The following is a 72,089-nucleotide window of genomic DNA, read 5'->3' on the forward strand; positions in this document are numbered from 1 at the left end:
CCTAGTGCAGAGATCGTGGACAAGGTCCATGATGTCTGCACTAGCCCAGGTGGGTGCACGCCTCTTGCGGTCCGGGGCAAGCTCCCGGGAGCCGCCAGCCTGGTCCCGGGAAGAGGGGGAGGGCTGGGGGGCATCGGGTGGGTGGCTCGATCCGTGCCAGGTGCAGGGTCTGCTGGCTGGGTGCTGGCAGGCTTGCACCTGGCACGGGCACCGTAGCCAGACCGTGCCCCTTTAAGGGGTCCGGGGCCGGGAGAGGGGCAGAAGAGTTTCCCTGGTGGTGCCCAGAGTGGCCACCAGGGAAAGCTGGGGAGGGCTAGCCTCCCACTAGTTCGAATTAAGGGTCTACACAGCCCTTAATTCGAACTAGTAAGTTCGAACTAGGCTTAATCCTTGTGGAATGAGGATTACCTAGTTCGAACTAAGCGCTCCGTTAGTTCGAATTAAATTCGAACTAACGGAGCGCTAGTGTAGCGCCTATGAAAGTTAGTTCGAACTAACGTCCGTTAGTTCGAACTAACTTTGTAGTGTAGACATACCCTCAGAGCCCTCCCCTCCAGAAAGATTGTAACCTCTGGGGATAGTGTTACGATGAAAATGTAATGGGTAACTGATTCCAGTACAACAACATTAGTAGGTGTATTCCCTGGACTCGAAGTAAAGATACATTTATTATAGGCAAGTCTGGTAGCACTGACTATTATTAATGTTGCAAGACACTTATAAGACCATGTTTTCAGCTGGATATAACTTTGCCACAGTTTAACCATTTGGGCTGAAATCTCCATCCTTTGGATGATTGTTTCTGGAATATATCAGTCAAAATGGTCAGGCCATTTGTGAGAATGAGGCTAGAGAAAGACTTTTCTTTTCTTAATACCTTTCCTTTGAAGTTTTCTAGCACCTTTAGAGTAGGTATTTGAAAGTTGGCAGGGCAGTGAACTTCATGACTCTTTTAGCTTTTTGCTGCCCTTGTGAAAATCTTCCCAGATATGATATCATAAGCCTTTGAAAAATCATAGTTCATACATGCCGAGTAGAGACTTGATAGATCTTAACATTTAAAATCTCCAAAGATGCATCCTCACTGAGCATACTTTAGCCTCCCATAGCTCCTAGTGCAGACCTAACTGTGCATCCACCTTGCCCAGAAAGCAATTGAGCATGTACTAGCCCAGGGCTATCAGGCTGAAATGGCTGATCCCAGATGTTGAAGGCCAGGATGGGCCTGGAATTGAGAGCTTGAATCCTGTCCCTCATTATACCATGCACTGCACTGGCATCCATCCAGAGGAGAAGATGAAGACTTCTGACTGGAATGTTGATGAGAATGGAAGCTGGAAGTGAGGAGGGGACAAAGAGTCTTGTGAAAGGGGAGAAATTATGACTGGAACTAGAAGGGGAGATTGGGACAGGTGAGGCAGGGGGATGGGACTGGGAGCTGTGGGGAGAATATGTTGAGACTGGTCAGGCTAGGGGTCTGGTTGGAAGCCACGAGGGAAGACTTGATCTGGGAGCCTGTGAAGGAAATGGAAAGCTGTAGGAAGCAACATGGAGGCTAAATATGGAGGTGTAAGGGGAAGATGGAGAAAATTAAATTAGGCTGGAGGGAAAAAAATTAGGAGTTGGGGGACAGTAAGCACAGAAAGGGAGATTAGGACTTGGTAAACAAGCAGAATGAGACTTGGTTGATAAATCTACATTTTTTTCTCAATCCTAAGATGTTTTTAAGATGTTGACAGAGCCCTGGTTGCAATGATTTAGTTAGGGTTGGTTCTGTTTTGAATAGGGGATTGAACTAGACAACCTCCTGATCCAATTAATATTCAATGATTCTAGAGATGCAGAGTGAGACTGACTACATGAGGAAAATGGTATTGTGACAGGCTGGACAGGTATTAACTATAATTTTTCTAACTTATGACATCGTATCTGAGAAGAAAGCTCAAACTTGAGGGAAAATAGGCAACAATGTTTTTGTTACTAGATTGCTGAGTCTTGCCATTCATTTGCTGTTAGAAAACCTACTGGAAAAATATGTGTCTTGTCCCCTCTAGTGCTCATCTATATACAGGAGGAAAACTTTCTGCTACTATAATTGCCTCAAGTGACAAAGGTCCATGCAGTTGATTTAAAATTTCCAAAACCGCTGATGAACCACGACAATGTCATACCATCCCATGTGATGGAATTTCTGATCTTTTTATATGCTTTTTTAAAAATGGAAACTATACCCAAAATGCAACAATAAAAGAACATTATTAAGGTTGTGAAGTCAAGCACTCGAAATGTGGTAATTCCAGAATAAAAGTTCTTAAGCAATTTTAATTCAGTCCCCTTCTGTGTATATATTATGATACAGTCTTTAATGATATGATCACACAGTGTTTTTTTCACACACAACCTTAATTATGACATTTCCTAACTTTTAAGTGCTTAACTTCAGAATCTTAATAATGATCTTTTTATACAGGTTTTTGTGTGTTCCAGTGGAACATTCTGTCAGAAGCAATAGGAGATATTCTTTTGCTTCCATAAAATAAAACTCAGGAATGGTTTATGGTCAGTATAAACAGTACAGTAGACTTTGTCTATTTTACATGCTTTGCAAAAAGAGGTAATGCAAATGAAGTGCAGATTTACATTTTCTTGCACTTCATTTGCATACCCTTTTTTGTTCCGTTTTTGCACAAGGGATTTTTGTGCAAACACAAACAGTGTGGACATTTCCTTTTTGTGCAAAAAACCCTTTTTGCTGAAGAGCCTTATGGCTCTCCAGGAGGGGTTTTTGTGCAAAAACGAAACATCCACACTGTTCATTTTTGCACAAAAACCCTTTGTACAAAAATGGCCTGAATAGATTATGCAAATGAAGCATAACAAAATGCTAATCTGCACTTCATTTACATTGCCTCTTTCGGCAAAGCATGTAGTGTAGACAAAACAGTAATAGAAATACTGGTGAAATATTTTCCCTCCAATTTTCAGCACCATGTGACTTTCTTTAGCATTTTGAGAATATAACCTGTCTCTTGGAAATAGTGTGGGAGACACAAAACCAATTATTTACTGACGCTCATCTCAGTACAATGTGACAACACTGCATAAACCCTGCAAGATGATGTGTTGCTGAACAGGATAGGAATCTTCCTGGCATTAAAATGCACTAACAATTGGAATGAATTTAACAGCTTTAGAATAGCATTGTCACTTTTCCCCCTGCATGAACAAAGCTCTTGTTCATTCTTCTACGAAAAGTGAGGGTGGTTGCGGGGCTAAAACTTTACACCTTTTAGGTTCAAGTTTATTAAACAAACCAGCATACTACCTACAAATAATTTCATTCCATGAAGATTCTGACAGCTAGAACTTCCTTGTTAATAGCTATAATGTTTTCTAAAAATGGATGCAAACTGTAGGGCTGTGTCTACACTGGCATCCCTTCCGGAAAAGGGATGCTAATGTAGCACGTTGGAATAGGCAAATCCACGGGGGATTTAAATATCCCCCGCGGCATTTGAATTAACATGGCTGCCGCTTTTTTCCGGCTTTGGGAAAAGCCGGAGAAAAGCGCCAGTCTAGACATTATTCTCTGGAAAATAAAACCTTTTCCAGAGGATTTCTTATTCTTGAAAGTAGGAATAAGAAATCCTCCAGAAAAGGCTTTATTTTCCGGAGGATTTCTTATATTTGAAAGTAGGAATAAGAAATCCTCCGGAAAAGGCTTTATTTTTCAGAGAATAACGTCTAGACTGGCGCTTTTCTCCGGCTTTTCCCCAAGCCGGAAAAAAGCGGCAGCCATGTTAATGCAAATGCCGTGGGGAATATTTAAATCCCCCACGGATTTGCCTATTCCAAAGTCTACATTAGCATTCCTTTTCTGGAAAGGGGTGCCAATGTAGACACAGCCCAAATGTTCATGCAGTTGTCTAAAAAGATCTTTTTCTTTTTTTTTCTTTTGCCAGGAACATACTCTTGGTGCATTTAAAGCACAATATGCTGACAGATGAGAGGATCAGAAAAGACTTTCAATGCCAGTCTATTAGAGTAACCTCCTAACTGGATTTTTCTCCAGCACTAGCTGCTTGTTCAACTTTATGAATGTAATTCACCTAGAAAAGGAATCCTCTTTCTTCTCAAGTTCAAGTCTAACAGAATTGCTTTATGAACTATGAGTTCCTAACTCCTGATGATAGGTGCTGAGCATACTGACCCACTTTCCACCTCTTGTGGATTTGGGGAATTCCACTAAGGACATATACTGGACTGAATAGCCACTTTTTCTGCAACCATTAGTCTTTAATTTCAGGCCCAGTTTGTGGCACTTGCTACATATCCAGGCAGGACAATGTCCCTGTACTCCCCATACATTGGCTGTTTCTATCACAGACTGGAGTGTTCGAGAGCCTCCTTGAAGACTGTGTTCCCCAGTTCTGTGCAGATGGATAGACAGGGATGAACACAAGCTGACATGGAAAGTGACAAAATGTACATCATCTATAGGGCTGCTATAGATTACTTCCCCTCTGGAACTGGTGGGTAAGCAGCTATTCAGCTGTGACTCACTAGTGATAAACTGATGCTGGGCTGCTGACAATGATGCACTTACTCAGAACTTGTGGCACAGCTACAGTGGAACTGCAGAGAATAAGGAGCTACCCTGACAAAACCTGAGATGCTTAGAAATCGCCCACAGTTTTCAGCGTGGCCCTTTGTTGCTTCACTATTTCCTCCCACAGCATCACTGGTAATGCTGAAGTTTGGGTATTATTCAATTCTTGCCTGTTTGGTTGATTCAATTCATCTTTCCTCATCAAACTGGCTACAGTTATACATTTAACATTTAATCAATACTGTCTGCTGTACTGATAGATTGAGGCCAGACACTCTGCCATGTTTCTTTATATATGTGCCCACTAACTAACAAGGGATACACCCCTACATTAGCTATTATATCTTTCTCCAGGATCTGTTTGCTTTCAGTGTAATTATCTCCTCCCAGAGTCTGATTTACAAAAGCTACATCAGCCAGCTATACCTTCTTCATCTCCAGTATTTGTGTGCCCAGACCTATATGTCTGAGACTCTGCTCTGTTGCACATTCTTCACTGTGATATTTCTTTGTGATCTTTGCATATTTCTTGCATTCTCTGTACAGAGCACATGCAGCTATTGGCTTTCAGGTGCATATCTCCTCGCAGTGTTCCTCTCCCCCCAGGCAGAAGCAAACTAGAACATCTCTTCCCTCATCTCTACTAAATTTAAATCTCAGTTACTGCTTCATATTACTTTAAGCTGTGTTGTATCAATGTCATTCCCAGACTATTAGAGAGACAAGGTGAATGAGGCAATATCTTTTAATGAACCAACTTCTGTTGGTGAGAGAGACAAGCTTTACAGCTACAAAGAACTGACCTAAGGAAGATTCTTCAAATTCAAACTGAATGGTTATTTACACAAATATTTAAATGTTCCAAAATTCTGTCAGAGAGTGGGTGGCCCTTTTAAACTGTGAATTATTATTGTAGCTGTTTGCAGAGCTGTCCCTGAGAAAGCCTCCCCCGCTCCTCATCACAGCCCCCTCCTCCTTCGTCCTGCCTCTGCTCCATTCCACTCCACTTCCACTACACTCCTTCCTGTCAGCCCAGCCCAGCCCCTGCTCTGCCCCCTTCCTGCTCTAATCCCTTGCTCCTTCCCACAAGCAACACAAACCTGGGGTTGCTGGGAGCCTGGGTGGCAGCATGGGTCAGTTCTGCCATCCTACACTTGCTACAGGGGTAGAAACCAGAGTAGTCTGGAAGCCTGGGTGCTTTGATTCCTGAAGCTGAGTGTAGCAGGCTCAGCGAGGGTGGCTGGGTGAGGCAGAGAGGAGCAGGCTGTTGGATTGCTGGAGCTCTTACCGTCACAATGAGTGGTGGAGCCGACCCCAAGCTGCTGCTCCATACCAGGTCCCCAGGTAACCCTGAGCTCCACTCCTAAGACGGCTAAGGTAGCCACCATTGGGCCTCTAAAGCATGAAGCCTGGGACAGCTGCCTAGAACCATCTTATGGATGGGGTAGCTCTGGTTGTTAGGTTTTAGAGTTATTCTGAACAGAAGCCTTTCTTGTCTTTAATAAAGAGACACAGCGGGGAATCCAGAAAGAGCAGGATAATGAAGGATTGAGGGATAAGCAGCTTCCAGTTTACATCTATAGAAGTGACTGCTGGTTGGTTATGAACAACATCTCAAGGCAAATTACTTGAAACAACAGATGTACCTCTAAGTCCTGCCTTGTTTTTTTGTCCTAGGACTCCAATCGGGTGGGTGTAACAGGTTCCTCTCTTATGCTGGTCCTTCTAGACTTTCCAGAGAAAGGCTGTATGCCCCATGTTATGCTGGCGTCTGTCTGTGGATGTTTGGCTTCATGTGTATATTTGCCCTGCATGCTGTCTCAGTTCTGCCCAGACAGCTGGCACAACAGACTGCAAGTGAATTGCCTAATGACCACAAGAACTCTCAAGGTAAAAAGGTGCTTGGTCAGGTTTATTGTCAATGAAGCACAATCCTAGCTCCCTGGTTCATGGTTTACAGTTACACTAGCACGTGTATGCCAATGACAATAGATTTTGTTGTGTGCTACTTTGAGATGTTCTTGTGTTGGCCTAGTGGAATATGTTTACAAATTCAATACATTTTAGCAATGCTAGCATTACTGGTGATTACTGGCTTGCACACAAGCATTTGCTTTTGACAGGACTTGACTGTTGCTCATAGCATAACTTATGCTGACTTTGGTTCAGGCAAAGGCCTTGCACCAGATGAATGCTTCAGGTTCGCTCTACTATAATGAAGTGTGATGCGCCCGATTTTAGGGTCAGGTCAGAAGCCAAGAGAGGAAGAGAGAGAATGGGAGGAAAACAGTGGAGGATGGAAACAAGCATACAATAAACATGAAGAAAAAAGAAGGACCTAAAAAAAAGAAGGACCTCAGTGTCCCAGCAATAGTAGCCTGCTGTTCTCATTATGTGTGAAGGCCTGGACATTTTTGAAATTTCTTAAGTTTCAGAGATGAAGAATAAAAGTCTTGGAATGAAACAGCAGACCTTCAGCTTTTTGCAATGAAATCCCCCACTATAAGATGTAATGAACAGAAAAGGCATTCTTCAGTTAAGGTGTAATTTCCAACACACCAATTTTCTGCATTGTTTTCTGCTTTCAAAACCTTTTATCTGCAACTCATGACCTCAACACACTAACTGGATCATATTAGTCTTGTATTTCTTATATAAATTCAGCCTTTTCCATATATTTTTGATTATCATTCATTGTTATAAGTTACCATGACATGGTGTTAACTTTCATTCAGTCATTACTTAGAGCTAGGTCAATGAGATGAGGCCCATTCTTCTCCAACCGATACAGCAATATTCCGTATTTCTTCTGCCCCATAAAAATAATAAATAAATCCAACCTTTGATACAAGTCATTGCAATTCAGCTTGTTTTTATTTTCAAAATATAACTTTGACATAAGAGGAGAGCAAACAGTTTATTAATATTCACAACCCACAGTTGTTGCAGCCCACATGTTGCCTCTACATAGTAGATTCCCAGGAAGAACAAAGAGTACAGCAAGTCTGGGGTTGTGGCTCGACCCAGCGTGAGAATACAGCAGTTCAAAGACAATCAACAATAGAATCTCAACTAAACAACTATCGCATTCCTCTTGCCTCCCATCATGCCCTTGGCCTAGCATTAGCTTATCCTGCTATATAGTATGAAAGAACTAGAGGTGCATCTACACAGCGGGGCTTAACTCGCAATAAGCTACACAAATTGATCTATGTTAATTCTGTAATTTATTTCAAAATAGCTTATTTCGAAATTGGGAACATCTACACAGCACTTATTTCGAAATAGGGCACTTTTCCTCCAATTTCCCTAACTCTTCGTATAATGAGGGTTACAAGAATTGGTGTAAGAAGTCCTCCAGCTTGATAGTATTTCAACATTATTTCAAAATAACTGCCTTCTGTGTAGACGCAGATTAAGTTATTTTGAAATAACGCTACGGAACTTCCGCATGAGAAAGACCACTTTCCAGGAGCTGTGTACCTGGCTCGCCCCTGCTCTGCAACGGCAAGACACCCACCTGCGGCCCGCCATCCCCCTGGAAAAGAGGGTCGCCATTGCCCTCTGGAAGCTGGCAACCCCCGACAGCTACCGCTCCGTGGGACACCAATTTGGCGTGGGGAGATCTACTGTCGGGGCCGTCTTGATGGAGGTAAGTCATTGTCTGGGGACAGTCACAGTTTGGGGTGGGGGGAAGGGAGACTGTCAGGAAGGGCCAAGTGGAGTGGGAGTGGGAGTGGGAGTGGGAGTGGGAGTGGGAGGGAGCTCCTCCACTCACCCTGAATTGTGTGTGGGGGGGGGTTCTGAGGAGGGGATTCCCGGGGTGGTTGAGAGGGAAGGTGGGCGGTGGGTTCTCCTCCTAAGACATAAGGCACCCCTTCTAACACTTTGTTGTCTGTCTCGTTCTGCAGGTGGTGAGGGCCATCAATTCGGAGCTGCTCAACAGGCTCATCTGTCTACCGGATCTGGACAGCGTCATGGCCGGCTTTGCTGCCCTCGGCTTCCCCAATTGCGGAGGAGCGCTCGATGGGACACACATTGCCATCCGTGCACCGCCCCATCGAGCAGCCCAATTCATCAATCGAAAGGGCTACTTTTCTATGGTCCTCCAGGCCCTGGTCGACCATCGTGGACAGTTTTCGGACATTTGTGTTGGGTGGTCAGGACGGGCACACGATGCCCGCATCTTCAGGAACTCGTACCTGTACCGGAGGCTTCAGGCAGGAACATTTTTCCCCCATCGCCAGTTTGCGGTTGGGGATGTGCACATGCCGGTGTGCATAGTGGCTGATGCCGCCTATCCCCTGATGCCGTGGCTGATGAAGCCCTACACCGGCCAGCTGGATGCGAGCAAGGAGCAGTTTAATGCTCGCCTTAACCGGGCTCGCAACCAGGTGGAATGTGCGTTTGGCCGTTTAAAGGGCAGATTCCGGTGCTTGCTCACACGCCTCGACATGGGGGAGACCAACATCCCCGAGGTGGTGGCCGCGTGTTGCGTCCTCCATAACCTCGTGGAGAGGAAAGGGGAGGCCTTCCTACCAGGGTGGGGGAGAGCTGCTGATGCCCAGGAGAGGCTCTTTGCCCAGCCCTGGACAGCTGCCATCCGCCAGGCTCACCAGTCTGCAGTTGGCATCCGGGAGGCCCTCCGGGAGCAATTCTCCAGTGAAGGCCACTGAGTGCACTGAGGGGCTTCTGCCTGGGGACTGGGCCCTGGCCCCCAATAGAAGCTTCCCTCCACAACCCATCTCCTCACCCAGTTTGGACACATCACTTACACCAGGGTGTGTTTCAAAATAAAATGTTCTCTTTACTTATTTATAATTTTGTACATATTATCAAACAATGTTGCAAACATAACAAAATTTTTTTTTTCATTTTTGTTGTTGCCAAACTATATACAATAAACAAACAGTTCGTTTAACCCTTTGTTTGTGCTTTAACTGGGGTGATGGGGGTGATTGAAACCTGGAGGGGGGAAGGGGACTGGAAACCTGGAGGGGGGAAGGGGACTGGAAACCTGGAGAGGGGAAGGGGATCAGGTTGAACGGGGCTTGGCAGATTTCCCTTTCCTGCCTGGGCCTCGTGTTTGGGGTGCTCCCCGGCTACGGGATTGGGTGATGCACCTGTCGGTTGGCTGGCTGCTGGGGGGCTCTTGGGACGTGGAAGCCTGGGGGAGAGGAGGGCCAGGGGGAGAGAGGGGCTGGGGAGCTGGGGAGGCTGGGGGAGAGGGAGGTCCAAGGGGGGAAAGGGATGCTGTTGTGGAAGGGGGGTTTGGTGGGGTGGGGTCATGGGGTGCTGGAGGAGCAGGACCAGGCACAGCAGCAGGCAAGCCGCTGACCTCCCTCAGGGTGCTGTACAGCACCGTGCGCTGCAGGACCAGCTCATTCATGAGCCGATCACGCCACCGCTCCTCTGCCTCTGCCCTCTGTAGCAGGATGGCGTTCTGCTCCTGCACAGCCTCGACATGCTGCCGGAGGATGTCGGCGTAGACACGCCTGTGTCTGCGGCTCCCATGTCTCCGAGATGGAGATGGAGGTGGGGCTGGGGTGCTGCGGCCCTCTTCCACGGCTGGTCCGGCTGAGGAGGAAAAGAAGAAGACACAATCAGTCCTATAAACTGGACTCTGTAGCACTTACAATACTAACAGGATGGTTTATTAGGGGATGAGCTTTCCAGGGCCAGACCCACTTCCTCAGATCAGAGTAACACGGCTACATTTCTATCACAATCAGTCATGTGTGCAACAGCTGTCCAAAAGGGCATGCCCTCTCCCTTGAGACAGGGGAAGCAGACATTCTGAAGGTCACATTGTGTGTGTGTGTGTGACCTGGGCATCAGCCTGAGCATGACAGGTTTCCCTTGTGCATCACCCACTGTGCACCCACCTACCTCCCCCCCCCCCCGGGTGTGACACAAACTCACTGTACTCACCTGCTGCTTCCTCTCCCGCACCAGATGACGCCTGGGAGGCCTCAGAGGTCTGGGTGACTGGCTCCAGGGTGAGGGTCGCCGTCTCCTCGCTGTCCTCCTCCTCTGGGCCCATGTCCCCGTCTCCAGACTGCTGTAGCTCCCACTCTGGAGCGTCCACCACCGGGTCTGCCAGTCCGGACTGCACGAACCTCCGTGGTGTGCGTGCTTCTGCACTGCCACCCAGGATCTGGTCCAGCTCTAGGTAGTAGGGGCAGTAGTGGGGGGCTACCCCAGACCGGGAGCTCTCCTCCCTGGCTTTGGCGTAGCCCTGCCGCAGCTCCTTCACTTTGGAGCGCACTTGGTCTGGGTGCGGGGGTAGTGGCCCTTCTGGGCCAGGGCTTCAGCCATGCGGCCATAAATTTCGGCATTTCGCCGCCGGCTTTTGAGGGCCTGTAAGGCCTCCTCCTCTCCCCACAGCTCCAGCAGGCTCTTGATCTCTGCGCCGGACCAGGATGGTGCCCGGCGCTTGGAGCCCTTGGCTGGGTCCCCAGAAGGCTCGGTGGAAGGGCCAGGACGCTCTTGGGGCTGTGACATGCTGCAGCAAGGTCGCCGTGTGCTCTGGCTCCTTGTCTGCAACAAGTGGCTGTGAGGGTGCGCCTGTCCCTTTAAGGAATGGCTGCAGCCAGGAACCACAGACGTGCAACCCATGGCCCAGATTGTCCACCAGGGCTTCTTCCTGGAGGCCAATAATTTCGAAAGAAAGGGCTCCCCCCGTCCACACTCACGTTCTTTCGACGGATCTCCCTCGAAAAAGGCGTTCTTCCATCGAAAGAAAAGCCGCGTTCTTTCGATTTACTTTCGAAAGAACGCGGCTTGAGTCTGGACGCAGGGGAAGTTCTTTCAAAAAAAGGGTACTTTTTTCGAAAGAACCCCTGAGTGTGGACACGGCCTAAGGGAAAAAACTTGAAAAACAACAAAAGGTCCTGTGGCACCTCAGAGATTAACAAGTAACTCACAATTATAAGTAGGTAATGATTATTTTCAAGACCCTCTATTTAAGGCATACTAGAGATTTAGTTCAAAAGAACTAAATCTCTTTATGTGGAGTTGGTGGCATGTTCTGTGCTCCATTAGCTTGTATCACCTTTCTGCCACTTCTTCAGCTGAAATAATGAACAACAGTTACTAAAGAGTAGAAGCTATTTTTATAGCACTGTTGGTATGCTTCCTATCAGATTGCACTACGATTGGCAGTTGTACAGTTGGGCTTGGAGTTGCCTCAGGGTCTGCTGTGTGCTTAGCCAGCCAACACTTTCCCTGGACTGTCTGTCCTCTAGGTTGATATTATTTTCTCTAGTTTTGCCTTCAATTTGATCTGTTCATGATAAAGTTCCTTTCAAGCCTTTAACATATTTCTATACTCTCCTTTTCATGGATCAGAAAAAAATCCAAATTCATCCTACTTGGTAAATATATATAGTCTGTATTGTAATCACACTGTGGTGATAAAGACACCAATTTGCATACTGAATCCGTGTCCCTGTCTTGTGTCCAATACCATGATTTTTAAATCTTAAAATACGATGTAATTAAAATTCATTCAAGAGGATTTGTGTTCACCGTGCTTCTAATTACATCATTTGAAAGTTCAAGAAAAAAGAATGTTCTATAACTTTTTAAATAGTGTTGTTACATCACTTTGGTGGTATTGTGGGAACACAAGACCCAAAAGATGGGTCTTCCCTTTGGCTCTAGGGGCTAAGGTCTGAAGCTTATCACCAAATCTGAGCATTCACCCTTTTGTTACCTTTGTTTTGATTTCAATGGAGTTTTAGAAAGAGTCAGTTTATGGAACTCATTTCCAGGTGATGTTGTGAAGGTCAAACACATAACCGGGTTAAAAAAGAATTAGGTAAGATCATGAAGGATAGGTCCTTCAATGACTAATAGCCAGGGATGCAACCCTGTTCTATGAGTGTGACAGGTTCTACACCAGTTGGAACAGATGATGGCCTGCTCTGTGACTAACTGCACTTCTAGGCAACCAGTGAGCCCAGCTGTATTGGCTTTGACCTGAAAAAGTGGCTCCAGCCCCTGATTGACTGCTTGTCAAGCCCCTGGCCTCCATAGCAGATCAACTACTGCTCACTGGGTACCATACCAGCACATGTGTTTGCTCTTGCTCCAGTAAACCATTTCCTATGTCAGCTGCTTCCAGTCCCTGCTCCTGCTTAGTTCCAAACCTACTCCAGCCTGTTCCTATTCTGGTTCCTGCTTTGTTCCAGTTTCTTCAGCATGCATCCAGTCTCTGCTCGATTGCCCCCAGCCACTGCTCCCCTCTTGCTTCAGACTTCTGTCTTTGGTCCCTGGCTCTGCCTTTGGTTTACAACTGTAGCTGACTCTCTGATTCTGACATTCAGCTTCTGTTTCTACTAATCACTGGCTCCGCCTCTGATTTCTGTCTATCTCTGGCATTTAGCTTCTGCCCCTCTGGTAGTGTTCTTGCCTCATTTCCTGGATTCTACCCACCTTACACCCAACTCTAACACTTGGATATAAGATGGGCTGAACTCTTGCTTCCACCCCTAGGCCACACTGCCCATGGCTCTGTTTCCTTCAGTTTTAGCAGTCCCACACAAAGGCTAAGGGCCCATCTCACCAGCATGGATACCACTCAGGTCAGATTTTCCGTGGCACAACAGGTAGGGGCCATACAGAACTGGCAGGTCCATCCAGCTTGCAGACATGGAAAACACATTAGTAGCCCAGGCGGCTTCACTGTCCAGCACCAGTTGCCCACTCCAAGACAAGTTTACTGATAACCATAGCTAGGTCTGAGGTTTCCTAAACCAATTCTGGTTTTTCTTCTGAATACACCCCGTACTGTTCCCCTAGACCGGGCCTAAGTAGGGCTAATCTTTAGTTAGCTCACTGACAAGGACGTGGCCAAGGTTTGGTCTCACTTAGAACAGTCCATACCCCTTCTGAGATGGTTGGGGGCCATGTCCGTCATTTTTGGTGACCCCCCACTGCTCTTGAACTGCTGAATCCAAGCCGCAAATGCTATAGCAAGGGCATTAATCAGCTGCCCAATCATTGATACTTTGTGTTGCTTTCTCACAAACAGCAAGTAGAAAGATGCTGTGTTGTGTATTGTGCTAAACACTAATACAAAGGATGAACTGGTATATGTCAAGTTGCTGTCCCATTTTGATGACCTAATTAATGTATGCATCAGAACTGATGACCATCTTATTGAGCAGTGCCATGAATTTAACCCAGCTCTGTCATTGCCCCAGTCCTCCACCTCTCAGTCGCATGCTGCATGGGTCCAAGTTCCCCCCCCATCCCCACCTCTCGACTAAGTCTCTGTGAGGAAGTTAGAATGCTAAGTGCAGGCTCTGCACAGGGCAGAGGGTAAGCATATAGGAGGAGAAAAGGAGGGAGTCTAGGGACAGAAGGGCATGTGGGTGTGGGGTTTGGCGCTTACCTGGGGTAACTCCTGTAGGTGAGCTGCACTCCTCCCTTTGGCAGTGGCTCATAGGTGGGAGGACCAGGGTGTCCCCACATGTTACTGCCTCTAGGCACTGCCCCTGCAGCTTCCATTGGCCACAGAGGCTCTTGGGTGGTGGGAGCTGTGCATGGAGACACACATACACCTGTCCAGGGGCTACAGGGACATGCTAGCAGTCTTGACTGGAGCAAGAGGCAATCAGGAAGCCACTTTAACACAGCTCCACTGCTGATGGTGCTGGGGGGCCTCCGGGCCCTTTTAAATTCTCAAGTGGCAGCTGCCAGGTCTTTGGGAGAAACGCAGCCCTGAACTTTACTGGAGCCAGGCCTCTGGGCCAGGAATATTCCTGGAGCTCAGACACCATGGACTGAAATAGCTCACTAGCTCTACAAACTCTGTTCCTGTGACTTCTGTGCTTGGACCAAATCTCTAGTTCATACCACTTAGTCTTCTCTAGGCCTAGCCTACTCCTCCTTGGCACTGGGCATCATGTTAATGGACTTGATCATGGGGCTACCATCATCCCAAAGACACTCACTATACTAATTGTAGTTAATGTGATGAAGATAGCACATTTTATACCATGATGTAGCTTCCTTACCCTCCAGGAATCAATCTGTTTACCCCTCATATACATACATGACCACTGACCCAGGCTTCATGTACAGAGAATCTTCCCTGATTCTCTTCTGGTGGGTCAAAACCCGGCTCAAAGTCCCCTGGGAGGCAACCACAAAAGAAGAGAAGTGCTGCCTTGTACCACATAATTAGCACCAACTGCTGGCCTGCTCCCTGACTAACTGCATGGAAAGACAACCAGTGAAACTCACCGTACTTCCTGGGACTCTCAGAGTGTCCATAGCCTTTGATTGCCTGCTGGTTTGACAACCATGCTTGTAAGCCCATTCCCTAGCACAGGTCAGTAGCTGCTCAACATGTACCAACATGGACCATGCCAGCAACTGCAGTTGCCCTTGTTCCTCCCACTTACAATTCTGGTTTACCCCCTGGTTCCAGTATTTGGCTTCTGTCCCTCTAGTATTGACCCTCAGCTAATTTCCTGGAATCTGCCCACCCTGAACCCAGCTCTGACCAATCTATTATCCTCTTATCTTTTCTTTCTTTCTTTCTTTCTTTCTTTCTTTCTTTCTTTCTTTCTTTCTTTCTTTCTTTCTTTCTTTCTTTCTTTCTTTCTTTCTTTCTTTCTTCATGATAATACAGACATCATTAAAAACACACACATACTTTCAAATGAATGCTCATTGCTCATGTTCCTTTCTCAGAAATCTCAGAAGGTAATTAGATCAGTGACCTAAGTAAGCCATTTGGAGAAGAAGAATAGCTACTCCATAACATTTGACTGCATAAGGGGGCATGAAATAGATACTCTACTCAGAATGTCAGCTGACCATTTGGAAATCATACATATTTGATATGTCAGCCATTTGTCATAAACACTTACATTACTGCTTTTAGTGGCACCCTTCTTACAAGAAAAAACTGTACAGTGATTTCCCCACTAAGTGCACATTTTAAATCACACAAAGTATCTAAAGTCAATTAAACAGGTTAGGATTTATCACCAGATTACTAAAAATCTCTGGGTTCTTTTGAGTGTTGTTAAATTGCTAGTGTATGTTTAGAAAAATAAACTGCTCCACTAACATGGTTTCCTTCACTGAGGATTGCAGGTATGTTTACAAGCAGATGTTCACATGCCTTGATAGTCTCAGAATGACCTGTAGGAAATTACTTCCTGACAATAGCGATAGAGCATGTTCGATAGAGAAAATTGTATACATGCGCCTAAGGCAAGAGACAAGAGTCTCCTTATTTTGCTGCACAGGCTACCTGCATTGTGGTTCACTGTGAATGAGAGCAGACTCCATAGGCAACAAGGAAACCAGGGTTACCAGTCTTTCTCTGGTTGGCTCTGGAGCATCACAACTACACTCTGCACATTATTCAGGGCAGATTATGCTTCTATTTAGCCTCCAGTTTTCAATGTATTAAGGGATAAAATTATGATAGAATAAGTACTGAGAGTATATTACTGGTGTTCATTGGTCTAGTATAGCATGATCAATGAACATGGCTATTAGTGCTGACAAAGAGACATTCTCTGTAAAAGTACTGAAACAATTAGTGGTTACAGTAACTGTGAAAGTTCAGAAATTAATTAACTGAACTCAGGCTAGTAGGTTCTTATTTAAAATAACATATATTAAAATATCTCTTTTATTACTCCATAATATAATTCTAAATAACACTTTATTTGCTTCTTGTCCACAATGGTGATGAATTGCAGAGGCTGAGAAGACCTGAATGAATAGTAAAGAAAATATTTCTTGAATTTTGTTTAATAACTTTTTAATAAACATATTAGCAAACTATTGTGCCAGGTTTATGCTTCTCAGCGAATAGTAGAAAAAATCATTAACTAATTTTTTCAGTAATATCACAAAACTTATCAAATAAATGATTAGGAAAGTATTACTTCCAAAGTTCTAAGGCTGAGCTATTGTCAAATTTATTCCATGCTTTACTCTAATATCTAGTGAAAACATGACATGGAAAAAATAATAATTGAAGACCTGGATTTTATTAAAACATGTAGTAACACCCCCCACCATGCTTGTCGGCTGTCCACCAGCAAGGAGAACCAACCCCTGCTTAGACTGCAGACCAGTCTGAGTTTTAAACTGTTTATCATCCTGGAAACTGTCTCTCTGTTATTTGTTGCCCCATGCTAAGTAAGGGCCCAGGCCTATGTACTGCCGCTCAGCAGTCCAGACAGGCCTGATCTTTAACAACTGTGTGCACCTGTGGTGATGCCTTGCCCTGACCCATAGTTTGATTGTATGAACTGTTGCTCAAGCCTTAAACTTCTTGAACTGCTTGTTGTTGCCCTACCTTGACCAAGGGCATGACATTACTAATAGCTGCTCTGCCTACAGCCAGGCCTGAGCTCCTGAACTGTTAATGGCCTCACCCTAAGGTAGGGTCCAGACATTAAAACTGCTGTTTAGCTAGATTGTAGCCCATCAGCCCCGCCTTATCCACTAGTGGGCCAGCCTTGGAGAAGGGCTCCCTGGGACCCTTCAACTGGTCAGTCCACAGTGTAGTAAGGCAGCTTGGCCTCCCTCGAGGCCAAGACCAGTACAGGCATATATTATCATTATGTTATGTGACTGTCTCATATACATGATGCAGTTATCCACAAAAGGAACTATTCATGCCCTTCTATCTCTAACATTCATAAATTACTCATAAAGTACTCAATTATGTTATAATAATATTCATTCCATGCATGGAATTTCCACTGAACTCAATGGGATTTCTAAATATGGTAGGAGTAGGTCCGTGTATATTTATAATTGTAAGTGTACATGGTGGAGACTGTTTAATGATAGAAGTTGTTTCTCCTCCATGTTTGTATCCATGAACACAGATTCAGTGGGACTTCTCTGCATGATTGACAACCTAGTAAATTCCAATTCCCTCTGCATAAAATCACAGAATTTAGACTCACAGAATACTAGAACTGGAAAGGACCTCAAGAGGTCAGTGAGTCCAGTCCCCTGCCCTCATGGCAGGATCAAGCACCGTCTAGACCATCCTAGATAGATGTCTATCTAAACCTTCCTTGCTGCAGTTTAAGCCCATTGCTTCTTGTCCTATCCTCAGAGGCCAAGGAGAACAATTTTTTCCCTCCTCCTTGTGACACCCTTTTAGATTCCTGAAAATCTCTTTCATGTCTATACTACAGAGCTTTTTCAGAAAAAATGGCTGTTTTTCCAACAAAACTTCAATTATGTCCACACTGCAATCGCATTCTTCTGAAAGAAAATCAAAAGAACAGACATTGGTAATCTGTTTTTCTGACATTGGTAATCCTCATTCTATGAGGAAGAAGACTTTTTCCAAAAGAACCCTTTTGAAAAAAGGCGTGTGTGGACAGGTGTAGCCAGACACAACACCCCATCTTGTTTTTCCACGAGCCCCATCTTGTTTTTCCCCCCCCCAGAGAGCAAGAGAAAGGCAGTCAGCCTTTGATGCCCTGGGAACGCAGGTGTGGTGCCTGTCCCTTATTCTACCATAAACAGAAACCAGACAGTAAATGGGCTAGCTGACGACTGGGAGGCCTCCCGTCGCCGTGATGGCTAGTATCAGTAATTGACACGCCTGCACTGTCTCGGGAGAGGAATCTTCGCCCATCACATACCAGAGGTGCCCATTGTCTGCATCTTCCCAGGTGTGAATTATGCTTTGCACCCTTCGTGGGAAACTTGGCATTCAAAGCCATTTTTCCTGATTGGCCACTTAAGACCAGGAAGAAGCCCATGTGACCCAAGGGGTATAAAGAGGGTTGAGTTGCCCACCCAATTTGAGCTCCAATCACCTACACCTGCTGGCAGGTATTGATTGTCTCCCGAGGTCCGTGGGACGCCCAACCTCGCCCTACTTCTTCCCGAGGGATTGAGAGAAAGACGCTGGCCACGCCAAGTCTGGAACGCAGGGGTGAGAATTGTACCTGCAATGTGTTTTTCTTTATGTGTACACTCTAATTGTCTCTCTGTTGTAAGTTAGTTACTTTATTATAGTTTTCTTAAAGTCAAACTGCTTCATTTCTATTGTAAATCACCTTTGGTAAGGTGATTTTGCTATAAACTTTGGGAACAAGTGGGGTGCCCTCATTCACTTATAATATATATATATATCTATATACACTGAACCAAGTTTCTTTATTTCTTTTCTCTTTCTTTCTCCTATAAATAAGCCAGTGCGTGTCGAGCTTCTGACTTGAACCCGTGCTGCTGTACCCGAACCGAACACAAACAAAAGAACTTCAGCCGGTCATAAAGGGACAGATATAGGGAGAGCTTGGGCGTTTGAATTTGTGTCACACCCAGGTGGCAAAATTCAGTTGGGGCGCTTCTCAGTCTCCCCGAGGCTGCCCGCTGCGAAGGAATTATGAAATTCTAGCAGCTGAAATCTGAAGCGTAATAAGCTCTCCCTGTACACTTATTGGGGCGCCTTTCAACCTCTTCCAGGTTGCCCACTGCAAGGGACCCCCGGTCTCAGCAGTTAAAGTCTTAGGCGTATAGTACACACATAGTATAGGAAGAGCTTGGGCGTTTGAATTTGTGTCACACCCAGGTGGCAAAATTCAGTTGGGGCGCTTCTCAGTCTCCCCGAGGCTGCCCGCTGCGAAGGAATTATGAAATTCTAGCAGCTAAAATCTGAAGCGTAATAAGCTCTTCCTGTACACACTGGGGCGTCTGTTAGCCTGTTTGGCTACCCTCTGCGACGGGACCTCGGTCCTAGCAGTAAAGTCACGGACGTTAAACTACTTTTCAGGGTGCCCTCCAGCCTCCTAGGCTGCCCGCTGCAACGAGACTCTGTGTCTCAGCAGTTGAAGACTTGGGTGTAACACACACGCACACACTGCCCTGACCGTCGGCTGACAGAATTGGCGTAGTCGGCAGGATTTGTGATATCGGTTCAAAATACAGCAGCATGAAGCCTGTCACTGATTTTAGCAAGGTAGAAAAGAGCTTCGCCCAGGAAGGTTGGGCTGACCCTAAATGGGATAAAGAAATGTTAGAAGAGGAGTGGGGAAACCCTGAGGAACTGTGGTTGCAGTTCTGTAACTGGAGAACTGCTTGTAAAATGAAAAGGGGAAAGGGGAAAGGAGCATGCATTTGGCTATTTAAAGGTGCCCTGCAGACAGCATGTAAAAGCCATTTAAAATTGGAAATGGAGCTTGAAAGGGTACAGAAGGAGAGGGATGAGCTAGAGCGGCGCTGCCAGAACCTAGACACCCGGGCGCGCTTGCTGAGCAATGATGTGCACCAATTAGAACAACGTCTTGCTCCAATAATAAAAAGGGAGGGAGCAGAAAGGAGAGCGAGATTAGAGAGCAAGCCCCGAAAAATTAATCAAGCCAAAGTAGAGGCTGCTCTCTGGGTAGATCCGGAGGATTGGGATGGAGACATCTGGGACTCCTCCGATGATGAGTGTCCCACCTCCCCTGAGTTAGGGAATCCCCCTGTCCACATGAGACCCATCATCACATACCAAAAGGACCTAACTGAGAAAGATGAGAGTGAGGTTGATGAAGATAACCCCTCCACTAGCAAAAGGACAGAATCCCGACCCACCCGAATTACTACTCGCAGTTATGAGCCTGCAGAGTTGAGAAAGATCCAGGACGAATTTGCCAAGAGACCTGGGGAAGGGGTGATAGAGTGGCTAGCTAGGATATGGGACACAGGAGGTGGCCATACCCAACTGTCCTCCCGGGAGTGTGGCAGGGTAAATCTGGGTGCAGGAGTATTCCTTAGCCCCAGGAATCAGGAGGGTCCAAAGTCTATCTGGACCTTTGCCTGTAGATGGGCTCGGGGAATTCACCACGCTGACAGAGGTGAACCCACTAGCATCCCATGGATTAATGGGGATGAACTTAGAGGAGCCCTACAAACTGTTGCTATAATAGCTATGCTCCGTCAAGGGGGTCCCCAAAATGGGAGGCAGGAAGAGAGCCCATGGGAACAACAGGTAGTGACAGGAGATTTAAGACCAGTGCTAAAAGGGGCTCCCGGATCCTATAAGGCTATAGCACTAGCCACAAGAAATCATGCTCAGGACCACCGCATGACCTATCAAGACTTATTTGATTTTATGCTGCGGGATCTCCGAGAATTTGGGGAAACTGAGGCACCGCAGGTTAAAGTTAAGGTGCGGAATTTAAAAGGAGATTATAGAAGCAAGCAGGAAGGCTTTAGGCCTAGACGCGAAGTAACACCACAGGAGAGGGAATTTAGGACTAAATTGTGGAAACGGTGCTTGGATCTAGGGTTCACCCGAGATCTATTACATGGGCTGGCAACCGATAAGCTAAAGCTTCTGGCTGCCTCAAAGGGAGTTGAGCAGGAGAAAGCAGCAGTAACTCCTAGTGCTCCCCGCATCAGCTCTGACCCTCCTCATGCACAGCTAAGGCAGCAATTACATGAGCTGCTGCCGCTTGTTGAAATTGACCAGGGAAACTAACAAGCGGGGGTCCAATCTCTCTCTGTATAAGTAAACTTGAGCAGGCAGAGAGAGAAAATCCTAACAACGACCCCCGGATTTTAGTAACAGTTAATGATAAGACTGCTGTCTCTTTCCTGGTAGACACTGGAGCCCAATTATCCATGATTAAAAGAGAAAACTTTCTTGGACCTCCACCTTCTGGCCGAAAGCAGGTTTTGGTTACAGGAGTAAACGGCACTATTGTGTCTTACCCGCTGGTCAAAGTAAAACTGGATATCCCTTTAAACCCCTACCAGCAGCCCAGGAAACATGAGTTAATACTTGGGAATGCCAATATACTGGGCATGGACATCCTAAAGGGCAAGGAAGGAATCATTGGTGGGGAAAGGTGGGCATTCGGAGCTGGCTGCAAACCCAGCACAACAATCCTGGAGGAGGGGAAAGTTCCTCTTTATAGTGTCAGGTTACTAGCCCAAGCTCCTGCTCTCCCACCATCAGCTGTGACTCATGTAAAACAATACAATGTCCCAGCTGAAGCTGTAGTGCCTGTCACTGAGCTAATTAAAGATCTGGAAACAAGGGGAGTCTTAATTCGCACTCACTCCCCTTACAACTCCCCGGTATGGCCAGTAAAGAAACCTAATGGTAAATGGAGGCTCACAATTGATTACAGAAAATTAAACAGTAACACAGGACCCCTAACAGCAGCAGTCCCCAACATAGCAAGCATTGTAAATACCATACAAACTTGGAACAAGCAATGGCTAGCTGTGCTAGATATAAAGGACATGTTTTTCATGGTCCCTTTACAGCCTGCAGACCAGAACAGATTTGCTTTTACATGGAAGGGTGTCCAATACACTTTCACACGTATGCCCCAAGGGTTCAAACATTCCCCCACTATTTGCCATGGGGCACTGTCAAAGGTCCTAGATGGTTTAACCATGCCACCTAGTATCCAAATGCTGCAATATATAGATGATATCCTAATAGGAGGGGACATTACTGAAGAAGTGCAGCAAGCTGTGGACTTAGTAAAAACTGCCTTAGAAAATCTTGGGTTAGCTTTACCCCCAGATAAGTGCCAGGGTCCCTCTCATGAGGTGAAGTTCCTGGGTGCTGTCTGGATGGGAGGGCGGAGGTCAGTGCCTGATGACACTGTACAGGAACTGAGCCAGGCACCTTCACCTGGGGACAAGTCCCAACTAAGGCAAACTCTGGGAGTTTTAGGGTTTTGGCGAAAACATGTGCCCGGTTTTGCTGTAATTGCCCGACCACTGTATAATCTGCTAAAGAAAAGTGCTGTTTGGGAATGGACCCCTGTACATGAGGAAGCGCTGCGGCAGCTAATAAACGAAATACACACATACCAAGCTCTGGGTCCAATCCATCCCGATGCTCCATTCCACGTGTATCTCACCATAGGAGCTACGGGAATGTCTTATGCCCTATGGCAAGAGAGTGAAACTGCACCCCGCCGCCCCATACAATTCGGCTCAAAGTCATGGCAGGGATCGCAAGCCAATTACACTCCCTATGAGAAAGTGCTCCTGGCAGCCTATACTGCTCTAAGGGAGACTGAGGAGCTAACACAAAATCGCGCTATAACCATACACACTCCCCTTCCAATTATTAAGCCCATATTGGAAGGAAAGGAGCTGCCGCCAGGAGTAGCACAGAAAATGACCACCCAGAAATGGGCACTGTACATACACTACAGAGTGGGTGGTGCAGACTCCGCACAGAACCCCACTATGATTAAGGAGTCTCTGTGGAGGGTAGGAATGCCCAGTGAATATCACCTGCCCCCACAGTCCTCTCCCATTCAAAACGCCGCTGCATTTGACCCATCTCACCCTGAGGGAGTGTGGTTCACAGACGGTAGTGCTAAATTGATTAAAGGGAGATGGAAAGGAAAGGCTGCAGCTGTTCCAGCAGACAATTCCACCACACCCTTAACCACCGATGTGGACGGATCAGCTCAGCTTGCAGAACTAGCAGCAATCAAGCTGGCTTGTGAAGCAGGTGCTAGTACTATCTATACGGACTCCTATGCTGTATGGGCAGGAGCCACCCAGTGGATAACTAACTGGAAAAATAACCACTGGGAAATAGGAGGGAAATCCGTATGGGGATTAGAATACTGGAAGTGGATATACCACCATGCCACCCAGCAACCCCTAAGTATTGGACATGTGTCAGCACACCAAAAGAATAACACCCCAACTGCACAATTGAATAACCTAGCTGATGAAGCAGCACAGATCTATGTTACCCAGGTGGACTGGGAACGCCTATACATCTGGCTGCATGAAAATCTGGGACACACGGGGAGTGAGGAGCTGGTGAGGCAGGCACATATCAGGGGGTGGCCCATCACCCACCAACAGGCTAGGGATTTAGTGCAAGCCTGCACTACATGTGCTGAGACCAGGAGGCATATCACGGAAGGACAACGGTTTGCCAAACTAAGGGATGGGAAAACGCTATGGGGGACCTGGCAGATCGATTATGTGGGTCCATTGTCCACCACCAGGCAAGGGTGGAAATACATTCTCACAGGAGTGGAAGTCATCTCAGGTATAGGGTTCGCTTACCCTACTCGTTTAGCAACAGGACTATCCACAATTATGGGACTGAATCGCCTAATTGCACTTGTCCCAACACCTCAGGAAATTCAATCTGACAATGGCTCACATTTTAAAAACAAGCCTGTCCAGGAGTGGGCTCTCCAGAATGGAGTCCAATGGACCTTTCACCTCCCATACCGACCTCAGTCCAATGGCATAATTGAGAGATGGAATGGACTGCTAAAATACCACCTTAAGCCTACAGAGGGAACCTGGGGAGGCAGACTGGATGCCGTGGTTCAACGGCTAAACAATCGGCAAACCCCTACGGGTAGCCCAATTAGCAAAGGATTTTTCCCAACAAGGAAAGCCTCTCTGACTCCAGGGACACCACTAACGGACTCCAAATATGCCCCTGGGGATACTGTTGTGGTCAAACACCCCAGCCTGGGCACACATACCTGTGTACTTCAGTCTTATAAAAACAAGGGCGTTTGGATTATTGCAAACCCCAACAAACTGCCACTAACCATTTCTGAGGCTTGGATTGTATCCAAGACCGGCTGACTTTTTGTTTTGTTGCAGGGAAGGAGTTAACAAGAGAACAATACCTCATTACCCAACTCAAGACGCAGCATGACTCCGGATCGAGCTTTGCTGTTTCTCCTAATCACTGCGATCTCCGCTGTACCAGAGCACCCTCTCAGGAATGCTATCCAGACTATTGCCTCTGCAGCCGATGCTACAAACTGCTGGATATGTACCCTGCTAGGTTCCCCCACAGGACTGGGAGTTGAATTTGTCCCTTTAAACTTAAATGACTGGTGGAACAAGAGCAACGTTTTCAAGTGGGGACCAGCCTGGTTTGATGACAGCAGCTCCAGCGACTACAAACTTTTAAATGACTCTGGGAAGGGAACTTGGGGGTGGCATGGACAATGGCAACCTACACTATGGGGTCAACCTCTGGAGTATATAACAGGAACCTCTAGGGAAGTATACCCCATCTGCTTTGAGAACAAAAATGGTACAGGACCTCACCTCGGGTGGTTAGGGGATCAGCAGTGCACCCACATAGTAATTTTTAATAAGAAATTAAAGGTCTGGGATGTCTATCCCAGTGCAACCCACCAAAAACCCTTAAGGTGCGGGGGATATAATATCTCCCACAGTGGCACACCACTATCTAGCAATGTCACCATTATTCCCCTAAACTTCAGCCAATACCTGGAGGGAAAAGCCTGGTACAATCAGTCATTATTCATAATTCCTAACACCGGTCAAATATACAACCCCACACTGGTAACCAGTAATACCCTACTCCCAAACCAGTGCGCTAGGACAGAGCTTTTTGCAGCGGACCAGGTCCTACAGGATTTGCTGCTTGCCTTACATTGCACAGCTGCTAATGATAGTTACTGTGCTACCCACCATACCCCAAAGAAAGGACCCACTGGAACAGGGTGGTATAAGGGACCCTACTCCCCCATTCTGAAGGAGGAGCCAGGACTCTTTTTCATTTGCGGGCAGAAAGCCTACAAGTATCTGCCACTGAATTGGATGGGGCGCTGCTCAATGGGGCACGCTGCCCCTGGGGGACTCACTGTACACCCTCACATTATGGCTCCTGGTATTACTAATCTTGGGAGCTTCTTACACCGGTCACCACGAAGGTTTTCCACTAATCCCCTTATAATACGTCCCACAGGCTTCCACCAGTTCGTCCGTGCGCTCCTGCCCTGGCTTGGAGTAGCTGAGCTAGAGAAGGCAATAGTAAATGTATCTGGGCAAATAGAACAGGCACTCAACCACACTGCAGATGCTCTGGGCTTGCTTAACGAGCAAATTCAATCAGTAGCCCGTTTTGCCCTGCAGAACAGAATAGCCTTGGATGCAGTTTTGGCCCAACAGGGGGGAGTATGTGCGGTAATCAACCAATCTTGCTGCTTCTATGTAAATAAATCAGGACAAATTGAACAAGATGTACTCGCTATAAAGGGCGCTGTTAAGGTACTACATGCTGTAACTGAGGATGGAAAAGCCTCATGGCTAGATTGGCTAGCCCAACACCTAGGATTTTCGTTAACTCCATTCCTTCACTCTATTGTAAATACTATGTTAACCGTTTTACTTGTTGTAATTGCTTGCTGCATGCTTCTATGTATTGTTAAGCGTTTGGTGTACACTGCTACCTCCTCTGTACAGGTCCGATATATGGCGTTGGGAAGCGATCCTAATCAATCCCTTGATCCAAAATTATCTGATCAGACCCTGCCGATAGGGCGATTTTAGCTTCCTCCAAGAAGGGCAAAAGGTGCTGGCATCACCGCCATCTTGCGTTCTGAGACATAGTGAGGCGTGTCAAGGGGGTGGAATGTAGCCAGACACAACACCCCATCTTGTTTTTCCACGAGCCCCATCTTGTTTTTCCCCCCCCCAGAGAGCAAGAGAAAGGCAGTCAGCCTTTGATGCCCTGGGAACGCAGGTGTGGTGCCTGTCCCTTATTCTACCATAAACAGAAACCAGACAGTAAATGGGCTAGCTGACGACTGGGAGGCCTCCCGTCGCCGTGATGGCTAGTATCAGTAATTGACACGCCTGCACTGTCTCGGGAGAGGAATCTTCGCCCATCACATACCAGAGGTGCCCATTGTCTGCATCTTCCCAGGTGTGAATTATGCTTTGCACCCTTCGTGGGAAACTTGGCATTCAAAGCCATTTTTCCTGATTGGCCACTTAAGACCAGGAAGAAGCCCATGTGACCCAAGGGGTATAAAGAGGGTTGAGTTGCCCACCCAATTTGAGCTCCAATCACCTACACCTGCTGGCAGGTATTGATTGTCTCCCGAGGTCCGTGGGACGCCCAACCTCGCCCTACTTCTTCCCGAGGGATTGAGAGAAAGACGCTGGCCACGCCAAGTCTGGAACGCAGGGGTGAGAATTGTACCTGCAATGTGTTTTTCTTTATGTGTACACTCTAATTGTCTCTCTGTTGTAAGTTAGTTACTTTATTATAGTTTTCTTAAAGTCAAACTGCTTCATTTCTATTGTAAATCACCTTTGGTAAGGTGATTTTGCTATAAACTTTGGGAACAAGTGGGGTGCCCTCATTCACTTATAATATATATATATATCTATATACACTGAACCAAGTTTCTTTATTTCTTTTCTCTTTCTTTCTCCTATAAATAAGCCAGTGCGTGTCAAGCTTCTGACTTGAACCCGTGCTGCTGTACCCGAACCGAACACAAACAAAAGAACTTCAGCCGGTCATAAAGGGACAGATATAGGGAGAGCTTGGGCGTTTGAATTTGTGTCACACCCAGGTGGCAAAATTCAGTTGGGGCGCTTCTCAGTCTCCCCGAGGCTGCCCGCTGCGAAGGAATTATGAAATTCTAGCAGCTGAAATCTGAAGCGTAATAAGCTCTCCCTGTACACTTATTGGGGCGCCTTTCAACCTCTTCCAGGTTGCCCACTGCAAGGGACCCCCGGTCTCAGCAGTTAAAGTCTTAGGCGTATAGTACACACATAGTATAGGAAGAGCTTGGGCGTTTGAATTTGTGTCACACCCAGGTGGCAAAATTCAGTTGGGGCGCTTCTCAGTCTCCCCGAGGCTGCCCGCTGCGAAGGAATTATGAAATTCTAGCAGCTAAAATCTGAAGCGTAATAAGCTCTTCCTGTACACACTGGGGCGTCTGTTAGCCTGTTTGGCTACCCTCTGCGACGGGACCTCGGTCCTAGCAGTAAAGTCACGGACGTTAAACTACTTTTCAGGGTGCCCTCCAGCCTCCTAGGCTGCCCGCTGCAACGAGACTCTGTGTCTCAGCAGTTGAAGACTTGGGTGTAACACACACGCACACACTGCCCTGACCGTCGGCTGACAACAGGGAAAAGGGCGTTCTTTTGGAAGAAGAGGACAGAGGAAAAAGCACAGGTGATCTAATGGCCACTCCATCCATAGTAATCACAGCTGAAATATGAAATAGCATCCATTCAGTGTGGACACTATCTTCCGAAAAAGCAGATAGCTTTTTTGATGCGCTTTGGCAGTGTGAACGCTCTCTTTCGAAAGAAGTTTTTCAGGAAGATCTCTTCTGGAAATGTTTCTTCTGAAAGAAGCTTGCAGTCTAGACATAGCCTCAGTCTTCTCTTTCCCAAATTAAACAAGCCCAATTCCTTCAATCTTCCTTCATATGTCATGTTCTCCAGGCCTTTCATCATTCTTGTTACTCTTCTCTAGACCCTCTCCAATTTCTCCACACCTTTCTTGAAATGTGGTGCCCAGAACTGGACACAATACTCCAACTGAAGCCTAATCAGCACAGAGTAGAGCAGAAGAATGACTTTTCCTGTCTTGCTCACAACATTTCTGTTAATGCATCCCAGAATCATGTATGCTTTCTTTTTTGCAGCATCATGCTGTTGATTCATATTTAGCTTGTGGTCCACTCATATTTAGCTAGATCCCTTTCTGCAGTACTCCTTCCTAGGCAGTAACTTCCCATTCTGTGACACGGATTGTTCCTTCCGAAGTGGAGAACTTTACATTTGTCCTTATTGAACTTCATCCCATTTATCTCAGACCATTTCTCCAGTTTGTCCAGATCATTTTGAATTATGACCCTATCCTCCAAAGCAGTTGCAACCCCTCCCAGCTTTGTATCATCTGCAAACTTAATAAGCGTACTTTCTATGCCAATATTTAAATAATTGATGAAGATATTGAAGCGAACTGGTCTCAAAACAGACCCTGCTGAACCCCACTTGTTACACCCTTCCTGCAGGATTGTGAACTGTTATTAGCTACTGTCTGAGAATGGTTATCCATCCATTTATGCACCCACCTTATAGTAGCCCCATCTAAGTTGTATTTGCCTAGTTTATTAATAAGAAGATATTGTGAGACCATATCAAATGCCTTGCTGAAGTCTGGGTATACCACATCCACCACTTCTTTCTTATCCACAAGACTCGTTATCCTATCAAAGAAAGCTTTGACATGAATTGTTCTATACAAATCCATGCTGGCTGTTACCTATCACCTTATTACCTTCCAGGGGTTTGCAGATGAATTCCTTAATTACTTGCTCCATTATCTTTCCTGGCACAGAAGAATATTGACTGTTCTGTAGTTTCCTGGGTTGTTCTTATTTCCCTTTTTATAGATGGGCAATTTTTTGCTAAGGCTTCCAGTTCACTCTTTCACTTTTGCAGTCACTCATTTTTCCTTTCTCCTTTTCATCCTTCCTTCCAGGGCTATCCCTACCAAGAGGCAAAGTATGAGGCTGTGTAGAGTCCCACAGCATTGGGTGCACCATGTGACCACTGAAGAGAGAGCAGGTAAGAGAGCAGGGTGCGGAGCTTAACTGTGCTGAGGATGGGTCTCTGTTAGACTGGGAAGAGGGGAGGGAAGGAGAGTTGAGCCTCTAACACAGGGGCCATGGTCTCCCAGCGTTGAACTCAATGCCCTGTCACAGAATGGCTGTCTGGCACTTGGCTGGGGGTGGGGAGGTTTGCAGGTGCTCTGCTCAGAGTTGTCTGCCTGCCTTCCCAGCCAATCATCCAGCATGAGCGCCCCTATGCACTACCTCAAGTGCATACACACTAAGCTGGGGGTGGGAGGAGTTGGGAGGAGGGCAGAGATCCCCCACCCCCGGTCCCAGGACAGCAGTAAGGCCCAGTGTGGGGGGTCTACCCTAGCTCCACTTTTGGTGGCGTGTTTCAGGTATTGAGCAGATCAACACCCATCACTGCCCCCCTGCGCAGTGACTTCCTCCCTGCCCACCTGCTCTACTACTTTCTCCTCTTTCCCCCATGACACTGCTTCATCTTCTCTCTTCTCCACTCCCATGTTCCCTTGTCTGTCCCCCACTTATGGTCTCCCGTGCCCCACACTTCCTCTTGTTCCCTTGCTTCCCTTCTCTTCATAGTGTCCTCCTTTTTCCCCAGGACCCCTCATTGCCTCCCCACTGTCCTCTTGTTCTCCACTCACTGCATGGAGCAGAAGTAGCAGCCACAGCCCCTCATAACCCCTCTACCTCAGATGCCAGACTTCACCGTAGTGCTTTGGTGTGGTGTCTGGTGACCTGGGGGTTTGCTGATGCTTTTTTGCCATTCTGCACCTCAAGATGTGAATTTAGGGATTCCACATCTTTCCATCTATTTCCCCTACTTCAGCTGAATTCAGGGGCACCTCATTAAGAGCAATATACATGACTCTCAAATCTGGCAATTCATAAAACTGTCTTTCAAAACTTCTGTGATTTGCAATGCCCCTCACAGTGCTCTTTTAATTGCCCTGGTGTCTACTCTGTTGGGGACATGCTAATTCAAACTAGTTTGAATTCTTGTGCACAGTGGGGACATGCATCAACTTTACAAAAAGGGGTGCTAAAAATCAACCTTTATACATTTGACCTTATTTCAACATAGATAAGGCCAAAGATTTCCTTGTTTCTTTTCATACTTACTTTCATTCTAGTATGGATGGCCATAATTTGGTAACATCGCTTAATTATCCATGTTGACTTATATAAATCACTCTATCTTTTTTAGTAAGCTACCCTATAAAAAACATTAGAGATACATCTATCTACCTATCACATTACTCTTTTGTAGTTCTAAAGTGTGAATAATTTTCCTTGTTTGTGCTTTACTCACTACTTAAAAATTTGCAAGACACAATTGAGGCCTGCCTCAGCATCTTTACAAATACAGAAGTTTGCTTTTTCATGTTTTCAATTTGTTAAAGCATAAAATATGTGTGGGAGACAATCCAAATGTGCTAGGATAATGGAAACATAAACCTCAGACTCTTCTCTCTCTCTCTAAGGCTCCACATCTATTAAGTGTTGTTTAGTCTTTTCTATAATAGTGATTATCTGTGAAGTTAACAAAAAGGTAATAGTATCAGAAGGGTAGCCATGTGAGCCTGAATCTGCAGAAGCAACGAGGAGTCCTGTGGCACCTGATTGATTAACAGATTTATTGGAGTATAAGCTTTTGTGGACAAAGACCCACATCTGATGAAGTGGGTCTTTGCCCACGAAAGCTTATGCTCCAATAAATCTGTTAGCCTATCAGGTGCCACAGGACTCCTCGTTGCTTCTGCAGATTCAGGCTCACATGGCTACCCTTCTGATACTATTACCTTTTTGTTAACTTCACAGATAATCACTATTATAGAAAAGACTAAACAACACTTAATAGATGTGGAGCCTTGTCACTTTTAAAAGGTAATAATAACATTTTGGGCCAGACCCTGACCCATTGGTATGTGGAAGTAAGAAACATGTTGTCCCCTTAGGCTTTTGAAAATTCCACTAGGCACCTCTTTGCATCATTTGGCACCTAAATACCGTGAAACATAAGGCCCTTAGTCACTTATACATGTACATAATACTGGAGTTACTGTTCATGAGGTTGTACTGCCTGGTGGAGAAAGTTGTGTGGAGTGGATGTTGCATTACAGATCTACTGTGTTTGGGAACTGTGGAGTTGCTGGGGGGGAGTGGGGAGAAGCAGGGCATTTTTATAAATGAATTCTTGCCTCCATGACTATCCCTCCTCGTATACTTCCCTCTTTTCTTCCCTAAGGAGGCTTTGACAATGTTCTTGAATTCATAAGAATGCACAAACCCCACTGGAACAACTGTGAAGATGAAGAAGTAGATGGAGATTTTTTGCCCCTTTACTCCTCATTTCTTATGGTTGAAGGGTCTGTCAGGAGCATTGTTCCAGCTTCTGCAACTGAAAACTCAATTTCAGAGCCTCTGAAGTGTCTGTGGGCCTCTAGATTTACTCTCTATGATTTTGCTTAGTTGGGTAGACTGTGCTCTCATTCTAGGATTTTGGAAGACACATCACTTTGCCTTACACCATTCCCTATTGTCCCACTTCTTTCCTTTTGTGGGGATATGTTCCAGCAATTCTTATGGTGGAGGTGTGAGGTCTTGCTCACTAATGACTATGAACATAAACAGCAGCCAGCAGAACTCATGAGTGCATGGCTTTGGTTTAAGGCACGTAGGGAGCTTTTGTAGGAGTCTCACTCTATCATGTATTTGAAGAACAAGGAACTTGATAAAACTGAAACTGCAGTTAGACCGTTCCACAAAATCTATTACACTAGAGAGCTCAGGCTAAATGTAGACCTGCCACTGAAAACACTATTTTACGCTGTTCATCATACAAAGGATATGAAGACAGGGTTGTTACTCAGGTAGCTCAAGATGATGTTATGGATGAATTATTTGTAAATGGAAGGTCATTTGATTCAGCTAAATTCCATTGCCTGGAGCTTAGAGGATCATGTGAGATAAGACTGCCAATCCCAGATCTCCTCTTGTACTTTTCTTCCTCCTAACTATTTCTTCTTCTTAAACCCTTGTACTCTGAGTGGAGCATAGGTAATCTTCAAGTCTCCTCCACTTCATCTATCTCGAGACAAAACTTCTAGCTGACTCCAGGATACCCCAGTTGTGGTCCTTCAATCTCAGTAAATCTTCTCCTCGTTGTCTGAGGTCTTCCTTTTTTGCATTTCCTTTAAGAAGAGCAGATGGGAGTGTCAATACATGCCATTTTCAAATTTAATGTCAATTTACCGCCTTTGTTAAGCTTTCTTTAACTGAGAATTTGCCTCTTTCAATTTCTGCATCCAGCATGTGGGATTTCAAGATATGTATATGAGTACCCTAGGTTTAGCTGTTATTACTTTTATTATTATTATTATTATTTTGAATTTGTTGTAATCCTCAAGGCTTATTTTATATATGTATTTTTGTAGCTTGACTGCTAAATCATTGGTAATTGGTTTTTTAGTTTGAACTCTCAGTTTGAATGTTAATAATTGAACTTGTAACCATGGTGATTGTTCAATATTTTTCTTTTCCTTTGAAGCCCTTTTTCTATCTATATGAAGAAGCGTAACCACTCTCCATAAGCCAGTCATTCAGCTTCACAAGAGTAAGGGACATTTTTGAAGTGTTCATTAAACTTAATGAGAAGTAGCAGTATTTCTATGTGAGTAAAATATATATAAACTACACAAGGTCAAAAAACCCACAACACACATATTTTGTCTGCTGATACAGCAGTGAAAAGTTTTCTTAACGTTTCAATTTTGTATTAATATTTCTGTTTCTAAATAGGGGTGAGGTCACTAAATGAGAGCAGTCTCAATCTCTCAATGGCTTGTGAGAGTTTCAGACCAATGCCCCATAAACTATTATTGTAGTTAACACCAACTGGCACCTTTGGAACAGTCTCGGCTAAAAAAGCAGGGACAACCAAAATGAGAAGCTGAATTCTTTCTCATCCCTAGAAGTGAAATTTAGTTTATGGATTCTGTATACTGGTGAAAATTATTAATTTTGTTGGTGGCATTTCTTACAAATAAACAGGGGATCTAGAAGAGGGAGAGAGCGAATTCACTCATTGGGAGAAACAGCCAAAGGCAAAGTAGAAAAAAATCACAATAATAATAACAATAATAATGATAATAAAAATTATTAAAGCATTCATATTTTTGTTCTAAAATTAATTTCCGTGCTGATTTTCCACTAAGAAACATTGTTATGTCCATTTTATATGCCAAGATGATATATCATAGAAATTGCTGCTATATTTCCACCCGCTGGAGGGCTACATTTATGTGGTTGATAAAATAACCTTTGAAGGCACAATCCAGCTGATCAAACATTCAAATTTTTTATTAACCTAAATATGGTTTTGATGCTGTTGATTTTAATGTCTTAACTGATTACTTACAACACTGACTTAAGCTGCTTATGAGTTGTTTCTTTTTTTATTCAACAAACTATGTCAATGTCATTTTACTGAGATTATTGTATTGGGGCTCACTGAGGTTCAATATTCAATCTATATACTTCTACTAGACAGCATTACTTCTCAACCTCTTATGTGTTGTAATTTTTATACTGGTTATTAGAGTGAATTGTATACTACAAATTAAAACAAACCATCACACACAAAAAATCCTTAGTACAAGTGACTTTTTTCTTAAGGACCCAATAATATTTTCAGAAAGCAAAAGTAGGTTTGCAAATATTTATTTGCATTAGAAATTTTCACATGACAACTTGTAAACCCTTTCCCTCCTCCTCTTTATAAATGTTCCAGACTTCCCCTTAGAAATCAGAATCAATACCAGATGGACTTCGGTGTCTAGGCACACTCCATGGGTAGTAAATAGAATATAGTCAAAGACATCATCAAAACAAGCATATCAGCTGAAATATGATCACAGAAATCATCCATGAAACTTTTTTTTAATACTGTATTAGTACATTCACCAATCTCAAAGTCTGCTTGCGGATCATTCAAAACCACAAAAGACTACATTTCTCAAATAAATTATCTTCTCACCCTAAAGATATTTGAAAGTAATGGTGGTGAAAAACCAACACCTTTCTGTTAAAGAAGCAATAGTTTTATTGTGTTAATTCTGATAAAGTGAAAGCCCTTGGGAGTGTGGCACCAAGTGAATCTACAACTCTTATCTTTCTTAGACTTTGAAGTAATAATTATTACCTTGAGGGGGTAATTCCTACTAAATTTACTTATAGGAAAAGTTTCAATGAAGGCAATGGAATTACTCTTGTGAGTAAGCAGAGAAGGATTGATCTCCTGAAATCTCAGATTAGGAATCTTAGTTATATGTATTGGAAAAAAAAAGTATGTATCTGGTTTTCATCAGGATAAGTAATAAATTTTTAAGGATCTCAACATTTCAAGAAGATGCAAATGTATAAAAATTGAACTACTTTTCCAAACACCACTGAAAATACATACAAGTCAATAAAAATCAGTCAGATTTTATCCAGATTTGTAGCAGAAATGTCATATGTAATGCTCTTAATGTTTCGTTTCTTCTCTTGAAATTATTTCATATTTATTATCTTAACTTACCAGTTCCATCAGAGGAAGTTGTTTTGACTTATGTCACTGCGAGACATTATTGTAAAATCTCATTTGCTGTCTCTTCAATAACTATTTTCCTCACAATTTCCATCCAGTACAATATATTCATTCATAGTAGAATAATAGAACATTAGGCAACACATATTAGAATCATAGAATCATAGAACTTGAAGAGACCTCAGAAGGTCATCAAGTCCAGCCCCCTGCTCTAGGCAGGACCAATTCCAACTAAATCAACCCGGCCAGGGCTTTGTCAAGCCAAGACTTAAACACCTCTAGGGATGGAGACTACACTACTTCCCTAGGTAACCCATTGCAGTGCTTCACCACCCTGCTAGTGAAATAGTTTTTCCTAATATCCAACCTGGATCTCTCCCACCACAACTTGAGACCATTGCTCCTTGTTCTGCCATCTGTCACTACTGAGAATAGCCTCTCTCCATCCTCTTTGGAACCTCCCTTCAGGAAGTTGAAGGCTGCTATCAAATCCCCCCTCACTCTTCGCTTCTGCAGACTAAACAGACCCAAGTCCCACAGTCTCTCCTCATAAGTCATATGCTCCAGCCCCCTAATCATTTTGGTTGTCCTCCACTGGACCCTCTCCAATGCGTCCACATCCTTTTTGTAGTGGGGGGTCCAGAACTGGACACAATACTCCAGATGCAGCCTCACCAAAGCCGAATAAAGGGGAATTATGACATCTCTGGATCTGCTGGCAATGCTCCTCTTAATGCAACCTAATATGCCATTAGCCTTCTTGGCTACAAGGGCACACTGTTGACTCATATCTAGCTTCTCAGCCACTGTAACCCCCAGGTCCTTTTCTGCAGAACTACTACTTAACCGGTTGGTCCCCAGCTTGTAACTATGCTTGGGATTCTTCCATCCCAAGTGCAGGACTCTACACTTGTCCTCGTTGAACCTCATCAGATTTCTTGTGGCCCACTCCTCCAATTTGTCTAAGTCATTCTGTACCCTATCTCTGCCCTTAAGCGTATCTACCTCTCCCCCCAGCTTAGTGTCATCAGCAAACTTGCAGAGGGTGCAATCCATTCCCTCATCCAGATCATTAATAAAGATATTGAACAAAACCGGTCCTAGAACCGAACCTTGGGGCACTCTGCTAGAAACCAACTGCCATCCTGACATCGAGCCATTGATCACTACCCACTGGGCCCGGCTTTCTAGACATCTTTCTATCCATCTTACCGTCCATTTATCCAATCCACAATCCCTTAACTTGCTGGCAAGAATATTGTGGGAGACCGTATCAAAAGCCTTGCTAAAGTCAAGGTATATAACATTCACTGACTTCCCCATGTCCACCGAGCCAGTTACCTCATCATAGAAGCTAATCAGATTGGTCAGGCACGACTTGCCCTTTGTGAATCCATGCTGACTATTCCTAATCACTTTCCTCTCATCCAAGTGCCTCAATATGGATTCCTTAAGGATCCCTTCCATGATTTTTCCAGGAACCGAGGTAAGACTGACCGGCCTATAGTTCCCTGGATCATCCTTCTTCCCTTTTTTGAAGATGGGCACTACATTTGCCTTTTTCCAGTCATCCGGGATTTCTCCCGATCTCCACGACTTTTCAAAGATAATAGCCAAAGGCTCCACAATGACATTTGCCAACTCCCTCAGTTAAATAACTAGAAGCTAATGAAACTATCAGTAACAATCAGTACAGGTAAAAATGGAAAATTCTGCCTGACAGTCTTCATAGAGATATTAAACCATGACCTGATCCTATAAACATGATTTATTTAAGCCATCTTTACTCACATGAGTAGTCCTATTTACATCAATAAGCTTACACACATGTTTAAGGACTACTCAGTACTGGACCCTTGACCCAGTTGATCATTCTTTAAGGCTATGTCTACACAACAGCGGTATTCCGGAATAACTGACATTATTCCAAAATAACACAGTCTGAGTCTGCACAGCAAGCAGTTATTTCAATATAAGGTTGGACTGGAGGACTTCTTACTCTGACTCCTGTAACTCTCATTTTACAAGGAGAAAGGAAAGTCAGAGGAAGAGTGCTCTTTCTTGGACTTCCTGCTGTGTAGACAGCACCAAAAGCCGAAATAAGCTATTTCAACTTAAGCTACACAATTGGCCTAGCTCAGGTTGTGTAACCTATTTCAGCTTTCGACCTTTGTAGGGCTTTGTAGACATGCCCTAAATGTAAATTGAGATGGGAAACCTCTGGCTCATAGGTGGGATGAAATTTATCAAGGTTAGCCACTGGCAGCCTGCCAGATACTTTGTTTACCTGAGTGTATGCAGGAACGGTCACTTTCAGCTCTCAGTGGCCACCGTTTATTGTTCTTAACCAATGGGAGCAGTGGGAAGCAACTTGGGCTGGGTCACTACTTCCTGCAGCTTCCATTGGCCTAGAAGAGTGACCTGCAGTAAGTGGGAGTTGCAAGTAGCCATGCCTGCGGACTCATATAAAAAAGCCCTCTGGCAGCCCACCAGCGGCTAACCCTGATGAGCCATGTGCAGCCGGCATGCTTGAGGTACACTACCAAATTCCCTAAAAAAAATTATAAAGAAATAACCTGCATGAATAGGGATATGGGCTAGCATATCTATCAGATCTTTCTAATTTCCAGGATCTTCCACCACTTCTTTTCCTATTCTTTATTAAACCTTAAGACCCTGCATCTAACTACCGTCTTTCTTAGCAGAGACTGGTGAATAGGTTTCCCTCTGGAAATTAACAATACTCCCTAATTAGATGGAACAATTAATGAATAATACAAACTAATAGAGTATCTGCAGTGATATTGCTAATAAAAATTGCAGCTCTAATATTTATGTAGCACATATTCAAGTCACCAACTCTCTTTCCAGAGCAGGGAGTTAGGTCTGTGAAGTTCCACCACTTCTTATATTAGGACTCAAGTGCTGATGTATACATATGCGCATGCTGTGTGTATTCCACTATAATTGCTTTTAACAGGTAGACTCACATTTACACTTAAACTAATTTATTATTAACAGAGACACATCTAGCTACTGTAATCTATTGGATTTTTATAATGTAATCAGTATTGTCATGTACTTGAGTAGTTCACAATTAGGATGAAAATTGGCAAAGAACGTGCATCAAAGGTACAGGATCTGGGACCAAATTGCACATTTCCAATGGTTTCTCACTACTTTTTGTAAATTTCCAGGTCAGTAAAGGGTAGAATCCTAAAATTACCTAATGTCAAAGGACTATCCCAATAAGTACTCAAGTGTCTCTGCCTCATTCTCTTCATCTGTAAACTCAAGATAAACCATGGCACTTTATCTCCTAAAGCTTTTGAAAGATTAATTGTTCACTGTTTATTCAATGCTATATAATTTAAGTGCCAAGTATTGTTAATTATTATTAGCTATCTTCAATTTGTAATATTGTTTAACTGATCTGTCAGGCTGCTATTAATTTCTCTCTGTCTTCACATTACAGAAGCAGGTTTCTGCATGTAAAAGTGTTAAAATTATATTGCTTTGGAAATGATCGGTATTATTCTCCTCACTGACCTCATCATCATTATTAATCTTTGTATTCTGGGACAGATTCTTGCCCCAACCCAGCCCTTCGGTGCTATTATAACAATGCACAGTGGACATAAATCATTTGTCTGTGCAGTCTTCTAGGTAGATGAATCTCCAAGTAGCACAGAACTTTTTGTGATATTGGTGAGTCACGTTTAGCCCTAGGAAACAATAAAAGAGAGGACTGACTAATTGTTAGAGTTTAGTTGCAGTTACTATAACATAAGAATGTAACAACAGATGTACTGAATCAGATGTAAGGTCCATCTAGCCCAGTACCCTGTCTTCCAACAGTGACCAATGTCAGATGCCCCAGAGGAAGTGAATAGAACAGGTAATTATCAAGTGATACCTCTCCTGTCATCCATTTCCAGCCTCTGACAAACAGAGGCTACGGACACCATTCCTACCCATCCTGGCTAATAGCTCCATGAACTCATTTTAGAACCCTGTTTAAGTCTTGGTCTTCACATCTGCTGGCAAGAAGATGCACAGGTTGATTGTGTGAAGAAAAACTTCCTTTTGTTTGTTTTAAATCTGCTTCCTATTAATTTCATTTGGTCACTCCTAGTTCTTATGTTATGGAAACAAGTAAATAACTTTTCCTTATTCACTTTCTCCGTATCTGTCATGATTTTATAGATCTCTATCATATCCCCCTTTCATCTCCTTTTTTCTAAACTGAGAAATCCCACTCTTTCTAATCTCTCTTCATAGGGCACATGTTCCAAACTCCTAATCATTTTGTTGCCCTTTTCTGAACCTTTTCCAATGACAATATATCTTTTTTTGAGATGAGGCAACCACTTCTGTACACAGTATTCAAGATGTGGGTGTATCATGGTTTTATATAGAGGCAGATATATAGATATTCTCTGTCTTTTTCTCTATCCCTTTTGTAATGATTCCTAACATTCTATTTGCTTTTTTGACTGCTGCTGCACACTGAGTGGATGTTTAGAACTATCCACAAAGATGCCAAGATCTTTCTCTTGAGTGGTAATAGCTAAATTAGTCCCCATCAATTGGTATGTATAGCTGGGATTATTTATTCCAATACACATTACTTTGCATTTATTAACCTTACAATTCATTTGCCATTTTGTTGCTCTAGTACCTAGTTTTGTGAGATCCGTTTGAAGCTCTTTGTAGTCTGCTTTATTCTGAACTATCTTGAGCAGTTTGTGTCTTGTGAAAATGAAGGTGAAAGGTATGTAGCTGCTGGGTTGAGGATTTGGTTCTGAGCTTTGGGTTCCCATTCTGCTGTATTCCTCCCTCCCCCATATCCAACTTCTTTTTGGATGGACCACTCATAAGAGTCACCTCCCTTTGGAGGCAGCTGGAAGAAATGGTATTTTCTCTGCATAGAGCCAAGATTTCTCTGCATAGATACCATAATTGTATTTTGATAGTCTCAATTCTCCATTGTCACACATTTTATGTAGTAATCGACAAAGGGCACCCCTCATTTTGATTTGGTAATATTGTACACTCACTGCACAAGGAGTAAGGCAGTGAACCACTAGATCATGTATATATAGATAAGTAAGGGCAGTTTTGGAAGGTCCGGGAGAACTCCTTTTTGTAAATTGTAAGTAGAGAGTGGGAGCTGTGGTAGACAGGCTATGTGCTGTTCTAGCATTGGGGGCTCCAGGTCCCAAGATAAGTTCATTCATCTTCTGACTTTAGTACCATTTTTGGAGATAAGTAGATTCATAAACATTAATGGATTTTAAATTATACAAAAGTAACATTACCCTCTAACTTTTGTTATAGTATTTGCTTCTTTGGATCCATAGAAAATGCTATTCACTAAATTAAACGACAAAAGAACATTAGTATCTTCTCAAGGGGATAAGATCTGGTAGCTTACTCTGGGTATATCACTCCCAAGCAATTAACCTAAGGGCTAAATAATAATAATAGGAAGCATGTAGGTATTTTCAATTGTGGAATGACTATATGATAACACATTATCACATTACAGTTGTGGGCAGAGTATATTTAATTTTAGTTGAAGGTTTTCTGATAAGAATACCACATGTCGCTTAGGCCATGTTGGAAACACAGTGCCAAAACTCTGGCATTTACCATGGTGAAAATGGTGGTTAATACATTTAAAACTGGAGTTATTGTATCTATTGTAGTACCATTTAGAGATTTCAAAAACTAAAGAAAAGTACCAACACAGAGTATGAGATAAAGCTTTTCAGGGCATGTGTTAACATTCACGATATACAAAGGATAGGAGAAAGGAGATATCATGACTCAGTTTTCACACACGGAACTAGAAACATGAAGGGTTGGTCAGTGCTTAGAAGTTTCCTATTTTAGCAATGTTTACACAGTAACAATTGCATCATCCTTTCCCCCCCCCCATCCCACTTCCATACACATACTATAAATGTAGTTATACTGCTATACATGTGCTTGTGGTAGCACATTTTGATTTGGAAACTAAAACAAGTTATACCTGTATCAGTGCATCTCCACTGGGCTTTTAAAGTCACAGCTATGCAAGCAATTAATCAAACCCTTTGTCAATAGAGTTATGTCAGTAGGAGTTTTGACTATCTGCCACCTAAGCAATTTACCCAAGCAAGTCTGTGGCAGAACTGCAAATGAAATGCCAATCTTGGACTCCCATTCAGTGCCTGTGGCCACAAGATCACCCTTCCTAATGAGTCTCAGCTAGATTTAACAGTAATTTCACTGGTGCACTGGAAGAGCTCTTAGAATTGAAGATACACCGCAATTTGTAGGAGGGCAGTTCATAAAAAGAGGATGAAATTAAGATGGAATGGGTAGAAATGGCATTTCAACATTTTTGCTCAACATGAAATTTGTTCTCTGACTGCCCTTGAGTGAAAGTGTGTCACGAAATAGCCCCCAGACAACCATATTAACAGGAAAAATGTTTCTGTTAATGTATGGGGAGGAGTACAATGCATACATTTGATTAATTGTTTCAACTTTCTCAAAATAATGTTCCTGCAGGGGATTGATAGCTGACAGCTGTGCTCAGTGATTGGTAACCTTGTTGCAAGTTCTCTGAAGAAAATGTTCTTCTTCACTGGACTTGTCTCTGCCTTGTAATTTTTTTCTCAGCTCCAGCACTGCTATTGTTACATTTTAAAATATTTCTATCATGTATTTCTTCTCTGAAATAATTAATTTTTCTTTGCACTACTTGGCTGATAACATGTCATAATGTAGGCTGCCAAGTGTCAAATGACTCTCAGAATCATTCAAGCAATCAAAGCAAGGAAAACCATTCATCTAGAGAAGATGTTGTCTGACAAGTCAAGCTCAAGGAATATCAGCTTAATTATATGGTGTTAATGAAGACCATGTATACAGGCAGTTCCCACTATTAACCTCTGTGTTAATCTATCAACAGTAATGTAGAGCTGTCATTTTAAGTTAGAACAAATACATTTAGAAAAACTAAAACTAAAACTTTTTGTATAAACAGAAGTTTGTATCTTTTGTAACAGCTCATTATGTTATACACTTCATTAAGATGTCATTCTTCTGTTATTATTAACCAGTGTTTTTGAACAGGTGTTATTTTAGAAGCCAACAAATAGGCAATGTTTGTTGTACAAAGGCTATGGCTTGATGTCTAATATACTGGTTAATAGAACTTATTGGTGATGTGTTTGGTGTAATTTGTACTCTTTTTGTCTATCTACATTTAAAATGATTGAAAATGTCTGGATTTCAGAAGTGCTGTGGTTATTAATAATAAAATATAGAGCTATGACAACTTTTAAATCACTGATATTAATTTCTTTTCCTTTTTTAGGTTTTTGATTCTTGATCCAATGTTGGTATAAGAAATAGTTAGTTAGTTAGGGTATGTCTATACTGCATTCCTCTTTCGAGAGAGGAATGCAAATGCAGGTGAGCAAATGAAGGCAAGTAAAATTGCAAATGAAGCGCGGATTTGAATTTCCCGCACTTCCTTTGCATAATCACATATGCGCGCTTTTTCAAAATACCCTATTTCAAAAGAAAAAATGCAGTCTAGATGGGGTTATTTAGAAAAAAAAACCCCGTATTTCGAAATAACCCTTACTCCTTAAAAATGAGGCTTGAGGGTTATTTTGAAAGAAGGTTTTTTTCTCGAAATAACCGTGTCTAAACAGCATTTTTTATCTCAAAATAAGGTATTTCAAAAAAGCTGCTGGCCACGATTATGCAAATGAAGCATGGGAAATTCAAATCTGCGCTTCATTTGCAATTTCGCTCACCTGCATTTGCATTCCTCTATCGAAAGAGGAATGCATTGTAGACATGCCCTTAGTTAGTTAGTTGTCTTTAGTGTGGGAAAATGACCTCAATAATAGCCTCTTCCAATTATGAAGTTATCAGAGAGTTTGAATATTGTATCCTACATGAAAACCTATTATGCTTACTTTTCATGTCTAAGGAAGATCATAAACAGGGTAAAATTGCACAGGTACAGAAAACTGAATACAGAAAGCACAGTAACCAAGAGGAAATTGTTATAGCATGCATGTTGCCAAAATAAGATGTAAAATCATATTAGCTGGTATTGGGGCTATAATAATAATGTAGCACAGTGAGTGTGTGGATCATCTATATACACTGATATTCAAATATTGGGCTCATTCCAAGAAACATTTCCACACTTGAATAGCCCCAAAGTTATAAATAGGTAATCTCTTTAAGGAAGGAGACATCATTTTGCTATGAGTCTGTGGCGCTCCTACCATAAAAGGATCTTTGATTCCCAGATGGGGGCCTTAAGAGCTATTGCAATACAATACAAATACATAATACATTAACATAATAGTGTGAGAAATGATTGTTCATACAAGTAAAGGCTTGCCGAACTCACCTACCACATACTTTGAGCCCCATCCTGTACAGTGACTGGTGTCTGAGGGATTGCTTTTTTTTTAAATCAGTCTCATGAACTGTAGAGGTTTGACTCATTTTTTCTGAACTTCTGGAGTTTGTTGGCAATGTTGAATCTGTCGCCATGAAAGCCACTGTAGAAAGCTAGCAGGAATCCAAATAAATCTTTAGAAAGAGCAACAATTTCTAAACACATAACTATGTCATGTACAAGTCTAACGGCTTTAGGGAATTAAGAACTGTGCGCCAAGATGAATTGGGAAGTTGGCTATTTCCCTTGCAATGATATAGATCTCCCACTTTTATCTGTCTGGGTCATGCAATATTGGACATTATAGCATCCTTGGTTCAGCTGTGAATATTGACTACTTGTCAAGTGAGGGGAAGGCTGGTGGGAGATTAAGGAAATTACCAGATGATGATATTCTCTGGGATCGTTCTTTATTATTGCTATTGATTAATGTTGGGTGGCAAAAGGGGAGCCCTTTTTTTGCTGGCAACTTGCCAATGGGATTCATAGGACTCTGGGTTGATTGCTGTATTTTGAAATCTAGACTTGTCTGACTGTCTGGGCTTGGTTACCCTGAAGTTAGGTGAGTTAGCACTTATTCTTCAGCAAAGCTGGACTCTTTGAAGTGATAGCAATGCAAATTTTGATTGAATAGGCTTGTGAGTGCAGATGGCTGAGTGAAAGGGATTGACACCCATTCCAGTTGTATGGCTCTTGCTTTAGAAAGCATGTAGACTCTCAGTGGCTGCAAAGGTAAAGGAAGATATGAGTCTAAGATATAGTTTGCTATCTGAGAAACTCAGGGAAGTAGAATAATGTTTTTTCCCTTTCATTAACTTGCAGCTATCCCCAAAGAAGAATCTGCGAAGGAGTAAAATTGTCACAAACAGTACTGCTAGCTCTTCTACTATCTTCCCCTCCGGAGATCCCCGCCAGACACACATCCTGGCCCTGGTCCTGGTCTTTACTTGTAGGGAATGCAGCATGCATGTTCTTGAGCTCAGAAACCAGGCAGGGGGAAGCACCCAGTGGGAGAAGTGTCTCTTATTGGAATCCTTCAAGAAAAATGTAAATGAGTCATCACAGGAAGTGGCTTGTCTGTGTAGCATCACTGACTTCTTTGTCAGGATGCAGGTGGCATCTCTGGAATGGTAAAATATAGCCAACCACAGATGACCACAGCAACACCAGAGAAGGAAGGAGAGCCAGCTGCTGCCCATCTCAGCAGTCAACTGCTACCCATCTGCATAATTGTAAATTAGCATTTTTGGCATAAAAATATGTAAGAACAAAAACATATAAACATGTAAAATGGTCATGCTAAGATTAACTTAGAAATCATCAATAATAGATATAAAATAACCATACAAAGACAGATTGGAAAATTCTACTTTTAGTATTTCCAGAGTGAAAAAGACATCACATTGCTCATTTAAATTTCACAATTTTTAAATTTTATTTTTTCTGTTTGAAAATCCACAACCCTTGTTCAAATACTGAAAAGATATGACAGAGAACTGTAGGACAATGCATATAATAATTAGCCGATAAAGTGCATTGTCCTCAGGACCCATGAATCATATCTTCTAAAGAAGTAAAATCAGTATCTTGTTCAAGAAATAAATCACTGTAGAGAGTACAGATGGTGTATATTACAAAAGCCCAATTCAGCCCTTTTCCAATTAAAGTAGTACAAAGTTTAAACCAAACTAGATATCACAAATAAGGCAATAAAAGGATAACATTTATGACAAAAAAAATCTTCACTGTGTTTTTCCTCTCATTTTGATTTAAGTAAAAAATGGATAGAGTAATGTGGTTGTTCAGAGAAAAAAAACACTGTCAGTCAATGGAAACACTATCCTCCTTTATGTAAAATTGTCAGTCATTTTGACTTCCCCATGACTACCTTGCTTTTGAAGATTATTGCTAATGTATCTTTTGTTATTCTGACAGGGGCAGGATAGTTGCCGATGTATGAAAATGTGTTGGATAAGAATTTTGCCTTCTTTAGAAAGACTGAGAAATAGGAGGATGAATAGATGAACACAAGGAAGAAGCAATCCATGAACTACTGAAAGATTTTAAAACTTCAGAAGGGTCTGATTCATACTTGAGCCAATCCATCCATCTCTTCTTTATTTCCATGGATCATTCTGTCTTCTCCTTGCTCTGCAAATAAAAAAATAGTCTAACCTCATCACTTCTTTCAGTTACCTAATATGTATTTTTGCCCTCTTCTTCTCCAACATATCCACCAACTCTGTCTCCAGGTCAGTTGTCACTCTTATGATTTTAGATCTCTTCCCCAAGTACTTGTAAATCTCCTTCCTTTTCTCTCTCACCAGCAGAACCTCCTTTAACTTTAATTCCATGTCCCCATGCCCAGCAAGTAGCAGCTATAATTCCATTCCACTGCCCATTAAGTCAACACCTAATCCATCTCATCAGCCTCCCTAATTAGTTGGGCTGGGCAGTGGGTAATTTCACAGGAACCTGTGGGAAGAATTCTCCTCTCAGACCTCAAATCCTGGCCAGTGGCCAGTACTGTAGGCTATAATAGCAAAGACAAGAAACAGCAACCCAGCTGCACAGTACACATGATCTTTCCCTCTCTTTCTAAATCACTTGAAAGGCAGAGAAGGGGTGTGTGTGTGTGTATGTGTTCATTGAAACCAATCACCAGTGATACTGCATTCTTGCTGATACCTTTCTTTCCATACACTGTATATCATTACCTTTTAGAAAGCCTGAAAGTTTTTCACTCTGTCAAAATAAATAAAGACTTTTAAATTTTTTATTAGTTTAGAAAAAAATCTGTTCTCAATATGCAAGGATAAAATAGTTCAGTTCTGCTAAGTTCATATACCCTACTTACATATGAATCTGAGTTTGTAACTTTCATTTAAATGAGGAAAGCCAATAACAATTCACACCACAACATTCAATTATTGGATGTTACTCAGATTTTTCTTATTAATAGAGCCACCAGATGCTCTACTTATGGACACATAAAAAGATTAATATTAATTTATCAAACAGATTTTTAAATTCACATATCAGCAATGTACTCTGTGCAGAATGATAGTAATCTTGTATTGATATCCCTTCTATAAACTTGGACTTATTTTACTTTGTGTAGAAAGATCAGTGTTTTGACATTGACACAAAAAAGAAGTGTGTGTATATGTATATAGTTGCATACTAAGCTGACCAAACACAGAAATCTATCACCCAGCATGATAATTGTAAACCAGAAAATGTAAAGGTTTGTAAAAATATAATATCTTAGGGAAAAAAAGTTTTCAACTTTCAGTGTTCTGGATGGGTTCAGTTCAAATGTTGTGCAGAGTCTGGTTTGTCCATGTTTAGTGGCATTACATCCTATTCCTGGTTTCTGAAATTGTTTTAATGCATGTACTGCTATTTAGTTCACATCAGTTGTTGTTTGTTTCCCTTTCCTGTGAATATTAATATCATACCTGAGAACAACAAGCTCTCCATAAGTATGATAATACGTATAGCGTAAATATGTATAGCAATGTGGGTTTAGTGAGATACAATTCATTATTTCAAACACCTTATTCCTCTGATATTCTATTTCTAAAGAATAAGTATCTGATGAAGATGGAACAGTGGAGAAACCTTCCTTTGCCTCTTTTATGGATTTTTCTCAATCCTGGTGGGATTTTAGATTCTACACATGTATTTCTGTATCTTTACTAACATTTTAATCAAAGCAGAATGGAAACAATTATTTATTTATAGTCAATATCCTGTGCAAGTCTGAGAATTGATGGCATGACACACAAAATTCTGGGTCCCCTTGTGTCGTTCATTAATATTGCACCTGCTAGTTTGTTGTTGCTAACATGCTTATTGGTCTCTCTCATATTCACTCATTGCTGTCACTGTTAGCTTATTGCTTGCTTGTGTATAACTGGGGCCCATACAGACACCTTCTGTTTTGTATGGTCTCTTTAATTTCTCTTTGAAATAACAAAAATGCCTATTCTATTTGTCAGTAATGTTTAGTTTCAGCCAGTAGAGCTAGGGACACTCCACCCAGTTTGAACTAGTGACACATTTGCCGACAGGGGACAAAGACATATGGCAACTGTCCTGGGACCTACTGATACAAAAGGACCTGGGGCCACTAATGTACCAGTGGTGGTGGTCAGAGCCACAGATCCTTTAAATTGTTACTGGAGCCCTGAGTGGCATGGTCCAGGAAGCTGTAAAGGCTGGCTGGGTGTGGCAGATGCCCCGAGCCACATCCCTTCTGCTCAAGGCCCCATCCCTCTAGGAACACAGAGCTACCCTTGCACCCTTGTCCAGGGGCCCAATAATTCTTTTCGGCACCTTGTCTACTGAGATAAGTTAGGACCCTTATTTCTTTTGTTACCTCACTCCTGGATATGTGCTGGTATAGCCTGCATGTGGAGCCAAACCTATGGAAGAGAAGGGCTAACTTGCATGTCAGACTGCAGTCTTGGTTATACTTTTCTACTATTGTCATTTGCAGGCAACCCTGGAGTCTTGATTGACTCATATTACATCTGTCTCTAGAACACCTTATAATCTTCCTGGGCAATGTTGCTCCACTCAACAGCATTTTATACTGACCAATCTCCCTCCCTAAATATTTAGGTTTCATTTTGAGATTGTTATTGTCTGGACTTGTGAATGTGCTGAGGGCCCTACTTGCCGATTGGCTGTTTGTCGGCTCAGCGCTGTAGTCTGGACCCTCCGTGGTCAACATCAAAGGCATTTGTCGACCTCCCCGGTATGCCTCATGGGATGAGGTTTACTGGGGAGGTTGACAAATGCCTTTGATGTTGACCGCGGAGCGTCCAGACTAGTGCGCTGAGCTGACAAACAGCTGATCGGCACAGCACATCAGCCATTTAAATTTAAATGAAGCGGCGATTATTTAAATCGCTGCTTCATTTTTCTATGCCAGGTAGCCTAATCTACATGCCTCTGGCGACAGAGGCATGTAGTCTAGACATACCCTAAATGACAGGAGCCTTACACAAAAGACCCATGCTACCTAGCTTTACAGCTGCTGTCCATAAATAATGAAGAAAATAGGTACATCCAATTATTATTAATTATCCCATTAAGTAAAACCCATCACCTAATGCTCCTGGCCCTATTTATAAACAAGAGAAGGTACGAGGAACTGACATTTTTGAATGGTCTCAATTACAGCTAATGCTTATTTCTTAACACATACATTTCTAGGGCACGCAAGTACTACTTTAAATACCCTACCTGATCTATCAGGTGGCAAGTTTTTTGGGAGGGGATCCAAACATGTACCAAGACCTTTAAGAAATCTGTCTTCATCACCCTGACACTTCCAGCCAGACCATTCTTTAGAGACATGGATCTAAATGGATCAACCCTACTGACTAAAGCCAGTGAGATTGTTGAGTGTCTATAGGAGTGTGTGTGTGAGAGAGAGAGAGATTAGATATAAAGAGAATAATATATATTGAGAGGAGAGTGTGTCTACCCCAATTCATGCATTAATTAATTACATTCTATTAGTCTGTTGTACCATTAATTGCTCAGGGTATGTCTACACTACCCTCCTAGTTCGAACTAGGAGGGTAATGTAGGCATACCGCACTTGCAAATGAAGCCCGGGATTTGAATTTCCCGGGCTTCATTTGCATAAGCCGGGCGCCACCATTTTTAAATCCCGGCTCGTTCGAATGAGGAGTAACGGTAGTTCAGACTAGGAAGTCTAGTCCGAACTACCTAGTCCGTGTCGCGTGTAACCGCACGGCACGGGGTTCAAACGAGCCGGGATTTAAAAATGGTGGCGCCCGGCTTATGCAAATGAAGCCCGGGAAATTCAAATCCCGGGCTTCATTTGCAAGTGCGGTATGCCTACATTACCCTCCTAGTTCGAACTAGGAGGGTAGTGTAGACATACTCTCACACATATCCATCTGATAATTACCAGTGCTAGCTGTGGTCTGGCAGCAGGTTTCTTGTCTCCTCCGCTGAGATCTAGCCATGATAAGTGGAACTGTGGCTGTAAGTCTGGTGATGGAGAGGACTGGGTGGAGGTCACCAGTTTATTTCACATGGAGCCAACATGTGGCTCCATCTGGGGCTGCTGGAAAAACCACTGCCACTGGCTGCCCACAAAGTGCCTCTGGCTCTTGCCCCCACTGGGCATGTAGGAAAAGCAGCTGTCGGACACCCATGAGACACCACCAGCTCACAGCCTAGACAGAGCCACTGGAAGAATGACTGCCACAGCTGCCAGCCACCCACAAGGCAAATCCAATTTGGGCCCCAGCCAGGGCCTCCAGTGGAGCAGCTGCCAATCACCTTTGAGGTGTCTCTGCCTTGGCTGGGGCAGCCAGAGAAGATGCCACCCACCACATGGCCAACAGCTCAGGCCCTAGGGAAGGGCTGAAGCTAGGGTCAGAGCCACATGGTGGGTGAACAGCTCAGCAGTCACTGCACAGCTCTGATGATACCTGCAAACACTTGAAAGATAATAATGTGACAGAGAACAGCCAGCATGGATTTGTAAAGAACAAATCATATCAAACCAATCGGATAACTTTCTTTGATAGGATGAAGAGTCTTGTGGGTAAGGGAGAAGCAGTGGACGTGGTATACCTAGACTTTAGTAAGGCATTTGATACAATCTCGCATGATCTTCTTATCAATAAACAGGCAAATACAATTTAGATAGAGCTACTATAAGGTGGGTGCATAATCTGATGGATAACCATTCTTATAGAGTCATTATCAATGGTTTACAATCCTACTGGAAGGGCATAACAAGTGGGGTTCCACAGGGATCTATTTTGAGACTGGTTCTGTACAATATCTTCATCAATTATTTAAATATTGGCATAGAGAGTACGCTTATTAAGTTTGCAGATGATACAAAGCTGGGAGGGGATGCAACTGCTTTGGAGGATAGGGTCATAATTCAAAATGATCTGGATAAACTGGAGAAATGTTATGAGGTAAATGGGGTAAAGTTCAATAAGGACAAATGCAAAGTACTCCACTTAGGAAGGAACAATCGGTGTCATGCATACAGAATTGAAAGCGATCGACTAGGAAGGAATACAAGAGAAAGGGATCTAGGGTTCATAGTGGACCACGAGCTACATATGAGTCAACAGTATGACACTGTTGCAAAAAAAGTAAGAAGGATTCAGGGACGCATTAACAGGAGTATTGTGAGCAAAACATGAGAAGTCATTCTGCCACTTTACTCTGCACAGATTAGGCCTGAGTTGGAGTATTGTGTACAGTTTTGGGCACCACATTTCAAGAAAGATGAGGAAAAATTGAAGAAGGTCCAGAGAAGAGCAACCAAAATGATGAAAGGGCTAAAGAACATGAGCTATGAGAGAAGACTGAAAAAATTGAGCTTGTTTAATTTGGAAGGAGAAGACTGAGAGGGGACATGATAGTGGTTTCCAATATCTAAAAGGGTGTCACAAGGAAGAGGGAGAAAAATTGTTCTCTTTGGCTTCTGATAATAGGACAAGAAGCAATGGGCTTAAACTGCAGCATTGTAGGTTTAGGTTGGAGATTAGGAAAATCTTCCTAACTGTCAGGGTAATTAAACTACCAGGGTGGAATAAATTGCCTAGGGATATTTGGAAATCTCCATCTCTGGAGAGATTTAAGAGCAGGTTGGATAGACATCTATCAGGGGTTATCTAGATGGTGTTTGGTCCTGCCAGGAGGGCAGGGGACTGGACTCCATGATCTCTCAAGGTCCCTTCCAGTTTTAGTATTCTATGAGGAGGTGGGTGGGAGTCAAATTCTTGGTGCATGGACGTGAAGTTGCTCACCTTTGAGCACTTGTCTGAAAGTATTAAGACCCACAGCACCCAGTAGCTGGAGTTCACCATTCCTGGCCAGTAAGAACTGCAGGAAGTGATACAGGCTGTGCCACTGTTTGCCACAGCCCTCATTGTCTGGGAACGGCAAACCACAGCTATTGGTGACCGGCCATTCCTTTAGAAGCTCATTTAACCAAAGTATCTGGTGGCCCACCAGTGGCCAGCATGTCAAAGTTTCTGCACCCCTGCTTTACAGACTTTCTACTCAATTCTGTTGTGTTTCTTAAATATTGTGTAAGCAGGGTCTGCACTACTGCTTGCAATGCAGCCATCTGAAATGGGAGAGCAGACTTGGGTGTGGTTAGTCTTACTCAATTGTTTAGCTCTGCAAGATAATTAACTGTTGATATGTACATACAGCTCATGCTGGAATGGGGAAGGAGTCCGGAGTGTGGTTATGTAAATCTAATTCAGCGAGGCCTGATGAAGGATCAATTCTTAAAATGGAATGTAGTGTACTGTAAGTAATTTGACTGTTGTGGGGTCTCAAACCATGCTACCCTAAATGTAGGAATTGTAAAATATGATACCAGTGCTTGTGGGAGAGACAATGTCATTGTAAAGGGTCTCAGATGAACAAGCCTCCCCCTTCCGGATTTGAGTGGACTGAGTTGGGGGGAAAGGGCTTGAGCCAGCCAGCTATATGCCCACCGCAAGATTAGTTCAACCTGTCTCCTTTCCTCTTGTACTAAGGATAGACCTAAAGCAGACTCCATATGAAGTCTCTTTGTTATTCCATTAGAATCTGGAATCTTTTGGCCAGCCTAGGTGGTGGCTAAGAGCTGAAATCACTAAGAGCTGAAGTCACTAGTTTGGCCTGGATCCAGACCCATCATGACCGGCAGGCAGCCAGTAGTCTCAGTGGCCAGCAGGGCAGCTAGCAGGAGTGACCGGTGGGTGGCTTGTAGGAACAGCAGCAGGCAGCCAGCAGGGCAGCTGGCAGGAGCAAGTGGACCACAGGAGCAGTACAAAGGTGGCATTGCCTCAGGCCCAATGAGTGGAGTCATCAGGGTGATGTGTCTGGGTCCACACTAACTGGACAGAGCTGAAAGTGGGGCATTTGAAGTGGGGTACGGAGAAAGTTTGAGTAGGTGAATGGGACCCTTACATTGTTGGACTAAAAAACAGGACTATGTAGCACTTTTAAGTGCTACATAGTCCTGTTTTTTTATTCAGCTACACCAGACTAACACGGCTACATTTCTATCACTATTGTTGGACTAGTGAGCCTGAGGCGCAAAAGCCGTTGCTCAATCCATTTGATCTGGGATGGTTACTCATGGGCGGGGGGGTTGAATTCTGGTTGTGGTATTTTCCCAAGCTAATGCCATGTGGCTTCTTTCTCTCTTTCATTAAAAGTCTATTTTCTCCGTTCAGACTCTGTGCTTGCAAGTGGGGAAGCATTGCCTCTTAGAGGCACCCAGGGGATTGTCAATTTCCCAGGCTACTGGATTGGGGCTCGAACCGGCTCTGTGTGAGATGGATGAAAAGGAACCCCTAGATATTGAGCCTGGCTCTGACTGCTGTAGGCACTACCTGGCAGAACAGTTACAACTGCACTTGTCACAAATAAAATAACTAAAGACTTTTATCTTCCACAATACATTATTTCGATCATTAAATTAATTTACAATTGAGAAAAGGGGAATGGGCAAGGAGTCATCAAAACTAGAGATGAAAGAGACCTGTTAGATTAACTAACATACCCTTCTACATCTTGGCAACCCCAGCTTTAAAATCCAGTGTGAACCAATAAAGGGAGGGTTAATATATATATTCCTTCTTTTAGTATGGTTTACTTAATTGGCCCTGACAGATATTAGGCTTTTGGATCATTACAGCGTTCCTATAAAAGCTGCTTCTTTGAGTCCTTTTGGAATGGAACACATTATACTGAGTATAAAGTATTTTTAAAAGTAAAATTCCATTAGGAGAATACTCCTGGCATTGCTTGACAAATTCTTCATAGACCCACCATGTTAAACGTACACAATACAGTGTATTTTATTGTGAATATAGTGTTATGATATTTGGCATAATTTCAGGGAAAATGTATCACTACTTCCAGCAAACCTTACTCAGTTCCTTGGTTATGGATCTCAAGCAGGATTTTTGTTTGTGTAGTATTCACATCTTGAATACTGTGTACAGATGTTGTCTCCTCACCTCAAAAAAGATATTTTGGCCTTGGAAAGGGTTCAGAAAAGGGCAACTAAAATGATTAGGGGTTTGGAACGGGTCCCATATGAGGAGAGATTAAAACGACTGGGACTTTTCAGTTTAGAAAAGAGGAGACTGAGGGGGGATATGATAGAGGTATATAAAATCATGAGTGGTGTGGAGATGGCCGGTAAAGAAAAGTTATTTATTAGTTCCCTAAATAGAAGAACTAGAGGACACCAAATGAAATTAATGGGGAGCAGATTTAAAACTAATAAAAGAAAGTTCTTCTTCACACAGCATGTAGTCAACCTGTGGAACTCCTTGCCAGAGGAGGCTGTGAAGACTAGGACTATAATAGAGTTTAAAGAGAAGCTAGATAATTTCATGGAGGTTAGGTCCATAAAAGACTATTAGCCAGGGGATAAAATGGTGTCCTTGGCCTCTGTCTGTCACAGGCTGGAGAGGGATGGCAGGAGACAAATCGCTTGATCATTGTCTTCAGTCCACCCTCTTTGGAGCACCTGGTGCTGGCCACTGTCGGTAGACAGGATACTGGGCTAGATGGACCTTTGGTCTGACCCAATACGGCCGTTCTTATATTCTTATGTTCTTATATTCTAGTGTGTCCCTTTGTTTTAACACTATTTCTCTTATTCTATCATGGGTAAGTAGATAACGGGAGCTTGTGGGCTAGCTTCCTAGTGGAGAAGAAATCAGTGACATACCGTTAAATTCAACTTTAATGTACACCTACCTTTTAAACATGAGAATTACAGCATAAGCTGAACTCCTATCTATAATGCGCATCCCGACTTTGCCATATTTTGTCTTGCCTTTTTGTATTGCCGGGTAATCACGCATGAGCACACGAGTATACAGTTCATGGCGTTTCCATGCTCTCTTCGGGATGCCATGAGTTGTCAGCGATCTTACACATCTGCTGAAAAACTTAAAGTTGTTAGCTATGCTGAGGCTCATGGCAACAGAGCTGCCAGCCGTGAATTTGATGGAATAGCAGAGTCTAACATTCGGCTTTGGAGATGGCAGAAAGAGCGCCTGCAAGTGCTGCCTCGGATGAAGATGGCTGAGCGAGGTAAAAGCGATGCATATCCTGAGTTGGAGGCCAAGCTGGTTGAATGGATTGCTGAGCGTAAACAGCAAAGCGGTGGTGTTAGCATTGTGGAGGTTAGAATGAAGGCTTTGACCATTGCCAAAAAGTGCGCTAACACATCCGGGTTTAAAGCTTTGCATGGCTGGGGCGATCGGTTCATGAATCGCCAAGGCCTATCGGTCCAACATCAAACAACAATCACATAGAAGCTATCCATGTACTCAGACACCAAGGTACTACAGTTCTAAAAGTTTATCATAAAACTATGCAAACAGCACTGCTACGACCTTTCAGTAATTGGTAACACAGATCAGACACCATTAAATTTCGATAATCCCTACAACAGAACGCTTGAAGTGAAAGGTGCCAAGACCATCTCCATTGCTTCCACAGGCCATGGAAAGTCTAGGTTTACCGTAATGATTGCTTGCATGGCCGATGGAACAAAGCTGCCTCCTTATATTGTGTTCAAGTGCAAGACAATGCCAAAGAATGTTATATTCCCGAACACGGTTCACATGCGTGTTCACCCTAAAGGCTGGATTGATGAAGCTTTAATGCTCGATTGGCTACAGACAGTTTGGGCAAAGAGGCCAGGTGGACTTATGAGAAAGCGGTCTCTAATAGTTTTGGATGAATTTTGGTGTCATTGTATGCCATTCATCAATAAAAGGCTTCAGAAAGACAAAACAGACTTGGCAATTATTCCTGGTGGAATGACCAAGATGTTGCAGCCACTTGACATGACAGTTAACAAACCAATGAAAGATGCACTATGCAGGAAATGGAATACCTGGTTGTTGGAAGGTGAACATACATTTACTGCAGGTGGACGTAAGTGAACACCGATGCTGCAAGATTTTACCCAGTGGATAGCAGATGTCTGGGTTGAACTTGATTCCGCTATCATAAGGAAGGAATTTCTGAAATGCAGCATCTCTAATGCTATGGATGGCAGTGAGGATGATGTCCCGTGGATGGATCCAAGCGACGATGAATCATCCGAGGGCAAATTACCGGTATGTGAAGATGACAATGATTTGTATTACCTGGATGAAGCTGTTGAGGGCTATACCCCGGAAGATATTGCTCGTCTGTTTGAGGAAGATTCTAAAAAACATGAATCTGAGGGCTTTGAAGGTGAGTAGTAGATAAATTAACACACGGTACTTGCTTGTTTGCGCTGCAATGTTGATTTCATTTGTTTAACTTACCTTTTTGAAACTGTGTATATAGTTGCTTGTCGATGCTAATAAAAATCAACTTAACCTCTGGTGTCCAGCACTTAAGTAAGTGCTGTGGAACTGCCAAATGAAAACTTGGAAAAAAACCTCCTATAGATAATGCGCACCCTGATTTTGATGTTAAAAAAACGGGGAAAAAATTGTGCACTGTACTTGTGACTTTATGGTAATCTAGGTATATTCCAAGTATAATTTCCTTTATTTACAGATGTCTGCCACTCTTGAAATGAGATGACCAGACCATATACAGGCCAGTTCCTTCCCCCAGGAATATCATACCAACATCATCCCCAGTTCTGAAAGGGTATCTCTCTTTCAAAAATTTACCGTAGTCAAAGCACAAGTTAGACAGACTCCTCTTCTGCTTGCACAATTCCCTTTCCAAGATGTCTTTAACACAAAACCCTGAATAATCTAACACTAACAAAAATGCACATATTTTCCCAAGAGTCAAAATTTTCTCTCACACACTAAGAAAAATGACTAGCAAAAGAAATAATCAAAAACAGATCTTTCAATTCATCATCCATCTTCCCTAGTAGCATTTGGACCTCTGGTTATCATACAGCATTTTTCACAGGTTATAGGGAATATATTTGTAGAAGATCCTTGTTAAAATATTGGCAATACAATGCCACTTTGGTCCTTGAGCAATACGTTAGTTGTAAGCTGAGTAGTTCTCGGGTGGACATGACTTTTAATTTTGGAACCTGGGATCTATTCACCTACCCTTGTGATATCTGTTTTTTTAAGGGTGCAACATTAGATTATTTTAGTTGAAGACAGCAGCCTTCATATACATAAAGCTGCAACCAAGAGAAAGTACACCTTAACCTTTAATCTATTTTTAATTAATATGCTTATTCTTTTAATTTCCAGTAACACTGGCTATGTGTTTTTCCCCAAAGAATGGTAAAAACAAGGGTGAAATTGCTTTTCTTATACTAGCATATTCTACCTATACACTACCATGAGCCTGAGATCAAACATGCCTTAGCAATACATAAAAAATATCCTAAGAAAATATCTTACCTCCCATAGACATATTGATGGAAGCTTCCATTGAGCTAGCACAATAAAAAGAGTTATGTAACCACTGTTAGCAGAGGAAGGGGCGAGGGGCAGCATGTTTGTGTCATAGACAGAATATATGATGTCATAGTGGAAAGTTTGGTATTTAATGTAATGTTCATAACTCATTTGTGATTTTGTCATGTACGAATAGTGTGATCTTCTCAAACTTCTGCCACTGAAATCTCTAAACTATCCCACATCTTTATATTCAGTCATCAAAAAAACCTATTGCTTTGACATTTATGAAGAATACATCAATTTCTGATTGCTAGGTCAAGGTCAGTAGTTGTTTCTGTTCTGAGTTTATAAATCAGGCTGGACCTCCAGGGTCTGGCACCCTTGGGTACTGAGTGGTCCCAAACCAGAGAGTTTGTCAGACCAGAGGAGGTCAGTGCTCCCCTGATGGCTACAGGAAAACAGTCCTGCTCCTGCTTGTCTCTCCCCTCATTAAAGATCAATTTCACTGTATCCACACAATTGAATACAAATTATTTCCACTGATAATCATCAAAATGCCCAGATAGGAAAAGGAAGAAAAATGCTGCTCAATAACTTAATGGAATATGATTTAAGGACTTTTAGTTTGTGTATTTTGACATGTGACGCTGACAATTCATGTTTCAACAGCTACAAAAGCTTTAAATATTTTAAACTCAAAATCTATTGTCATTGACTTGTCTGTTCCTCTCTCATAATTTCAGTTAACTGTGAAAACTTAAATCAATAAAAACAGAAGAAAATGCTGACAAACATTGATATTATCTGTCAAAATTATATAAAAGCATTAAAACTTGAATTCTGTCAAGACTATTTATATTTGATTTTATTCTCCTAATTCTACTTTGAGAAGTCCCTTGTTAGGTCCTCCAGACATTTCAACACATTTAATTTGCTTAGGTGAGTCTAGCAAGGAGAATATTATACTTTGTCAGCCACACTTGTGGCTGGGTTTTGACTTGTTGCCCCACTCAGGTATCATAAAAGGGCCACAATCCATGTGCAAATGCCTACTAGAAAATTTCCTTGATGGTGGGGAACTTTCTCTGGAACAAACATGGACACACAGAGGTTGAGGAGAAGGAATATCAGAGCTTCCCCTCACTAGAGTGAGAAGTTATTGGATTTGTGAGGCGAACATACAGAACACTGTTGCCCCCATTGTTGTGTGCTTGCCACAAAGTTTGTATGAAGTGGGCAAAGTGAGATGTCTATTCAAAGCTTATGCTTTGCAGATTCTGTTTATGTTATTCTTATGCCTATATGATTTTTGTATGTGACACTTTAAGTATTGACTATGTACTTGTATTTTAAATGTTTGCTTCTGATAAATATCAGCAGGCATCTCCCAATTGTTGTGAAATGGTATGTAGTCAAGTGAATAGCAGTACTTGATGGACAATGAACCTCAAGTGTTGCCAATACATATCTGGGGAATTCTGTTTTAATCTTGTAGTCAAGCAGGTGTGCCATGGTTGATTGCCTAAAAGGACATGTACAGGTGACTTGCTCATGTGTTAAAACTGCCTTTTGGGAGGTATCTTCACACAGCGAGAACAATGGAATTCCCTCCACATGGGCAAGGTTATAAGAAAAGGGCTTTGGAGGTCTTCCACATTTGTCTTCATTCCGGTTCATCACTTCATAGGCACCTTTGCTATGAACAAAGGGCCTGGAAGGGCTGATTACCCTTCTTAACAAAGATCGTACTCCAGAGACTTTTAAAATGGAAGTTTATTCTATATCTGCTAGGAGCCTGCACCAGGAAATTTGTGATTGCTGTATGTAATGTATTTCCGTTAACAATTCTTTCTTTCTTTCTTTCTTTCTTTCTTTCTTTCTTTCTTTCTTTCTTTCTTTCTTTCTTTCTTTCTTTCTTTCTTTCTTTCTTTCTTTCTTTCTTTCTTTCTTTCTTTCTTTCTTTCTTTCTTTCTTTCTTTCTTTCTTTCAATAAACCTTTAGATTTTAGATTAAGGATTAGCACAACATACTCTTTTGGATAAGAATTCTTCCTTCAACCTGGTTACCTCCTCTCAGGATTAACTGTGGTGATGGGAAAATCCCTCCTATCGCTGTAGTGAGTGTTTATACTAAAGCACTACAGCAGTGCAGCTGCATCATTACGGCTCTAGCAATTCAAGAGTAGGCATAGCCTACATAACACTCTGTTGTTGTGGTTCTGCTTTTGTAAAATAGACAATGTATTGCCAAAATAGACAATGATGGGGCTTAGACTGTGCTTCATTTTCTGGGCTTGTAGAAGGGTGCTCCAGTGACTTGAGTTTAGAAACCTGGACAAGATTCCCTGTACATACATAGGTGTGCATATCACATTTGCGTGTGTGTGTGTGTGTGTGTGTGTGTGTATGTAGGCCTGCATGTGTATAAATAGGTGCATTATTTCCTCCATGAAGACAGCAAGCTAGCTTGTCTTTTGTTTGAAAGAATGAATACTGCTTGCATTTCTTACTTTTTAAAAAACAAACAAACAACAAAACAAATTGTGGAAAATAAATACCAGTGAATTCAAAAGAAGCATTCATTAAAAAATAATAGCTAATAATTAAATATTAATTATGGGGAGGAAAGAATACATGCAGTTGCCTCGGGCTTGACAAGCTGTCATGAATACCTGCCAAAGCTGCCAGGCTTACCAGGCTCCTGGGTAGTCACCATGTTAAACACAGAAAGTTAAATGACATTTCCAGGAACCTGGAGAATAGCATTTGGACATAAGAGAAACTTTTATTTTTTCCCCAATGTTTTTTTGTTTCTTTCTTTCTTTCTTTCTTTCTTTCTTTCTTTCTTTCTTTCTTTCTTTCTTTCTTTCTTTCTTTCTTTCTTTCTTTCTTTCTTTCTTTCTTTCTTTCTTTCTTTCTTTCTTTCTTTCTTTCTTTCTTTCTTATTTTTGGCATAGGATAGAAGATAATAGAAAATCTGTTTAACAGACAGTAAGTGGCACATTAACTGTGGAGCAGCTAATAGATTCTTACAACAGTGCCCCGAGAAAACAATTTGGAAAGCCAATAATCACAAAGGGATAAACTCCTTCCCTCATAAATATATCTTGTATAAATGTAAATGATAAAAAGTGATAGAAGACAAACAATAATAGAAATCGTGGTATCTTGAGATACTGTGCCAGAGCAGTCATGACTCCAGGTTTACAGCTGGAGTAACATCTGCTGATCCACTATACAGGTTGGACCTCCCTGGTCCGGCACCCTCGGGATCGGAGTAATCCTGACAAGGGAGTTTGCTGGAGTAGGGGAGGTCAGGTCTCCAGGCTCTCACACGACTCTGCTCCTGGCTGCTACCTCAGGAGAACCAAGAGGTCTGGCCTCCTCCCACCCACCTGCATCACACTGCTGCCCCCAGCCTGCTCCTGGGGTTCTGCTTTCTGCCCCGACCCTGTGTGGTATGGTAGCTGCTCCCAGGGCTCCCTGCTCTCAGCTGCATGTGGGGCAACAGCTGTTCCTGGGGCTCCCTGCCTCTCTCCCTTGTGGGGTGGCAGCTCTCCTAGGGCCCTCTGCTCCCATGTCACTGGCCTTGTGGACTGCTGCCCACCAGTCATGCTTCACTCCCAGCCACTCTCAACCCCTTCTGGATCATGGATGTTGCCAGACCAGAGAGTCCCAGATGAGAGAGTTTCAACCTGTACCTGTTATGTGGAGGTTAGTGGTCACTGGCCCCATGCAAGTCTGGACCTACTAGCCCTCCACTGGTCTCTCCCAGTGCTCCCTTCCTCTCTGGCAAGTTATGAGGAGTTGATGCCTTTTGACCTTAGCTTTCACTCTACTAAGAGCTTGGCAACCAGGGCTAGTGCTGATCCCCTAAAATATCCAAGTCGCTCAAGCACAACTTCCCCAGAACTCCACCCTCATGAATATTCCAGTTTATATTGAACCCATCACAAACACATAACTATTAAAGCAAGCAACACTACAAACTTTGCTAACAGACTGCCTAAGTCAATCATATTTCGCTCAAAGACTGAGCCTAAAAGACACACAATTCTTAGTAAAACCAAAAAACATTTGCATGCAATTCCGTCCTTCTGAGTCCTTATTTTTGAGTGTTCTTTAGTCAGTGCATTCAGGTTCCCTTGCCTGTTCCATCACCACTCTTATGGCTGAATATTGTCATCATAAACTCTATTCCAACTCCTGAGTCAAGTTGTCCTCAGCTTATTCAGATCCATAAGTCAAAAGATTCCCCCTTAGCTCAGTGAACATGTTCCTCTGTACCAGCAAATTCTAGTGCCCTTTCCCTTTGTTTCTTCTTTTCTGCTGAGTCATTTCCACTGTTTCAACCTCACACCTCGCAAACAGCCTGAGAAGTGATTGTTCTTAAACTGCAGCCTTCTCATCATTCTAGCACATAGCTATTGGAATTGAAGACCATTCATGTTAATGACTCATATGTTCCTGTAGAACATCCCAGCTCTCATCTGAGGGATATGAGACAAAAATCTTAATATCAAATGACTGATTCAGTACTTACTGAGATGGTCAGTGATACAGCAATTTCATAAAGATCATTCATAAGTTTTATTTAGGTAAATTTCCTGAATCGTAACTCTAGGCTATTCTGCCTCTGTAATATCTGGAGATTTCCTCAACCAGGAAAATTTCTATATTCTGATTAAGCTTATTCTGATTTACAAGCTTATTTTGCATTGCAAAATTTAAAATAGTTTGACCTTATTCTAGCAGACAGTTTTCACCATCCCTTTGATAACCCATGGAGGGTAACAGCTGACAAAGGTTGTCATCAGTGAGTCATTTTCCTAGTGTCAGTGGACACTTGCACTACTGTGTATGTAAAGAGCTAATTTGCAGGCTGCTTTTTCACTGGCTGGGAAAGATGACTGGTCTGCCTGGAAGCAACACTTGTGGACAGGATGTTAAAGTGCAAGTCTTGTTTATATTACCAATGAAATCCTGGTCCTATTAAAATAAATTAATAGCAGTTTTGTCACTGATTTCAACATGGCCAGATTTTCTCACTAGATATTGGAAAACATAAAGGTAAAATGTCTAGAGTACAGAATGCCATAGTAACTATGGATACTTTATGACTACCATTGGTCCAAACAATAAAACAAACCACATCTTCTGATTTATTAACCTGTCTTCTAACTGGGCCAACACCTGGCAAACTAAAAAAAATATTCTAAAGCATAAGTTAATATGAGCTTTTCCCTGCCATTAAGAGCAAAACAAATTTTAGAAGACATTATATAACACTTTATACAAAGGGAAAGTAATATGAGTGATTCAGGGAGTAAACATACCATAAGCTATTGTATGTACAACATTATATAAAACATAAAAATGAAACAATTAAATAATCAGAATAAAATCAAGTGCCACGGTCTGAAAACACAATTGTCAAATCAGCATAATGCATGTAAGAAGAATAAAACAAGAAGGAACTTCTTAAGAACTCAAGAACAATTTTAGAAGGCGCATATTCTACAGAGGACTTTATGGCTATAGAGTAGTTTTTAGAGAACATGTTGTAATCGAAGAAATAGCAGCACTAAAACAAACTTGTGCAGCTTTTATTTTTGTATTAAAGATGCCATAATGGACTGGATAAATCTAAGTATATGCTACACAATTAACAGTTACTCCCATATCCAGAAAATGATATTCGTGGCCAAATTCTGCTATGATTTAGCATCTCTAAAGTAGGAGTCTTCTGGATTGTACCATGTACAGGATTTCTCCCTGTCTTTGAAGACTCCATGCAACCTCAACATGTTTCAGCGGTTCCATAAGGCAGGACATACTCTCAATTTTAGCTTGTAAAAAAAAGGAATTGAGAAGATGGAATTAACCTTCTTGCCTTCCTTTTGTGCAAGCATTGTCTTCTCACTTTTCATTTATTACTCCTTTATCAGATGCCTGGTTTTGTTTAATTTTGGATCATGTTTTTATTCTGCATTTTGGTTAGTGACACATGGCTCTTTGAAATGGGCACACTTTCTCATTGTCAAAACCCTTCTGTTAGCAACTGTACATTTTCCCATTGCATTGTAGAGGTTGGTCTGATATTTGATTTCCATACTTCAGCAGGTTTTGCAACTCATCACAAAGGATCCCACTCTCTGTACTCTCTCTCTCCTTCCTGATTTGCTCTTTCTTTCTCATTCTGGATAAAAAACGCTGAATAATTTGCCCTGTGTCACCTGCCTGCGCATTTATTTTACAAGAGTTACTGTACAATCACTCCTTCAAGGGCCACTCAATCTTCATGTGCTATAATTAGAAAAGTCTGAAAGTTTCCCAAATGGACACACCTGATCAACATAAAGCAATCAACATAATCCCAAGAACCAAGTTGTGGGCACACAACTTTCTGATATTCTTCACAGTTGCACATGCGCAATCTTTATTACTGAAGATCAGGCATGCATCCTTCTCCCCACTCATCACAGTTTACTTGCATACAATTTCCACATATAGCCTTCTGAAAATACCCTTTCTTTTCCCCTGAAGGCTGTCATCATCATGTCATACAGAAGGGTTATATTTTGGTTTCAGACACTGGAATGTGGGATTTATTAATCTTACATGAAAAATACTGCAAGCAACAAATGTTTTTAAAAAGCAATCCTGTCCTCACTGCAGATTTTAAGTGCATAAAAATGGTTGGCTATTCCTGAAATAGAAATATAAATGACAATCCATTGCTGCCATGCATAGGCATCTGCCAGCAGCAGTAAGCAGCAAGTCTTGTGCTTTGAACTGCATAATGCATGCCCTGTTTTCTGTGCGGATATTTTCTGTCCTGAAAATATCTCTCAACAAATTTCTACACTATCACTCTGCTGTGGCTGGCTGGACCTGCCAGCTGAGATTACTTCTCTTGTTCTGTCTTTGTCTCACCTTCTGGCTGTTGTTCCTCTCCCCAGGTATTTCTGTTTGGCTCTTTGCTTCATGAGGAACTTTAGCAGTAACTCTAGCAAATTAGACTACAGAAAATTCTGTTCAACATGCTGTAAGGGGCTGACTAAAATCCACAAAAGAAAGAAAATTCAAGCCTAAAGCAGGACTTAAATCTATGTCCATTTCAGTTATTTATGTATCAGCAATTATAGCAGTGCCCATGTGTTGTTCATACCTCACTTTATTGTACTTTCATCCCCCACCACACATGTATATAGTGATGCATATTTTAGATGACATGGCCTAAATCTGGTGTGGTGGGAGGAACTGGTGAGTAGGATACATACCATGCAATCACAACATCTGGGTTCTATCTTCTTTCTCCACTATTAACTTAACATTGAACAAGTCATTGATATTATTGGCAGTACACAAATCACGTAAGCTCTCTGTGTGTCAGTTTCCTCACATCCACAATGAAGATAATGATACTTATCTTTGAAAAGCATTTTGAGATTTGTGGATGAAAATTACTATATTGTGTAATAACTTGTAATACTCAGAGTAGACTTCTGTGAAGTCTATGGGAGAACTAGCATAAGGAACTACTCAGCATGAACAAAGATAGTAGTACTAAGCTCAACATATAATTAAAGTATATTATACAATTATAAAATATTATTCATTATATATTATCATGCCACTAAAAGTGTGGCACACACTATGGTAGAAGGCAATCATTTAAGAAGTGAAAACTGAATCCACAATGTTATGTAGGAATTTTGCCTGCAGTGCAATAAATGAGGGGAGAGGTGTCAAATAGGTCTGCTGGGTGTTAGTGAGAAGCACAATGTGAAACGGTATGATTTACACACCTAGGGACATTTTACAAGGTGTTGGAAGAGGCAAGAAGGATCATTGCCCAATTTAATGGGTGTGTTGCATATCTATGGGAGATGCAAGGTCCAGGTTACAGTAGAGTTCCTGAGCATGAAAAATGTGAAAGCTGGTCAAAAATTTCAAAAAACGGATACATTTTTCAGCAAATGATCATGAAACATATACTCCAGCTGCAGTTCTGATTTGTTATGTCAGAATGTGGGGTGGTGACTTTCCCCAAAACTCTAATACCAAGTTGATTGTCCTTTAGAGGATCCAGTTAATTTCACATGAATATCCATCTGTGACTGGGGTAAGGCTTATTACAAGTTATTCAGGCCTCAGTTCTGCCATGCTTGCTCAAAACCATTGATGACTTACTTGGAGAGCTGCCCGATATAAATCCACTTCAAATTAGTGTGACTCCTCTGGAAGTGGTGTATAACTCAGAATTTATTAAGGATGGCAGAATCTGGCTCTGGAATAGCAAGAGACTGGTCTCTAATGAAGATGGGTAAGACCATTTCCACAATGATGTTCTGTTTTCTTGAGTGGGTAAATACTTTTGTTATTACTTTTCATTCATATTATTACTCAGGGAGTGATTTTAACCTTTCCTCCTTGGCACCATTGTTCTGGGCTCTGGCTCCTATATCGTTGTTTAATTTATTTTCTTGGGTTCAATTGTGACACCCTCAGGAGATATTTATAAGATTATATTTATAAGGTCTGACCCATGTGTTACTGTGGAATAACATATGTTCTAGTAACTTTGAGACTTTATCTTCTCTTGACTGTATTTTTAATTAATTATCTCCTTTCTCCTTCACTAATAACCCCCAGCGAACCAGGCTTAAATTGTGCTGCTTAACTTCTCGATGCTAACAGGCAGCACATTTTTTCCTTGCACAACATATGGTTCATTTCAACCAACTGCACAATATTTTGAGCACTGGAGGTGATAGGGCCTTTGATTAAGAAAAAACCCTCCACAATTTGTTTGAGAATATTTGAGGCATGGATGTATAACTCAGACATATTGTAACGCTCCTCACAGCCCTTTTGACAAGATTGCCCCAGAGCAAATTCAGTCCCATATTCATAGGATAACTATAGTTAATCCCTCAAATGCACAGGTTATTTCAGCTTTTGGGATCATGCTCATGGCTTTCAGATCAAACTTGAGTCCTTAGTAAATTAGTTCCCATTTCAGCTTGTGATCATTTGTGCTGAATTTGCTCATAGACAGTGCTAAATGGAGAATATATAAATAATGTACACATTTGAAGCTGTGGAGATTTTTTTTTAAATGGTACGACAGATGCAATAGTTCCCTTCAACTCATTAAACCAACTGGAATTTCTTATTTCCTTTGGGCAACTAGTATTAAAGCTGAGATTTTTTGTTTTGTTTTTCTGGAAATAAGGTCAGCCCTTTAGAATGAATACAAATGTTTATGGGTCTAAAAGGGCCATTGTAACTAACAAAAGGATATATATGTCTAAAAGAAGTATAGAGAGACTTATCTTCATAAAAAAAGAATAAACTCTCCCACATGATGCCTTGGAGAAAGCTCTAAAGGTCCAAGTTAGCCACATGCTAAGGTTAAGAGATAAGGAGGAAATAAAGAAAATTCAGAAAAAAGTATTTGTCCAAAGTCATGAAAATCACAGAAGACCAAACTTTTCTCTTTAAGTAGAATAGAAACCTATAAGTCTATACATGTTTTTGCTGGTTTTAGGGTTTTGTTGTTCAGCTCACTTTTGTTCAATGATTCACTTCATTTTTAATGGTTCACTGAGTTGGGACAACAGTAAAATGTACAATAAATGTGCTTTATTCATTCTTCCTGTTTTCTGTGTTGGGATGAATTTGGTGAAATGTATTGCTTATGAAAGGAATCAGTAAGCACTAATAGCCCGGGGTTAAATCAAAGAACATGGGGAGAATAGGCTACACATCTTTCATCAAGCATCTCTGTCAATGTACCTCAATTACCTCAGCCCCATCTGCTCTCCATGTCCAAAATATACTGTGAGGAATGTAGGTGCTCAATTTCTGATTGCTAATCAGCCAAATATAATTTGAAACCTGAAATCACTCTGTAGCCAGCCTTCAAACATGAGATCACTATGCATCTATTATACCCAAGAGTCTGAATGCTTGTTTTGGGTAAATTCAGTTGCATCTGCATTGGTGAGGCTCTCATTTTAAGTTGAGCATCTGAAATATCTGCAACAGGTCAAATCATAAACAGGATTATACAGGTAAGGCATGTTTTTATGGGGTAAACTCTTCACAGTAAATATTCTTGTCTAGTTGACTGAAGAAGAAGAATGCCAGCTCACATGGCTATTTTCAGGTTTGTGTAGAATAGGCACAAACAGCTCAATTCATGGGTATACCAAGCAATAATAGGAAAACTAAGACACAATATTAGTCTACTAAGCCAATATTTTCCTATGCCATTGGCTTAACCTCCAAAAATCCTTTGAAAGGGTCATTAATAGCATTAGCTGCAGCACTAGCTACGGCCATCTCATTACTGAAGTATTGAAAGCTCCTTGACAACAGAATGTCCCTCACTTTCCCAGCTGGTGAAAATCGGCCAACTGTGCCAGCTGTGGACCATTGTCTCTGGAATCACAGCTGCATGGTAGTTGCATTTTATTTAGACATGTCTGTCTTAACTGAGTATTTAGTTTTGCTGCAGCAAAATTCTTTATAATAAAAAGGGGAAAATAGGGAGGAGCTAATTCAGGTCAGACATTCTTTGCAGTTTTTTTCTGTGGGTTTTGGTTGGTTGGTTGGTTGGTAGGTTGTTGTTATTTACCATATTTCTTGGCTGCTTACCTTTTCAAAGTGGGCACTTAACGTAGAGAGGGCCCAGCCATCCATCTTTTGTGCAGAGCTCAAAGGGACGACAGTCATTGTATGTGAAGAAAAAGTATTCAAATTACAAACAAAAATAAGAAGTGGGCTGTGCCTACGAAAGCTCATGATACCATCTGCATGTTTTGTTAGTCTTTAAGGTGCTACTACACTATTCGTTATTTAAAAAAATAACGTTATCATGCTATTTCAGTGTGTGAAACAGGGCAAGATGCCCAGTATGATGGATGTACATTTAGACAAAAAAAAAAAAAGAGAGAGAGAGAGAGAGAGAGAGAGACTGGACATGCTACTTAAACAGAGAAAAGGTGTCCCAGGAAACCCAGTCTTACCTTTCTCTGCTTTCCCAACCTCTCATTCATACACAATACAAATCTAAGCAGAAATAGTGTATGCTACTTCTGTCTTCGACAAATTCCACCGTTCCTCCTTGCTGCGTATTCAAATACAGCCAGTATGGGATTTCAAAGAAAGGTGCCTTATTTGTCTGCCCACAATGCTAATCATAAGTAAGGTAGAGAGAGGGGTTATTTCATGAGTCACAAATCATAAGACTGCTTGTCAGAGCTAAAAATGTTTCAACTGATATAAGGCAAGTAGGAAAGGCACACGGTCAAGGAAGACACAGGTAGATGATGGTGTGCTGTCAGTACAAGAGAAGTGATTAAAGAAGTAACACTAATAGAGCTGCCAATACATTAAGTTTGCCATTCATCAGAAAGAGCAAAACCAAGATATCAAACTGTGTGAAACCCACGTGCCTTGTTATACTTACTACTGCTGAGCAAGCAGATTCACACAGTGATTAAAAATGCTTTCCTCTATCTTCAACTAGCTGGAAAAGTCTCAGAAGAGGAACCCTCTATCTTTGTTTCATCTTATTTAGACTACTTGAAATCACTCTGCTGAGGGCTAACAATAATCATTATAAGAATGCTGCAGGTTATGCAACATAATGGATTATGCCTGAGATGAAGCCATATTTGGAAAGGATAGAAGAAAGAAATATGAGGAGGTTCTTGGAATGAATACCTTTGTCCTTAAGGATAGAAATAAAGACTGGGGAAAGCAGATTGCTTCTTTAGGTCTAGGGAAATAGGGTAGAGGAATCTGAAGCTCTTTCCCTTCCTCTGGAAGTAGAGAAGTTCTGGTATTCTTTTTCACAAGTATATGCATTCTAAATCTTTTCTTTGCTTCAGTGAAGGCACATTTGCCACACAAGAAAATTATTTTCCAAATAAGGTAAAGGTCAGCTTTCATTTTATATAAAGAGGTGGAGTCATGAAGTCCAATTTGAAAACACGGATGGTTACATGCAGTCACCTAAATATTTAAATTAACACTTAGGTGTCTAAAATAGTTACTTAGGTGACTGAATATAGCTTTAGATGCCTAACCTTAAGCACCAAGTTGTCAAACTTTGGCGTGTGTGTTAGAAATAATTTTCAGATTCTAGAACAAACTCCTGAACATATTAGAAATGCCAGAATCTTTAGTGATTGAAGATAGATGTTGCTAAACTCTCTCATGTCTGGACATACACATCCATGCTCATCATGAATTTAATCTGTTGTCTTTTTTGACAGAAATAGGTCATAAAGTTTAGTACTGGCAGCAAATTGAAAAGATGATAACCCCAAAAGCTCAGGAATCAGGAGAGACATGAATGTAAGTAAATGCATTGGCTGACTGAAAACAAAACTGCTCTTGGAAATGAAAAAAGAAAAGAGTGGGAAAAATACAGCATAGGTGTAGCACTTCCTAGCAACTTTAGCCTTTCTGTGAAAATAATTTTTCTTCATCAAAGGTATTGTTTGTGACTGCAGCACAGATTAACAACTTCACTTGCTCCATCAATGAAAAACATTCTCTGGAGGTACAAATACAACTTGTTGATGGCCACGTCAGTCAAGAACACCTAGCTAGGAAGGTGATTTGGTTTTATTGTAGCCCTTTGATAGATACTTGCATTACTACGATTTTCTGAGTTCTACTGAAATGTCTAAGATGTGTTTTGTAAATGTGCAGTATGGAATGATGAATTGAAAATACAGTAAGACAGCAGGTTTTTTAAATAATGCATTCAGAGTTGTTAAATTTATAATAAGCACAAAACTATACTGATAAATATTACTGTATTGTTCTCCATTATGTCTATTGTATTTTAAAAATATTTTATTTTATCAAGTGATCATGCTCTTACCTCCCAAATTTCCTAATTAAGCCATAGTGTAGCTAGATCAAAAGGACACAATCAATGTTTTCACATCCTTTTAAGGTGTCTGGAATGGACGTGTGTTGGAGGATTACAGCACACTTCCTGAATTCTATGTCATGTCTGACATCCTACTCTATTAATATTTTGGGATTTTTTTTTGTCTTAGGTAAGGCTGGTCAAAGTGCTAACATGCATTCCTCATGTTCAGGACTTATACTGCAGTCATGCTGGATTGGTAAGAGAAATGATTCATTCCGCACAGATTTGGTGCTAATATTTCCTGTGGAAGCATATTCTTACACCCTGTATGCTCAATGAGATGATAGTGGGAGGGTAAAGCCTCCCTGAATTTTAGTTCTACAGTCATGAGGCCTCTCAGCAGAAGTTTCTATGGTTGGTTCCTGAACTGTGGGGAGGCAAGACACTAAGAAGTTCACTTGTTTGTAACTCTTATTTTTGGTGCACTTTTTGGTTCTCTTTTCTTGTTCCAAACCTCTGATCTGTATTTAAGCTTTGGTAGGGCAAACAAAGCATGGAGCTGCTGCTTCCAACTTTCCCTACTTTTGGAGGCCTTTTTCACCCCATATCCATCAATTGACACCTCCGTCTCTTTTAGCAAAGGAGACCATCAAGCCCTATGGCCATACAAGGCTGTGTCCAGACTCAGGGGTTTTTTCGGGAAAAGTAGCCTTTTCCCGAAAAAACTTCCCCTGCGTCCAGACTCAAGCCGCGTTCTTTCGAAATTAATTCAAAAGAACGCGGCTTTTCTTTCGATGGCGGTAAACCTCAATTTACGAGGAAGAACGCCTTCTTTCGAAAGTTCCTCTTTCGAAAGAAGGCGTTCTTCAATGTAAATAGGGCTTCTTCGAAAGAGAGCATCCAGACTCACTGGATGCTTTCTTTCGAAAAAGCAAGCCGCTTTTTCAAAATTTCTCTGTGCAGTCTAGATGCTCTCTTTCGAAAGAGGCTCTTTCGAAAGATGCTTTCGAAAGAGCCTCTTTCAAAAGAGGCTTGCAGTCTAGACATAGCCCAAGTGATTCTTACTTCTTCCTAGTGAGCCTGTACCTTCCTTTTTCAAACATTGGTAAGGAGGAGGGCTATTATATTGTGCAAATTGGGGGAGGACTGCCTGGACCTAATGACTGAAAACGTAAGTAATGTAGAACAATGTATTAAGCAGAGTCAGGATTAAGCTCCATGGAAGCAGAATTAGGAAAACCCACTAGAGGATCCTGAACAAAACCCACAGACAATGAGTATTGACAGGAATTAAACCCTTAATTACATTACAAATATTTAATTTTGGAAGTAGGATTATTCATGCATTATATTCCATTGCTGACAGCTGCCCGGCATTCATGAGCCTGACTAATTTTGTTTTGTTCTATATATATGAAGAGAATGATCTATGAAGAAATAATGTATAATTGCCAAGGATGTTAACAGAGCACAAATTGTCCACCCATGTGTCTGGTGCCTCCTTATCTTTGTGTTTTCAGAGTTTTTGAATGAAGGAAGAGTACACTACATTAATCTTTGTTTCTCATTCATTTCAAGAGACTGTCCTGTTGCTTTGAAGATCATTTCTTTTTATAAGTTTTACTTTATTTCAATTAGGATATTTTTTGTTCCAAAAATTCAGTTAGCTTAGCACCTTGACTGCCTCTGTCTTTTATTCCAGACAGATTTATTACTATTTGGACCCGTGTTCTTATTGTGTACTATTTGCATGACATGGTGCAATAGCATTTTGTTTACTGATCATATAACAAATGTCATAGGTAAAAAACACATATTGTGCGCAAGGCCTGGATTTGGGCATTTAGATGCAGGTTTTGTTCTTGATTTTCATAGGTTTCTTTGGTTAAGGCACTGACCCTTTTGTGATTCAGTTACCTTACTGGTAACCAGGTCCCAATAAGTTTATGAAAACAGTGATTGCTTCCTTTTGATCTAGTGAAATCATTATAGGCAGTCCCCGAGTTATGCGGATCCGACTTATGTCGGATCCGCAGTTACGAACGGGGATTTTCTCGCCCCGGAGGACTGGAGCGGCGGGACACCTGGTCCCGCCGCCCGCCTCCTCCGGGGCAAGAAAAGCTGCTCCCCGTCTCCCTGGTCTGCTGGGGGAGCCAGCAGACCAGGGAAACGCGGAGCAAAGCTGCGGAGGACCCGGGCCGGACCCGCGGCGCTGATCTGGAAGCGCCGCGGGTCCGGCGCGGGTCCTCCGCCACTTTGCTCAGCATCTCCCTGGTCTGCTGGGGGGGGACGCACCTAGTGACCCCCCCCCAGCAGACCAGGGAGACGTGGAGCAAAGCCCGGGGCCTGTTGTAGAGCAGGTGGGGCGCTGATAAGTTTCAGCAGCGGCTGAATCAGGACGCCTGGGGCAGAGCAGCTGGGGTGCTGCTGGGTGGGTCCAGTAGTGCTGAGGAGCAGCCGCGCTACTGGACCAACCCAGCAGCACCCGGGCTGCTCTGCCCCAGGCGTCCCCAAGTCAGCCACTGCTGAAACTGACCAGTGGCTGACTACAGGAAGCCCGAGGCAGAGTTGCTCTGCCCCGGGCTTCTTGGAATCAGCTGCTGATCAGTTTCAGCAGCAGCTGACTTGGGGACGCCTGGGGTTCTTAAGTTGAATCTGTATGTAAGTCGGAACTGGCGTCCAGATTGAGCCACTGTTGAAA

General features: G+C 42.4%; 1 protein-coding gene across 1 annotated transcript; it reads left to right on the forward strand.

Annotated features, from left to right (window-relative positions):
- The first annotated feature begins 24,265 nt into the window (after positions 1-24,265).
- On the forward strand, positions 24,266-26,606 carry LOC142823238 (endogenous retroviral envelope protein HEMO-like). Its single transcript, XM_075913997.2, has one exon. It carries the CDS (start codon positions 24,275-24,277, stop codon positions 25,928-25,930), a length of 1,656 nt encoding a protein of 551 aa, XP_075770112.2. The 5' UTR covers positions 24,266-24,274; the 3' UTR covers positions 25,931-26,606.
- The last annotated feature ends 45,483 nt before the right edge of the window (positions 26,607-72,089 follow it).

Source organism: Pelodiscus sinensis, chromosome 1, assembly GCF_052426305.1.
Source record: "Pelodiscus sinensis isolate ZL-2025 chromosome 1, ASM5242630v1, whole genome shotgun sequence".
Taxonomy (NCBI): Eukaryota; Metazoa; Chordata; order Testudines; family Trionychidae; genus Pelodiscus; species Pelodiscus sinensis.

Excerpts from the sequence above, each read along its gene's own strand:
- LOC142823238 (XM_075913997.2), top strand. The coding sequence starts at position 24,275 with ATGACTCCGGATCGAGCTTTGCTGTTTCTCCTAATCACTGCGATCTCC.